Source organism: Phyllostomus discolor, chromosome 5, assembly GCF_004126475.2.
Source record: "Phyllostomus discolor isolate MPI-MPIP mPhyDis1 chromosome 5, mPhyDis1.pri.v3, whole genome shotgun sequence".
NCBI classification, from domain to species: Eukaryota; Metazoa; Chordata; class Mammalia; order Chiroptera; family Phyllostomidae; genus Phyllostomus; species Phyllostomus discolor.
In genome coordinates this window covers 27,381,151-27,450,740 of record NC_040907.2, presented here as the reverse complement: position 1 = coordinate 27,450,740, position 69,590 = coordinate 27,381,151, and the positions used below count along the sequence as shown (strand labels likewise).

The following is a 69,590-nucleotide window of genomic DNA, read 5'->3' as shown; positions in this document are numbered from 1 at the left end:
TTGGTGCGCACCAGCTCCTTCAGTCCTCACAACGGCTCTGGAGTTGGGTGTCATTTTTTTTACCTCATTCTATTCTGTTGGCCTCATTCCACACAGTGGAAGCTCAGAAAGGTTAAACAACCTACTCCACCACACAGAAGGCTCCTAGGAAAAAGTCGTTCTTCTTTGCAGGATGAAGAGGCTGGACATTGGTAAGCGTGAAGTCCAGATATGCCCCACAGAGCGGAGTACGGCCAGGACAGGGGCTCCACAGAGCTCAGGGGAGGGTGGTGTCCAGAGGGACTTGATCCTCTGCCTCTTCCTAGTGAGGAGCTACAGCGGGGAGCTCTGCCGGAACATGGCACACCCCGTCGGCAGGACCCCCAGCCTCCTCTGGCCCAGAATATGGGTCAATCATTATTTGTTCATTTTTTAAACAAACACATTGTTTTTAGTCACAGGTAATATGTGCTTGAGGCAAAATAATTTCAAACAATCTAGAAACTCTAAAAAAGTCAAAGACACCCCCAAGTTTTTCCTCACACAGTACATACGATGTGTACGTCATGTATATGTAGGTAATGTAGATGTATATGTCTACCTGATGTACCATACATTATATATCATATACACCACTTTTGCACATAAATGAGATTATATTATTTTATATAATTGGATTTATTTCACTTAATATATTTTGGAAATCTTCCCACATCAGTAAACATGGCTCTACCTTAATCTTTGTAATGCCTATATTGTGCATAATCTACTTACCAGTCTCTTACTGATGGAAATTCAGATTCCTAAATTCCACTGTTACAGATAATGCTACCAGGAGCTTCCTTGTATATTTACCCTGGAACAGGTGGGGATATCGCTATAGAATGGATACCTAGAAGGGGAGTTACTGGTTTAGAAGATGTAAGCAAATAAAATTGTGATCATCTCTCTGAACGGTGTGGCTCAGTTGCTTGAGCATGGGCCTGCAAAAGTGAAAGGTTGCCGCTTTGATTCCCAGTCCAGGCACATGCCTGGATTACAGGGCGGGCCAGTTCCCTGTTGGGGTGTGTGTGAGAGGTGAACAATTGATGTTTCTCTCACACACTTATGTTTCTCTCCCTCTCTTTCTCCTTCACTACCCCTCTCTCTAAAAATAAATAAAATCTTTTTTAAAATGTTGATAGTCAGTGCCAAACAGTGACTATTAACAGTGACTCTCTGAGAGGCTGATTCTTCTGCCTTCCTGCCAGTACTATTGGCTCACACCTTCGATTACACTGGACATTAGTTTTTTCCTTTCTAAATGAAAAAAGCAGTTACTTAATTTCAATTCTTTGATTATCAATAAAGACATTGTCTATTTGTATTATAAGAATTACTTATTCATATCCTTGCCCATGTTTCTCCTGAGTTGTTTGTCTTTTTCTTATTGATTTATGAGTTCATATTATATCATGAATGGGAAACCTCTGTCTTTTGTAAATGTTGCAAATATTCTCTCCCAAACTGTTACTGGTTCTTTGATGTTGTTTATGCTCTCTTTTGCCTTTTGGAAGTGAATAATTTTTATGTCATCAAATCTCTCCATCTCTTCCCTCCCTAGCTCCTGGGTTTAAATCAAGGGCAGGAACAGTCTGGCCTTCCTCGGAGCTAGAGACACAGACAGAGTTGTGCTTCTGATTGGGACCTGCACTCCGAGCAGCCGACAGACTAGCCACAGGGACTGGAGGGCCAGCCCAGGTCTTGGGATCCACAGACCTGGGTTTAAATTCTGGCCTCAAACTACCTATTTGACATCTGTCAAAGCCACTTTACACTCTGAGCCTTGTTTTGTTTTGTTTTGTTTTGCTCATGTTTTTTTGTAAAATGCATACCCACACATGCACACCCAGGTGGTCACATTAACTGAGCTAGAGGCTGACGCGCTCAGCGCAGTGCTTGGTGCACTGTAAGTGCCCAGTAGCTGAGAGTTGTTTCCAATGTTAAAACACTAGGTGCCAAGAAAGCCGTTAAAAGTATCCAGAAAAGGAGTCCAGAGTGGGAGGGTGGCTTCAAACCATGTCCCCTGTAAATGGCAGAACGACAGGGCTCTTCAGCTTGCAGGGCAGACCCAGAGGTGAAGTGGACCACCGCTGTTTACGGCTCCCAAGATCCAGTCACTCTTCTCCTGGTAAAAGGCTTCCCCAAAGTTACTTTGGGGAACCACCTCTCCCTCATTTAGTTTGGGTGAGTTTGCCTGTTTCCCCATGTATGATTCAAAATAAAATAATACTAAGCTATAAAATTAGTGTAAAAAATTCCAAAAATCTGCAGTTTTCCATGACTATTTTGAAATGGCAATGCTTTACTTCCTCCTCCTCCTCCTCTTCACCTCAGAGTTTTTCAGATTGTCAACTAGTGCCCTAAACACCTGAGCTGACTGCTAGTCAGGTCATCCAGTACTGACTTATAATAACTCACCTAATACTCTCAGTGACCTGACTTAATATATTATTATTGCAGGTTATACAGAGGCAAGGAAACTGAGACTCACAGAGGTAAAATGACTTGCTTACTGCCACACACTTAGTAGTTTACTGAGCTAAAATATTTAATGTACTAAGGATAGTACACACGGAATAAGATATTTAAATATTAGCTTAGCTGCTATAACAAAGGGAACCAGAAGTTTTAAAAGTAGTTTAAAGAGAGACTTCTGGCCAAGATGGAGGTATAGGTAGATACACTCTGCCTCCTCCCACAGCCAAAAGAAGGACAACAACAAATTTAAAAACAGAAACAATCAGAACTCACAGCTCGGGGAAGTAAAGCCTCGAAGCCGCTGATGGAAAACACCTGTGCAGGTGGAGACGGCGGTGGAAGAAACTCCCAGCTTCACAGGAGAGTTTGTTGGAGGACTCATGGGGTCCTACAACATAAACAAACCCACCCACCCAGGGAATCAGCACCAAAAGGGCCCAATTTGATTGTGGGGAGCAGAAGAAGTGACTGAAAGCCAGTGAGAGCTGAGCAAGCTGCATTTTTCCCTCTCAGACCCCTCCTGCACAAAGACGCAACTTTGATTGCCCTGCCCTGGTGAACACCTAAGGCTCTGCCCCTTACTATGTAACAGACTAACAAGACAAAAAAAATGGCCCAAATAAAAGAACAGATCAAAGCTCCAGAAAAAAAAAAAAACAAAACTAAGCGACAAAGACATAGCCAACCTATCAGATGCACAGTTCAAAACACTGGTAATCAGGATGCTCACAGAATTGGTTGAGTATGGTAGCTAAACAGAGGAAAAAGTGAAGGTTATAAAGTGAAATAAAGGAAAATGCGCAGGGAACCAACAGTAATGAGGAGGAAACCAGGGCTCAGATCAACAGTTTCGGACAGAAGGAAGAAATAAACATTCGGCCAGACAGAATGAAGAAACAAGAACTCAAAAAAATGAGGAGAGGCTTAGGAACCTCCAGGACAACTTTAAATGTTCCAACACCTGAATCATAGGGGTGTCAGAAAGAGAAGAGGAAGAGCAAGAAATTGAAAACTTATTTGATAAACATAATGAAGGAAAACTTTCCTAATCTGGCAAAGGAAATAGACTTCCAGGAAGTCTAGGAAGCTCAGAGAGTTCCAAAGAAGTTGGACCCAAGGAAGCACACACCAAGGCACATCATCATTACATTACCCAAGATTAAAGATAAAGAGAGAAAATTAAAAGCAGCAAGAGAAAAGGAGACAGTTACCTACAAAGGAGTTCCCATAAGATCTCAGCTGATTTCTCAAAAGAAATCTTATAGGCAAGAAGGGGCTAGAAAGAAGTATTTGAAGTCATGAAATACAAGGACCTACATCCCAGATTGCTCTATCCAGCAAAGCTCTCATTTAGAATGGAAGGGCAGACAAAGTGCTTTACAGATAAGGTTAAGTTAAAGGAATTTATCATCACCAAGCTCTTATTATATGAAATGTTAAAGGGACTTATCTGAGAAAAAGAAGAAAATCAAAGCTATGGACAGTAAAATGACAACAAATGCACAACTATCAACAACTGAACCTAAAAAACAAACAAAAAAAAAAACTAAGCAAACAACTAGAACAGGAACAGAATCACAGAAATGGAGATCACATGGAGGGTTACAGCAGGGAGGGGTGAGGAATGGGGGAAAAGGTATGGGGAATAAGAAGCATAAATGGTAGGTAGAAAATAGACAGGGGGAGGTTAAGAATAGTATGGGAAATGTAGAAGCCAAAGAACTTATATGTACGACCCATGGACATGAACTAAGGGATGGGGAGGGGAGTGCAGGTGGGAGGGGGTTATAGGGCAAAGGGAAATAAAAGGGAGAAAATGGGACAACTGTAAGAACATAATCAATAAAATATGTTTTTTTAAAAAATAAAAAATAAAAGTGGCTTGAAGAGCAAAAAAGATTTTTTTCTAGTCCCACCCAGTCAGCTAGACCCAAACTGCTTCTTTCTTGTTGCTCTGCCATTCATGACCCCAACCTGCACAAAGTCTACTTTGGCTTTTTCTTTCTGTCTTTATCTACAGACTGGAGGCTGGGTCATGGAGCACGTTGGGGCATGGAGCATGGTTGAGCACGTACACAACCGAGCTCTCAGGGAGAGGAGAGTGAGGAGGAGGGCACACCCAGTGCTTTCAGGCCCAAATACACACAACACACTTCCATGCAGATTCTCTTGACAAGAATTTAATCACATGACCACGCTTAGCTGCAAGGGAGGCTGAAAAATATGGTTTCCAGCTGACAACCATGTGTTCATCAGCAATTCAGTTACTACATAAGATGGGAAGGCTGGATTTGGGTGGACAACCAGCAGTCTCTACCACAGCAAGTGGTAGTAATGACTGGCTCACCTGAGATTAGATCTCAAGTCTCCTATGCTCCTGGTACCTGCTGGCGGGGTGGTAAGGATGTCAGGGGCCTGAGTCCTATATGAAGAGAACTGTTGGAACTTAGAAGAGTTGGTATGAGTCAGTCATCTCCGTGAGTGTGCGGGTTGGGTAATTCCCTTCTTTAGTCTCAGTTTCTTTATCTGCAAAATGGGGATAATAGTGGGACTTGCCCATGAGTGGCTGCTGTGAAAGCACTTACCAAAGTCTGTGACACATACTAAGTACTCACCCAATGCAACAGGCGGGAGGAATTTGGACATGAACACACGAAAGAAGGAAATGCCAGGAGAGGTGACAATGTGCACAATGGCCAAGTGGCATGAATGAATAAGGCTTGACTGGAAAAGGCAGCAAGTCCAGCATGGTTAGCAGATAGGGTGGATGCTCAGAAGGGCAAGAGATGTATCTGAAGTCAGCGAGGATCAAAGAGGGCTGACCCTTGAGTGGCAGGCTGAGGAGCTTGAACTTGATCTTGTTTGTAATGCAGAGCCATGGAGTAATGAGCAGGATGGAAAAATAATTAGATTTGCATTTTGGAAAGATCACTCTGACTGCTGTGAGTAGAATTGACTTGAGACGGGCACACTGGAGAAATGGAGAATGCTGAGAAGACTGTTCACGCTGACTCAGGTGGCGATAGGGACCTAGGACAAGTGGGGACAAGGCAAGGTAAATGGGAGGGACTGTAAAGACAGAAGTAGTATGTTGGGTCATCCAGGACTGGTATCCAGCTGGAGGCAAGCCAGGGAAATAGGCCACGCTCTCAGTAGCAAGGTCCGGACTGAGAATAAACATGTTGTGGCATTATTAGCATATCCATGATTGCCACGGGAATGACGAAAGTGGCCAAAGACAGAACCCTGGGGGAGCACAGACATGTAAGAGCAGCAGGGACAGAGACGGAGAAGGAGCATCTGGGGAGGCAGGATGGGAGCCAGCACAGAAGACGCCGTGAAAGCCGTGGGAGGCGTTTCCTGGAGGACGGTGGTCAGCAGGGACTAATGCTGCTGCGAAGCCAAGTAAAATAAGGGCTGAAAAGTGGCTCTTCAACTTGGCGACTACGAAGTGCAGAGCAGTTCTGGGGAGAAGAGGGTGGGGTCTGACTGCAGTGGGTCAGCAGGAGGTGGGAAAAGAGGAAAGGATCATCAAATGTAAGTGGCTTGTTTTTAGTCATCTTTGGGACCTCCATGCTTTTGTGGGTGGAGTGACGCATGCCTAGTGCTTCTTCGTGGGCTGTTACTGGTGGGTTTGGCCCAGGCAGCACCAGCTAGAAATGGGGTGCAATACCTCCCTTTGCTCAGGAGGTGGCAGCACCACACTAAGTGACACCACGGGGACCAACACAATACATATAAATGTATTTTCAGGGAAATACATCTTTGAGGGAAGCTTAGTTCCCTCAAATATTTTTTTGGAAGGGAGGATCACTATCTTGGATGAGATTCTTGAGCAGAGGAAACTGAATGTAACTTTGGATTCAGGTCTTGACTCTGTCAGGTACTGACTGAGTGACCTTGAGCAAGTCCCGCTTCCTGGCTGGCACACTGGGGATAACAAGCCCAAACCCACCTCTCCGGTCACTGGGAGTCCCTAAATGAGCTTGGCTGTGTCTGATGGCCTTGTGGGCAGATTTGGGGCAGAGGTGGGCAGCGGAGACAGGCTCAGAAGCAGAGGGAGGGGATCCAGACCTGAGGAGCCCCAGGGGGCTGCCTGTGGTCCCGCAAAGACTGGATGGAGCAGAGGTTTGTGTGGGAGTCAGGAAAGCTGGGTTCAGATTGTGCAGCTGAGGGAACTGAGGCTCACAGAGAGGAAATTACTTTCCCATGGCCATACCCCTCAAACAGACAAAGGCATCAAAACCAAAGTTTGGAAAAGAATCTGATGTTTAAATTTTCTTTGAAGCATTGAATTGGCATCATGGGAAACAATCAGAAGTCCATGGGACTTCTTGGCCACTACGGTGTGGGTCTGTGTTTCCTGCACTTGGGACTTCCGAAGGCATCCCTCTCCTCTGGCTCCTCTTTAACCCACACATTGTGGGTGCCCCCGAGTCTCTCCTTCCCCGCAGGGATGACACGGGGCAGATAAGGGCCTGAGAGGAGGAAGGCCACCTGGGGACAAGCCTGGACGTCAAGGGACGTGGGCTCAGCCCTGGACTCTGCCTTCGCCTACCGGGCCTCAGTTTCCCCATCTGCAAAATGTGGCTGTTGAACCAGCCAGGCCCTGGAAGCTTTGGCCACTCAGACCATCATGAACGTGTTTGCTCCCCGCCCTCCCCCCGCCCCGCCCAGCTTTCCTGACCACCCCCCAACTAAAGCTGTCTCCCAAAGCCGTCACTGTCCCGCTTCCGTTCTGTTTCCTTCACAGCTCTTATCGCTCTCTGAAATTATCTTGTTTTTTGTTTATATTCTGTCTAGACACTAATCTACTGTCTACTCCCTGTGAACTGGGACTTTGTGAGCTTGGGAGAGCCGCTAGACTTGGCACCTAGTCCAGAGCTTGGCACGTAGGAGAGAGGAACGAACAATCGCAGAACAGATGAATGGAGGGCAGAGAACACAGCCCCTTGCTCTGTGAGGCAAGTCCTGGAGTCCCTGTTCCTCAGCCTATGGCCTGCTCAGTTCCGCCTCTCCTCTCTCTGTCTACCCCACCCGCCTCTTAATGGAAGGGCTTTCGTGGTGGGGGGCCCTGGCCCTGAAAGTCCAGCCTCCTTCCCTGGCTCCAGGCTGGCACCACAACACCAAGCCAAGGTCTTTGCTGACGCCTTGTGGCTGTGGGCACACATAACAGGGACCAGGAGCATTCCCAGGTGGGAGGGGATGGATTCCAAGGGGCCCTGCTTTCCTCTTGTCTTGCCAACCAGCATTGTTAATCACCTATGTGCCCAGCCTTTGCAGGGGACAGTGCTTCGTGCCCTCCAGGAGCTGACATCTGGATAACGAGAGGTGGTGGAGCCAGGGGCAGGGGGTGCGGGTCATAAGGTCCAGGAGAGGAGCTGAGGGGGCATCTGGTGGGAGAAAGGGTAAAAGGTAAGGGCAGAACCCACCCACATTCTGAGTAGGCAGCAGACCTGGGTCTCGTCCTCAGGATCCTCCCCAAAGCAATTTTCACTCTCTCCAAGATTTCTTGGATGAGGGTGAAATCTTCCATATCTCCCACCCATTTTAGAGATTGTTGGGAGACAGCTGGCGGGGAGAGAAAGAAAGAGAAGAGGGGCTAGCTGATGCCCAGAGAAGCCATTTGGAACAAAGCCAAAAATGTTTCAGGAGGTTTTAAAGAATGTTCTGCTTTGTAATGTATAACATAAACCTTCGACTTCACTACTTCCAGGAAAATCCACCTGACTTCCTGGATTAGTCAGGTCTTGCTGGGATAATGCTGTGAAACAAGCAAGTCCCAAATCTCAGTGGCCAGCGAAATCAAACATTGCACACTGCAGTCCGGCTGAGGCTGGCCAGACCAGGCTGGCCTCCTGATTTCCAATGGCTCAGGCCTGCTCCGTGTGGCTGCATTCTGGACCCAGGAGGAAGGAACAGCAACAACCTGAATCTCCTTCTGGTGGAGGAAGGAGACATGAAGGGTCTGGCAGAACGTGCCCTGCCCCTTACAGCCTTAGCTTAGAATAAGCACACTGTCTTTCTTCACACGTTCCACTGGCTGGAGTGAATCCCAGCCCCAAAGTCAGTGGGGTGGTGGGGTGGATGCTTGGTCCTCAGATGCCCCCTTCAGGGCCAGTGCACCCATTCCCCCAGCTGCTGGCAATCTCAGGTGCTGACTCACTAGTCTAAGAATTGCCCTTGGCCTTGGGGAACCGCCTCACCCAAAGTCAGGCCCCTCCCAGGGCCAGTGATTAGCTGATGCAGAGAAACAAAGGCCTGCCTCCTTCCCTCAGTTTGGCACGACTCTGAAGGGCTGTCTGAACTCCCAGCTCCTGCAGGTCAGCAGATGCCTCAGTTGAAATCACATCACACAGATCAGCCTCTCCCTCTGCCGGGTCCTGCCTCCCTGACATCCTGACAGATGAATCGCCCGAGAGCACTCCCCAATAAACTCGCACATGGCTCTCTGTCTCAGAAGCTGTCTGTAGGAGACCCATTGTAAGACAGGTAGGAAATTATACTCTGCCCAAAGTAGCCATGGTAACGGTGAGGCAGGAAGACTTTCAGACAAATCACACAATCTAATACCATCATTAAAGGATGTATCATGGAGACAGATCCGACTTATTTTGGCTGCAACAAAGTGCTGGACACGCACCCAACGTGCATGCAGCAGGGGAAGTGGGACCACTTCTGAGAGCTCCCCATGGGGGGCTGTGGTGATTTTACCTTTTCCCCTGGGGTTCCTAACAGGCCATGTCATAGCAATGTTTCTGGGGCTTAAAAAAAAAGGCTTCCAAACCACCGGGTCCCACCCCGTCTAGACATGTGTTGGGGTCTGTCCACCTGAGTGGGGCAAGTCTCAGGAAGGACTCTCAGCCCTGAGCATTCACAGCAGAAAGGGGGTCAGGATAGGGGGTCAGACCCCCACTCCGGGTGTTGTGGGCTGAATTGTGACCCCCTAAACTCATGTGTTAAAGCCCTAACCCCCAGTAACTCCAAGTGTGGCAGCTGAGAGATGAGGCCTTTACAGAAGTGACCACTAACATGGGTTCTCAGGGCTGTTCCAGTAGGCTGCCAGGCCGGAGGGCTCTGCCCCAGGCAGACCTGTAGCGTGTGGGTTCTGGACTTCATGCAGCAAAGACCTCACCACATGCGTCCAGGTGACTGTGAGGGTGCGTTTAGTAAAGCTGGGGCAGTGGAACAGGGAAGGGCCGAGGACAGAAGAAGCAATAGGAGAGCCTAGGCGGGGCTCCTCTTGGTTCTCAGAAAAGTCAGAGGAAAGGGACCTTGGAGACGGGTTCAGGGGTTTTGCTGCCCACTGTCCCCCTGGTTGGGGGTCCCATGGGGGTCCCCAGAGGAGTTTTTGTACATGCCTGAGAGAAGGGCACAGGTGGATCCTTTGTTTTGAGAGTTTTTATGTCTTCTGCAGGAGGAAATCCTAGGGGGCTCAGGAGAGGGTCTTGGCAGAAAATTCATCAGCTTTCCAAGTGAGCTCTTAAGTGTGTTTGTGTACCAAAATGAGTGCCTAGAGGCACTGGGTCATTTTCTGGTCAGTTTCACCTTCAAAGAATGTCACCGCAGAGGGACCAGGACCGTGGTGGGTCTGCCCTAGCACGGTCAGGAATGTGCACACTATTTGTCCTAAGTGTCCTTGTTTAGGAAAGATACGACCTTGGGTCTATTACCTAGCTGTAAATTGCTCTGACCATTTTGTTCAGCTATTTGCCTCAATTTCCCCATTCCACTTGCCAAGGAATTTTCCTAATTTCTCACTAACCCTGCCACAGTCCAGTATGGCCGGTGTCCTTGCAAGAAGTAGTGATTACAAGAGAGGGTGAACGGGGAGGGAGGGTGCACAGACGTGTGCATGCACAAGGAACCACCATGTAAACACACGGAAAGAAAATGACCACCTACAAGCCAAGAAGAGAAGCCTCGGAATGAAACCAACCCTGCTGACACCTGGATCTTGGACGTCCAGCCTCCGGAAGTGTGAGGAAATCAAGTTCTGTGGTTCGAGGCCCCCAGTCTGCAGCGTTTGCTGTGGTGGCCCCAGCAAACCAACACCCCGGCACAGCAGCCTTCACAGCCCTGCTGCACATAAGAGCTGAATGAAAAGGGAAGGTGCACCACTCAGCTTCTCAGAGGGAAAACACAGGAGTTATCTTAACAAGTGCAGCTTTCCAAAGCACATGAAACAAAAGTTTTTTAGATTGGAAAATAAGCAGCATGGTTTTCTTTGACCGGCAAGAGTATAAAATTTGCAAGATTCAGAGCCCTCCATGTCCATGTGAACTCAGCCCCTGTGGCACTGCAGTCCCAGCTTCTGAGCCTGGGCCTCAAGAGGCCAACTATCCCTGGCCGGGCCGCTCAGTTGCTTAGAGCACCGTCCCCAATAAGCTAACGTTGTGGGTTCAGTCCTGGTCAGGGCATGTACAGGAAGAAACCAATGAATGCATAAATGGGTGGAAAACAAATCCATGCTTCTCTCAGTTAATCAATCAAGAGGCCACCTAGTATGTTTTTGCCCTCTTGTCAGGGGAAGAAGTCCAGGCTAATCTACGGATACACGGGAAGGCACAGGGAGCAGAGCGAAGCCATCCCGCTCGTGGACTCAGCAGGGTGCTGACAGCGAGCACCAAACACCAGACGTGTGAGAGAGGCCATCTCAGGCCACCCAACCCCACTCAAGATGCCAAATGATTGCAACCCGGTTAGCGATCCCAGGTGAGATCAGCAGAACTGCTCAGCCGAGTCCAGCCTAAATTGCTGACCTACAGAATCAAGAGTAAGTAAAATGGTTGTTGCTTTAAGCTGTAAGTTTTAGGGTGATTTGTTACACAGAAATAAATAAATGGTACACTAAGCTAAAATGGCATTGGCTCTGGAGACCATATTTAATGACAGTTTGTGGACTCCTGTAGCCACCTGCAAACCCTCCTTGCTGAGCCAGACAAAGCTAGAAGATAAAGAGTGGCATGTGCACTGGTTAATTGTGCAATTGTTTTCCCCAGGGGCCGGGTGACCTCGGGGCCCTGAGTGGGTCTCCTGTGTTCTGTGTATTATGCTGAGCCAGGGTCTGATGCACAGCAGGTGTTCCACAGACATTGACTCAAATTAGTGAGGTGCCATGGGACCTGTTTAAGTGATCAACATCTCCCCCTCTCCGAACTGGTCTCCCTGCAGCCAGACTTGCCTCCTCAAATCCATCTTCCATCCTAGGAAGAAAACTTTCTAAAATTCAGATCTATCCTGGTCTGATCCCTGATCAAAATCTGTAACTGGTTCCCCACTGCCCCCACGGTTAAAGCCTGTCTCTGTGGAATGAGTCATGAAATCATCACAAACCTTATCCCCCGTGTAATCCTGAAGTCCCATTTTGCACCACTCTCCTCCTTGCCACCTGGGCCGGGTCACAGGGACCTCTTTCTGTTCCTTTCATGCTCCACACTCTCTGGTGCTGGAGCCTCTGGACCTTCACACAGGCCCCGCCCAGCCCCCACGTGCGGCTAAATCCTACTCACGCTTCAGAACATTCGGTTGTTCCTTCTCCCTGACTAAGAGATGACAGGAAGTAGGGACCACAGTGGTTTCTGGGTGGTGGCTAATGGTTTGGCTGGATGTCCAGGGGCTCAGGAAGCACAGAATCGGAGGATTTGTGAGAAGGAAGACAGGAAGGGATACTGAGATGGACTTTCAGAAATGGGCACAGTGTGAGGAGACTTCTGATGCAAGTGAAATCTCACCCAAAGGCATCCCCGGGAGGAGGCTCTTGATAATCAGACGGCTCAGTGGCACACCCCGTGGATGTCAGTCAGCCTCTTCTGCAGCCCTCCCAGTGCCCGCTCAGCACACTCTTGTACGACGTGGTGATGGCGGCAGGAGTGGACACTACTTATGGGTTCAACAATATGGACTTTCCAAGGCTGATCTGCCAAATGCCATTACTGTCTGTCCAACCTACCATCAGCAGAGATAAATGTTGGGTACCCAATATACCACCGTTCAAAAGGGTTCACCTAGCCACCTGGTGCCGGGCTGATTCTACTGGATCCTTTCCAATGTGGAGAGAGCAGTGACTCGTCCTCATTAACACAGCCAGACTAGAGGTTTCCAGGAATCAATGGGAGGTAGTGAGAGCGGCTTTCTTCCTATTGCACCAAACCCCACAATTTTGTGTGGGTGCCGTAACGAAGTACTATAAATGTGGTGACTTGAAACAACAGAATTTATTCTGTCGCAGTTCTGGAGGCCAGAAGTCCATCAGTTTCACTGGGCCCAAATCAAGGCGCCAGCAGGGCTGCCCTCCCCCCAGAATTCTGGGGGGGGTCTCACCAGGCCCTTCCGGGTGCTGGCACTCCTTTGCTGTGGCCACAGGGCTGGGTTTCTGCTCTGCCTCCACATTGCCTCCTCCCTTCCGTGCAGATGAAATCTTCCTCTGTCTCTCTCTTAAAAGGCCACTTGCAATTGGATTTAGGGCTTTCTGGTTAATCCAGGATAATCTTCTCATGTTAAGATCATTAACTTAATCACATTTGCAAAGATCTTCTTCCCTCACAAGGTAGCATTTTACAAATTCCAGAGATTAGGACCTAGTACCTTTGCTCGGCCACCATTCAGGCTACCACACCCACTCACAAAACCTTTGCCTCTTGTCCCCATGGTGCTGGGCTCTGCTAGTTTTCAGCCCGGGGAAGGGAAGCAACACAGTTTTCCTTGAATTGGAAGTTGGAACTTCTAACTGGCCGTTTTTGGCTCCTCATGCCGCTAAACCAACAGATAAAGAAACAGTTAATGTGCTGGCTGCCTGACTGATCTTCATTCCCAAAGGGAAATCGGGGTTCTGCTACATGATGGTGAGGAGGACTAGTCTGCAGCCCAGGGTGCCTCTTAGTACTTCCACGTGCCGTAGTAAACCTTCATGAAACGCTGCGGCACCCCAAACCATGCAGGGCCACTAAGGATTCAGACCCTGCAGGAATGACCCAACCATGTAAAGGACCCTAACCAGCTGAGGGCCTGGCTGGGGCCACGGGAACACAGGACAGTAGAAGAGAAAAGACAGACCTCAGCAGTGGATGGACAGTGCAGGTCCACTTGGGCACCGTGACGAGCTGCCAGGTGTCCTGCAGCTTTGCGTGTCTCCTTCCTTGCTTAGTGTGTGTCCACACATGTGCATCATATGTTAGGCAATTTATTTTCTCCTCCCTCCTCCTTTTCCCCCATTATTTTGTGTAGATTGTGATGGCTACCATAACAGCTTATTATTTAGTTGCAGGTGGGGTTGCGACTGAATTAGAGGTGCAATTAACATCACCCAAATGTGGATTCGATAACTCACTACTAGAGATGGAGACACCTTTCAGACGGTGGGACCTTGTGTTTTTCCCATTTGTGGGGGAGAGGATTAGAGCGTCTTCCATTGTATGCAAGATAGTTTCTTCTTATTAGGTGGAAGCTACCGTTGCTATATACAGGTCCAAACATGTGTAGACTGATGTATTTGGATACTGAGTGTCAAAGGGGTGGACTCTAGCAGTTATGAAGCTATTGCCTTTCTGTCCCCAGTTCAGCCTTCTGCACCCAGCTCTGCGATCCAGGGGCTGGGACTCTCCGAACCACATTACTCCGTTGGCAGCTTCCTCTGACAATAGCAGCACTGGGGGAAGACTGGAGAGCAGGAGTGGAGCCCTCCTCCTCCCTTTGCTTACTGATGGTACCACAGTTGATTGCACCCTTCAGCATTGTTCTGCACTCCCAGACAAACTTCCCTGTGTCCCCTAAGAGGTATTATACCATCACCAACCATAAAGCACCCCCTCCTCAGACTTCTGAGCGCTACACTGTAGGGCTCCCCCAATCAAGCTCCCCTATCCTCCTGCTTTAGGTGCAGTAGCAGCTTACTGCAGCGATTTCCCCCCGGGTTATCTGAGTGTTCCCTCGTGTTCTTTCAGCCCACCTACGTCAGTGGAACCCATTCCCCGTAGTACGTTCTCTTGGTTGAAAAACCTGGTATAGTTTTCCTGACTGGACCCTGGCTGATGCAAGGGTCCGTTTTGTCACCTAGATCTAGCTGTGCACGGATCCACATGCAGCTCCTAGACTTTTTCATTATCTGGGCCAATGCGTTTCATTTTTTGCTTAAGCCATATGGGATCAAGTTTTGTTGTTACAATCAAAAGTCCTCCCTAATCCGAAGCAGCTCATCCCACCCCCAGACCAAGTGCCCCACACCACAGCCACCAAACAGCCAAGGCCAACCACCTCCTACTGAAAACTTTAATGAAACCAATAAGTTAATAAGTTAACAAAGTGAGGTACTTGCATATCTGAGAACCGGGTTGGTGGGGAACCTTGATGGTAGAAGGAGCGAGGGCTCCTTCCTCAGTCTCCTTTGGTCACAGGGTAATCCCATTCTCCCGCCCCTCTCCACAGCTCCGCCTCTGAGGGGCCAAGGGCTGGCTCTCCGGGGACAGTGCAGTGCAGGTCAGGTGAGCCACAATAGGCTCCACCCAGGGCATGATGGTGACATGCAGAGGGCATGTTGGGACAGAGGCCGGGCACCACAGGGCTGAGCAAGATCCAACCCCAGCCCTGGTGCTGGTGCATGCAGGTCCCAGTCATGAGATGCAGGTGGCTGGGCCTGAGCCCCTTGCTCACTGGCACCCCACAGAGGGTCACCCTGGGCAACCCACTACCCATCACACTGCTGCCACCTGCAATAGCTTTGCAGAAGAGGGACAAAGGGGTAAGGATGCCAAAGAGGTGCTGGGAGCCTGGAGTGGATGGAGGCTGGTGCTAGTGTAGGGGCTGTGGACGGAAGGAAAGAGTGGGGAATGGAGGGAGAGGAAACTGCACATGAATGTCAAATGCACGGTTGGTGCCTGAAAATGGTAGTTGCTCGGCGCATAATTTTTCTGTCTGGGACTTACAGTGACTAGGAGGGCAGCAAGCCTAGATGGGAGCGGGCCTGATAACCACCTGGGGCTTTCCAGGGCTATCCAGGCCCCAGAGGCCCAGGCCTGACTTGTGCTGTGGCGACATTGAGGAGACCCCTTGGGGGCAGGCAAAGGCAGCACTTGGGGCTCCTGGACCAGTGAGTATTCTTCTTCTTGAGAAAGGGGCGCTGGTAAAGCTCTGGGGCGGGGCCTGGAGAGACCTGGGGTCACTTCAGAGCTCCCCGTCTACCTGGATGCAGTGGGGGGCACCACTTGGCCACATCCTGCAAGGCTGGTCCACTGCCGTCCACTGCGGGGGCCCAGGAAAGGCTAAGCGGCTCTGTGCTCCTGTCTCCGCATGTGTGACTGCGTGCTTCGGTGTGAGTGAGAGACTTTCTGCGGGGACAGGGGAACTAAAGGGACTTGCTTGTGTACACGGAAGCATTGTCTGTGGGAGGTTTGGAGGAGAACACAGAAACTTGTGCTGTTGAATGTGAACGGAGGGCCAAAGAGGGGAGTAGACGTCTGGCCGGAAGAGGGCGCTCCTGGGAGGGGACACTGGGAAAGGGAAGAAGGGCCCAGGCACTGCTCTTGGGGGAGGGGAGGGAGAAACAGGCCCCATGCTGGCTGGGGAGAGGTGAGAAGCCGAAGAGTAGAAATGGGGATCATGGCCAAGCAGCCTGAAACCAGCTACTGCTGGGGGCCCATCTCCCAATGGGGAATGGGCAGAGGGACCCCATAGGGGTCTCCAAAGTTGCATATTTAACATAGTTTGCATATATGGTGCCCACCTGCCTTATGGCAGGGTCCTGTGCTTGTTGGGTACCTGTGAGGGCACCTTGGGCCCACCCCCAAGGGGGCAGGGACTTGGCGGGAGGGCTTCCCTGCTCTGTCCGAAGGGCGGGCCAAAGACCTCACCTTGCATAGCTGGAAGCTGGTTCAGGGCCCAGAGCCCCACCGACCCGCTCCCACTCCCCGGGCAGTGCCCCTGCCAGGCGGACCCGGCTGAGCCTTGTTGGAACGGGCAGGGCACTGGGGGGCCCAGAGGTCGCGGGGCAACGCTGCTGCTGCCCTCCGTGCGGCCTGGCATCTCATGCTCCTGCGGTGGGGTGGGCCGCTGGCACCCACAGCGGGTATTTCGCCCACCCGGGCAGCTCAATACTGCATGTGGCCTCTCTCCCCGCGAGGGAGCGAGTTCAAGTAAGAGAAGAGTCCGGAGGCCTCAGGGGGCGGGTCCGAGCGCCAGGCCGCGGGGCTGGCGGAGTGCGGTCCGACACCGAGAAGCCCCTCAGTCCATGTTGGTGCTGACCGAGCGGGAGATGCTGAGCGTCTGTGCGGAGACGGAGATGTCCTCGTGGTCCACAGGACTGTGGTAGTCCGAGGTGATGTCGGGGTCTAAAAGCGGCACTTGAACGGTGCCCAGGCTGGCCGAGGTGCCGGAGCGCAGGCAGCGCGAGTAAAAGCCCAACAGAACGTCCAGCTTGTGCTCGATGGACTGCACCTGCGGGCAGGGCACGGGTGGAGGCGGAGCTTGGACGGCACTGGAGGCGGGACTTGGGGCCGGGGCGGGGCGATGCTGGAGGTGGGACTTGACAGGAGGGCGGCTAGGGGCGGGCTGGCGGGGACTAGAGGCGGGTCACGGCCAGCAGGAGGGGCTTGTCCCCACTGTGGCGCCTCTGGGAAAAGCGGAGCTTGGCAGGAGAGTGGAACGAGGCTGGTAACTTGGGGCTTATCCCCCAGTCAAAATTAAATTGTGACTGGTTGAGATAGTCCAGGCGATCAAGAGACAACTGAGGCAGGGTTAAATTAAATAGGTGGGACTTACACGGATTTATCTGAGATTATAGCAATGGGGCGGAGCTTAGCCGAAGGGAGTGGGTTTATTCTAAGCAGCCTTACTGGGGAGGCAGGGTTTATCTGTGGGGCGGGGTTCTGCCGGGCCTGAGACGCGTGGATCCTCCTTGGGCCTCCCTGGCTGGTGGGCGGTCTGGGCTGCGACTCAGAATCGCACCCTCTCCTCGCGCTCCTCTCTGCGACCTTCCAGAGCTTCTCGGTTGACACCTAGCTCCACCACACCACTGAAACGCTCTCGCACACTCACCTGCTTCTCCACCTTGACCACGCGTCCCATCATACTAATTTCATCCGCCGCCTCCGTGTCCGAGGGCCCCTTGTCGCCCTTCTCCCGAGCCTTCCGGTCCCCAGGGCTCCTGCCCACAATCTGGTCCACCCTGTCGGGGGGGAGGGAAACGTCAAAGGGCCCAGACACACGCCACCCCTCCCTCCCACAAGAACCGGAGGTTGCCTGCTGGAAGGGGAGACACGGCTTGCCCAGGGAGGAGGCTGCCTGAGGAAGGGGGCCGTTCTGTCTTACCAAAGGAGGGACCTGGCCACTGCTTTGAGGGTTTTCCAACTAGTTAAGCAAAGGCATCACACAAAAGCCTGACAAGTAAAACAAGCGCTTGATGGGAGGACAGGCGGGGAAATGGACTGGGAGAAGAGGAGGAGACGCGGTGGATCACCAGGTGCACAAGACGGAAGCTGGTCCCACATCACCTTCTGCTCTCCTTTACGGCAAAATGCTTGAAAGCACTTTCTCTGCCCTCTGTCTCCAATTTCTCTCCTTTTGTTCTCTCCAAAACCTACTCCAACCAGGCTTTCATTGCCACCATTTCGTTGAATCTAGTGTTGTCTAGATTCCAAATGACCTTCATGTTGCTAAATTCAATGATCATTTTTCAGTCCTCGTTATTCGTGACCTATTAGCAGCGGTGGGCACATCCAGGCAGCCTTCTTCTTGCACTTTCTTCATTTGGAGTCCCAAACCCCACCCTCTCCCGGTCCTTCTACCTCACTGGCTGTCCTTCACCCCTAAATACTGCAGGACCCAGGCTCACTCCTGGGAACTCTTTTACCTACTTATTCTCACTCACCAAGAGATGCCTTCACTCCAGATGTTCATTCTGCCTTACACGGTTAACATCACATCCATATCTCCGGCCCCACACCTCTCCTCTGAACCCCCCCTCCTCTAACTGCCAGATCAACACTCCACAGGCATCACAAACCCAGTATACCCCAACCTTTCTGATCAAACTTACTGTACTCACTGCCTTCCCTGTATCAACAGACAGCAACTTTTTCCTCTTACTTAAGCCAAAACATTTTCTTCATCCTTGATGCCTTCCCCCACCCCCTTTATGTCCCATCAGGAAACCCTGTCCGTTCTACCTTCAAAATGTATCTAGAATCTAATGATTCCTCCCCACCTCCACTGCTGTCCCCCCTCCCCCGTCCAAATCTTCTGGATATCTGAAGTGACATCTGACATCCTCCCTGGTCTTCCTGCTTCCACCCTAGCTCCCTGATAGGCCGGTCTCAACACACCAATCAGTGCGATCCTTTTAAAATGTAACTCAGAGCCCATAGGTCTTTTGCTCAAAGCCCTCCAATGCTTGCATCTCACCTTGGATGAACACCAACATCCTTGCAGTGGCCTACAGGGCTTTGTACAGCTTAAGTGCCATCAGCCTTCTAACCTCATCTGCTACTTCTCTCACATCAGGTACACGAGGCTCCTTGCTGTCCCTAAGACAACCCCCCAGCTACCTGCCCATCGCAGCGCCTTTACACTCGCCGTCCGCTCTGGAATCGCTTTATTTAAATAGCCACAGGGCTGTGTGCCGCACCTCCATCTCCGAAACATCGCCTCTTCTCCTGTTTAACACTGTCAACCCTAAAACCCTAGACCTCCTTTCCCTCCTTAGCATTTATGGTCACCGGATACATTCCAGTTTCACTTATTTATCATCTGTTCTCCTCCCACTAGAATGAAGCCTCCATGAGGACAGGGACTCTGTTTTGCTCTCCGCGTCTGACAAGTAACAAATGCCCAATGACTATTTCTTGAGAGCACGAATGAATGAACAGGCAGCGAGAATTCAGGCCACAGGAGGAGGAGGGCAAGGTGTAGGGGACTGGGGTCTTGGTGTGAGAATTTGTCCTGTATGCTCCTTGGAAAGAAGTGCCAGAAGATTCTAGACGCAGAAGGTAGGTAGCATGGAGGACAATGTGCCTGTCCCCTTGGGAGATGGGAGGTCATTGATTATTTTAAACCTATTATTTTATGAACAGGAAACAGTCATCTAAAGCCTTCTCCTGAACTGTGCTGGTCAGTAAGATTCTCACAGAGGCCCTGCTGCCACTGGGGTGGTTCTTCAGGCTCTACAGGTGAGGGTTCTGGCCTCAGCCGTGAGAAACGCCAGCAGCCGCAGTGGCCCCTAGGGGGCGCTCGGGCTTCATTCGGGCGCTGGTGGAGGGGCTTTAACCTTGGGACCTCGCCCCAAATCCGGGGTTGAGGCCTCCCTGCTCCGCTCCCCCGAGGGAGACGGGGGCATGCGTACTCACCGAGCCTGCAGGCTCTTGATGCGGCCCAGCATGTCCAGGTGCCCTGCCGAGTACTGTTCAATGACGTCCTTCACGTCGTACGGTCGCAGCGTCTCCTTGAATTTCCTTTTGGCCACCAGGAACTTCAGGATCCTGTCGGGGGAGGGTGTCTCAGAGGGAAGGAATTCTTTCCCAGCCCCCTCTCTGTCCCTTCGCCACGCCCTGTCCAACACCAGGGCTCCTCCTGCCTGGGCCAAGGCGAACAGCATCTGCTGGTCTCCCAGTCTCCCTACCTACCAAGCGCCCTGCCCCGCCCCATCCCCGCCCCATCCCCGCCCCTTCCCGTAGGTTTGTTTTCTATTCTTTAATGTGCCTGTATCTACAATCGCATCAGCCTGGGAGGGCAGAGACGGGGCCTGGTTGCTCTCTGCTAGATGGCACACTGTTGCTGAGGACAGCTTGCAGAAAGACATTTTTGCATTCGCTCCGCAAATGCTTGCTGGCATAGCTGTGCTGGACCTTGGGCACACGAAAGGGCGTCAGATCCAATGCCTGGCCTCAGGAGCCCTGGTCTGAGGTGGGGGTCAGGCGACACAGACAAGGATGGGGCGACTGGGGCCATGTCAAGGAAGAGAGAAAGAGGGCCACGAGAAGGGAGATCTTGGCTGGGGAGGTCATGGGACAAGCCTTGAGAGTGACACTTTTTAGTCCTGGGGCAAGAGGTGGGGGATGAAGGGAGGCTCCCTGGACACAGGCAGGCATGGAGGCATGTGAGTGAGAGCCAGTTCAAAGCAGCTGAAACAAGATAGGAAGGAAAGGGATTAATTCATGGGAGGTGGAAGGTGGGGGAAGGATATGGGAAGACAGGGAAAGAGACTGGCCTTGAGAGAGAGGCTGGAGGAAGGTACACCAAAGAGCCCTGAGTCCCGGGCACAGATTGGGTGATGGGAAGTTGTGGGTGGTGGGTAAGGGGCCATGTTGTTTACTCTGCTTTAGCACGTCCATTCTGCCAGCCCTGGAGGGAACCTGGGAACCTGGAGCTTATTTCCCCAAAAGAAATGTAGGTGGGAAGGCCATCTCCAAGGGATGGGTCTGAGCTGGCAGGGGACAGTGGGGTGGAGACACGGAACAGCTTTGAGCAACTCAGGACTGAAAGCGACTGAAGGCTTCTAAGTCTCAGTCCAAGGTGACTCCCATGGCTTGGGTGACAGGATGGATGGTGGTGCCAATGCCTGAAATGGGGACCCAGCAAAAGGAGCAGGTTTGGGGCATGCTGGGTAAGGAATCTGTGGCATGGTCAAGGAGTGTTGACCTGGGCCAGGGGGCAGCTCAGTCATGATGTTCCAAAAGCCAGTCACTTGGAGGGGAGAGATGGGATGTGCCCAAAGAGTGTGGGAAGAGAACTCAGATTCTGAGGGGCTGCGGGGGAATCTAGCTGACCCTGAGTTGTAAAGGAACGCACAGGGAAAAGGCCTGTGGGCAGGTGCGTCATCCGGGGAAGAGAGGAGGTGAGTCTGGAAGGCCTGGGGCTGAAGGCATCTCTGGAACTCGAGCCGCAGAGACCAGGCCAGGCCTCCATGCCAAGGGGCCTGGGGGCCAGATCCATGGCTGGGCCATGACTAAAGGGGTCAGGAGACCCTGGTTACCCCCTAGTTGTAGAGGCAAGGAGACAGCCGGTCGAGTCAGCGGGGTAGGGGCTTTCAAACCTTCTGACCAAGACCTACCATAAGAAATACATCAGTATGCACAAACCAGCGCACACGTCAGAAACCACTACACGCAAACACACACGCACGTAACTGAAACATATACCTCATAAACATTATTTACCCTTACTACTAGGATGCATGTGGGTATTTTCTATTCATTGTTTTTTAATGCTGACCATGGCCAACTACATTGATTTCACTAAGTTGATTTCAAACTGTTGTGACCTGTGGTTTAAAAACCACTGCTCTAGAGGAAGTCCTAGGGAAACAGGCAGGCTGAGGACAAGGCACCCAAGAAGAGACAGACAGTCCGAGACACAGATGGAGGGGAAGAGCGTAAGACAGAGACGCAGGGAGAGGCAGGCAGATGCTGATGATGCACAACCAGGGAGTGAAAGTCAGTGAGGAAAGCCTGACATAACATGAGCAAGAGGAAGGGGAGGGAAACAGAGTGGACGCTTCAGCTGTGAGGAGCGGGGCTGTGATGGGCAGCTGAGCCCACGGCCCCGCCCAGCCAGCCCTCCAGACGTAAGAGGACTCGGGGACCCTGCTGGGAGCCATATGCCACCTCCTCACCCACCCGCACAAGGGTGCCAGGCGGGCAGCAGCTGGTGTGCCCGGGAGCTAGGCCAGACCCGGCCATGAGGGCAGCCCCAGATGGGGAGCAGCAGTAGGCTGGCAGATGAATGGGAGGAGGGCCCCCCGTAGACGTAAGTCTCACCTGACAGAGCGGATGACCGTCTTCACAGCAGGCATGACATCATCCACGGTGAGCTCGCACTGGTAGCTCTTCTCCTCTGCCACTTCCTCGGAGGGGCCCTCTGGAAAGTCCAGGGACCCAGGAGGTGGCAGCAGAAGGGGCCACTCCCACCCCTACCACCACATGCCAAACCACCCTTAGAGGTACTCATAGGGAGACCGAGGCCCAGAAGGGCCCAGAACCTTCCTGGGGGCACAAGTCAAACCAAACTCCAGCCTCCCACGATTCCCTACCCAGAGTGAAAATCCCCAGCTCGTGGCACGGTTTCTCCCTGTGGCCAGTCAGAGTAAACACCTACAAGGTGGCCAGGTGTGTGGGAGCGCCTCCGGCCTGGCCCGGGGCAGTCCGCACAGAGCCCTGGAGGAGGCCCCGCCGGCTCCCCCACACAGGACAGGGAGTCCCGGAGAAGAGGGGCTTGTGGCCTCTGCACACAGCCGCACACAGTCTTATCCTTCAGCCAAGTGGGAAGGAAGTTCAAGGGGCTGGCTCCCCTGCCCAGCTCTGCCACCGGGAAGGCCCCTCGACCAAATCATTTTCCCTCTGGATGAAAGAACCAGCTTTTCCGAGGCTGGTGCCCTGCACTGCAGAGGTGGTGCTGTCCTCGCTCCACAGCAGCAGGCGGTGGGGGGAGGCCAGGTACGTCCTGGGGCAGCAGGGAAGAGGAGGCCCGGTACCAGCCATGCCTGGACTCCCACGGGTCCGCTCCTCCCAAAGACTGGTTTGTGGGGTTCTTTAACTTTCTAGGAAAGGGCTCTCCGGGTTGTCAGCCAGCAGCGTGTTAGGGGCTGACACAGCATGGACAGAGGCAGCATAACTGGGTCCCCTCTGTCTAAGGCCAAAGGGAGGTCCTGCCCCCACCCTCCATGGCTGTCCACCCACCCCCTCCTTTCCCTGCCCAGGGGTCTGGAGCATGTCGAATCTGGGAGAACTCTTCCAGGGGACTTGGTCCAACCCTGTCTTCCTGAATAGGACACTGGGGCACAGAAAGGGGCAGTATCTTGCCTAAGTCACAGTGCAAGTCAGAAGCAGAGCTAAAACTCAAACAAGTGACCTCTTGCCCTGACCACGTGGCTCAGTGAGTCGGAACATCATGCAGTACACCAAAGGTCGCAGGTTCAATTCCAGGTCAGGGCACATACCCAAGCTGCAGGTTCCATCCCAGTCAGAGCACACATGGGGAGGCCGATCCATGTTTCTCTCTCTCCCTCTCTCTGTCTCTTTCTCTCCCTCCATCTCTCTCTTTCTCTCTCCCCCCTCCCTTCCTCTCTCTAAAATCAATAAGCATATCCTCTGGTGAGGGTTGAAAGCTTAAAAAAAGCAACCGCCACCAGGCTCACAGCCTCATACAGTACCTGCAGGCGGGCTGGGTGGAGGGGGCAGGGCGGAGAGCATGGGCTATGGAGCTGGACAGACCTGGCTGAGGATAACAGCTCTGCCGCTGACCGGCTGAGGACTCAGCCTCCACATCTGTGAAATGGGGATAAAAACAGAACCCACTTCCCAAGGTGGCTGGGGGAAGTAAAGAGAGAACCCAGTGCAGGGCTCCACAGTAGGGACCCCTCCCCCTCCCAGGGCACATCTGTAACGCAGCTGGCTTTTCACGAGCACTCACTATATTCCAAAACTCTCTGCTCAGCTTCCATGGATGATCTCCTTTGTGATGCATTTAATGCTCACCACAATCCTATGCAGTAGGTACTAGTATTGTCCCCATTTTACAGATGAGGAGACTTAGTCCCTCAGAGATTAGATTACTCAAGAAATGGCAAAGCCAGGATTCAAACCCAGGCAGCCTGGCTCCAAAGCCTGTGACCTTAGCCCCTACCAAATGCCACCCTCTGCCTTCTCATTCAGTTCTCATTCCAGAGCCCAGCAAAGAGGTATCATGATGCGCATTTTACAGCCCGGTGCCCAGAATTAGTGAATCAGCTGCAGGGCCAGGACTAGAACTAAGTCTTTCTGCCCTCAATGCAAACTCTGTCCCACCCTGCCACCCTGAGCAGGTCCTGGGCCCCAGACCCCCAGGGGCTCACCCTCAGCAGACGAGCGGGGTTTGAGTCTCAGAGAGGCCCGGAAGCGGGTGCGGTCATTGAAGCTCCAGCTCTTCTGGACCTTGGTGGGGCTGCTGGCCTCACCCACCTGCTCACTGCTCGGCGAGGTGGCCATTGGCGGCGGGGCCAGGTGCTGCTTGGAGGGGGCCGTCCGCCGCTGGGAGGTGCCTATGCGGATGCGGTCTTTGATGCCCATCCGGCTGCTGGCAGAGCAGATCGGGTGGGGGAGAGGGCCAAGTTAGCTGGAGCCAGGGTGGGCATGAGTGGAGACACAGCTTTCTTAGGACTTGGGGGTGGCTATTGGGTCTTGGTTCTCCAGCAAGTGAAGACTTCCTGGGGTGGAGCAAGGGTGCAGTGAGGGGGGCCCTGACTCTTACAAGAAGCTGATCCAGGGTCAGTCTGGGCAGACCCTCCCCTCACCCCCAACCTCCCACCCCTCATTGCCCGGACAGATAAGAAGTGCACAGGAGACAGATGTCAGAGTGGGAGGAGTGACAGAAACCCAAGACAGAAGTCAAAGACAGACAGGGAGACAGGGGAGCTGGCCTGGCCCAGATGGGTGGGTGGGTGGAGGTGACAGGCCGCTAAAGGGTGGAGAAGCCCACCTGGCCACGCACCCCGAGGTGAGCCTCCAGCTCCCCGCTGTACACAGGGGCAGGCTCTGTGGAGTTCAGGGTATGTGTGTGTCTGCGTGCATGCAACAGTGGGTACACATGTTCCAGTGTGTGTCCATATGTTGGTGTGTGTGTCCATATGTCGATTTATATTTTCCTCTTTCCCTACTTCTGGAACTGTCTAACCCCACACTCACCAGGTTGGGGCTTTAGGACCTGGTACGGCTACACGGGGCGTGCACTGCAAAATCCTAAAGGCTCCATCACACAGACTTCGGTGTGAGTGGCGGCCTGGAGGCGTGCAGAGTACTGGCCTGCTGAGGGGCCGTGGCCCTGTGGGTCTAGCTGCCGGGCCCACGTGCATGCCCAGGACAAGTCCGGTGCCTGCCCTCCTGGTGAAGGTCTATAACGTGTTCTTCTGTGGTCTCCCCTGCTTGAACTGTGCCCCCCTAGACTGATAACCTGCCTGTGTGAGCGTGGATTCTCCCTCCTCGGCCCCACACGCCCCCACTGCCTGCTCACTGAGTCCCCAGTGAAACGCACCTACACATGTCTGCGCTCACGTGAGCACACAGGTACACCTCTGCACATGTGCAAACTTCTCTTCCCACAGCCAGGTCCCCACCACGTTCCCCAGACCATGGAGGAAGACAGTGGGGGAGCTTGGGGTCCCCACACAGGCCCTGGATAACCAATACCTGGTAGAGTAACTCTGTGTCCAAGAGGTTCAAGGACCACGTTATCGCTGTCGGAGTAGGACCTATGCAAACGTCCCCCATCCCATGCCCCGTGGGTGTCACAGCTGCCTCCCTGCCGTGGCTCTCCACTTGGAAGGCCCCCAGCAGGTAGGTTCGGGGGCCCTTCTATCCCAAATGTCTGTGGCCCTGGCTCAGGAGAACAACAGCCAGTCTCAGAGGAGGCCTGAGGTGGGGCAGAAATTGGGGGACAAGACTGTGTCACCTACTTTCAAGGACTTTCAGATCAAGGGTATAGCAGAGGACAGACTCTGGTTTCAGTTTAGGTAGGAGCTGGGGCCCCCCATGCCCGAGGCATGGGGTCCAGTGTATAAAGTCAAGGTACTGGGTGCAGGGAGATCTCGAAACCAGGGGCACCTTCGGGAAGGCAGCCAGGATGTAGGGCCATCCTCACAGGGAGGTGCCTCTGCCCAGAGGGGAGAGGCCATAAGTCAAGGATTGGGGCCCTGAAAACCAAAAGGGAAGGACAGGGGTGGCCCCCGCAATCCAGCATGCTGTTTGCTGGCCCAGTATCCCCTCAACATATCCCAAAGATTCCAACCAAAGTTTGAGGTTGGCTCTCCCAAACTTTCCTCTGCAGAGCCATTCCTGCGAGCTCTCCTCATGCTGGCAAGCACCCTCACACCCACCCAGCCCGTGCACCCCATCCTTCTGTCCTCCACTCCTGCAAGGGGGAGAGGGAAAGAGGAAGGTGGAGAAGACCCTGACACTCAGCCAAGGGCCTGGAACTCCCAATCTCAGCATCCAGCACATGTCTCCAATGGTATTCTGGGGGAAGGGGGTGACCTCCCTGTCATGAAAAGTATGCAAGCAAGACAGCTTGCAGTCAGCAGGGCTTATGGAGGAAAGGGTCTGGGGGCTTGTACTAGAGGCTTTGAAAAGTCCCTTTCCAGCTCTGATTCTGTGGTGGCTGAAGGAGCTCCCAGCCTGGGCTGTGGGCTTTCGTAACTCTCCAGCCAGCCAGAGGCCCTGGGCTCCTCTTCAGTGTGAGAAGGCTGTTTTCCCAGGGGTGGCCCTGGGTTCCAGCTCCTTGGGCAGGGCCCAGACCAGGGCTCACATCGGCCTTTCTGGAGCCTAAAAGCTCAAAGAAAACGGAAAGAAACCTGGCACACGGCGGGCATCGAAGGAGCGCCTTCCTTTCCCAGGCTCCTTCGAACACGCAAGGTCCTGTCTCACTGCCTCAGCCCTTCCAGTTCTCAGTCACTCCGTGTGGTGAGCTCCGCATTTTCCATCCCTGTTTCACAGATGTAGAGGGAGGTGAAATGACTTGCCCCGGGTCCAGGGCTCCTAGGGTGGAGCGAAGACTGGAACCCAGCTTTCTGACTGGACAGACTGTGTTCTTTCTCTGGCACAAGCCATCAGGATAGGGCCCGGGATTGTACTTCTCAACTGGGGGTGATTTTGCTTGCTGGGCAACATTTGGCAGTGTCTGAGACAGTTTTCATTGTCACACTGAGGTATGCTCCAGGCTAGGGATGCTGTTAAACTCCCAGCCATTCACTCCCGACAGCAAAGAATTATCAGGCCCAAAATGTCAGCGGTGCCGAGGTGAAGAAACTCGGGCCCAGATTGAGAACGCACATTTCTGAGAAACGGGGCCTCTGGGTAGAGCAGCCAGGAACCCTGTCACTCATCCCTTACTCACGGGCCCCCCAGTCCACAGGCCTCCAGAGGCCCTTCTGGGAAACCCAGGACTCCACGAGCCCAGGCTTCCCGGCAGGGCCAACAGGATGAGGCCCACAGGGACTCTTGGGTTCTTCATGACCCAGCTCTGCCCCCAACCTCAGCTCCTGACCTCTCACCCTCAGCTCTGGCCACGCTGGGCTGCCTGGCGCTTTGCCACGGCTGTGCTCTCTCTCGCCTCCTCACCTTGCCACTTCCTTGGTCTAGAACGCCCCCCGCCTCATGCCCACTCCTTTTCGGGCCCTCTCTGGGTGAAGTGCCCCAGCCAAGCTCCACAGGCCCTTTGCCTCCTCCTTTCACTGCACTTATCGCACCGAATAGCAATTACTCTTTGCAACTTTCCAGGAACCATGTTTTATTCATCAGTGTGTCCCCAGTGCGGGGCCCGGCGCGGGGACCAAGGAATGCAGTGGTGATGTGGCTAAAAGAGCTGGGCCCTGGAATTAGTCAGGGAGGTGCCAATCCCACTCCTTCAGGCGTCTGCTGGTCCCTAGGCAGGCGATGGGAAGGTCAACCCAAGGCCCAGCGACAGTCAGAGTGGCAGGGACTCTCAGAGAGCCTCTAGTTCAATCTCCCATTCCACAGATGGGAAACTGAGGTCCAGAGAAGGGAAGCAATTTGGCCAAGATCACACAAGGGGTCAGCGGCAGAGCCAGAGCTCATCCCAAGGCTCCTATAAGTGTCCCTCCTGGCAGAATGGGCACCAGGCCCATGCCCCCAGGTTTGGCAGAGGCATCCCCCAGAAGGTGAGGGGCTCATCGGGACCCTGAGGCAGATGGCAGGCGGCAGGCACATGCACCTTGTCCTTGGCCCATCCTGTCCCCCTCTCCGGCCCCCAAACTGGGTGGAGCAAGGAGAAGTGGGGACAGGAGGAGCAGGTAAGGGGGTACCTCGGTCTCCAGCTGGCGTGGATCCGAAAGAAACTCCGTTTATTACTAAACATCTGGCTGGAAAGTTGAGAACAAGACACAAACAGAGGTTAGTGGGGAGGAGACAGGTGGGCAGAGCAAGGGGAGCTTCCAGGTGGAGCTGGCCTCCTGTCGCTGGTGGGAGAGAAGGCCCCCCGACCCAAATCATCCTCGAGCCCACATTCCCAGAATGCAGACGTTCCTGAGCTTTGCGTGAGGATCTCCCGGGGAGAAGGCTGAATAAGCAGACTTCTGTGTCTATCCTCCAGAGATTCTCCTTCTCTGGGAGAGGCCCAACTATCTGCATTTTCAACAGATACCCCACAGGATGCTGATCCAAGGAGCGAGTGGACCATGCTTTGAGAAACACTGCGTTAGCGCGTCACTGCAAAACCCCAAAGAGAGGAGGGGCTGGCCCTGACAATGCCGGGCCCCAGGAAGTCCTGCTCCTTGTCCTTCTGGAAATGTGCTTGGCCTGGGCCTATCCACAAGCACCACCGAGGGTGTGGCCAATCAGGGGTGTGTATGTGTGGGGGGTCCCATTGGGGGCACCCATGCCATGGGGCCCAGACAGCCAAGATTAAGGATATGGTCATTGAAGGAATCTGGCCAAGATCACACAAGGGGTCAGCGGCAGAGCCAGAACTCATCCCAAGGCTCCTATAAGTGTCCCTCCTGAGTCTGGTGCCTGACCTCCCAGAAGTCACAGCTCAGCCCCCTGGGGTCCCTCGGTAGAAGGGACCCTCCACCCCCACCACCATGAGCCCCAGCCACATAGACACTCCAGGGCAGACAGACAGAAAGCTAGAAATTAGTGATGGCCAAGCGCTCAGCAATAATCTGTTCCTAGGCCTGGGGGGGCCTAGAGACCCAGAGCAGCTGTGAGGGGTGGTACCGGAGCTGGTCTCTGAGCTAGTCTCTATTCCCAGAGCCTTCCTCTTCAGGTGAGCTGAGACCAGAGTGACTGGCAGCCACAGAGCACCCTGGCTCAGCTGAGCAAGGTTGTGCCAATGCCAAAACTTGTGAATTTCTGCCTGAAGATGGGATAACAATGACAGCCTTCAGGCCATGACAGAGAACCCAAGTGCGGCTGCACCTTGGATACAGATCCAGGGAGCTGCCGGCCTGGTCAGGCTGATCATGCTTCCCCTGCCTCCAGCCCCAGACCTGGAGGACTCAACCCCTCCACCAGCTTTCCGCTAAGCCCCTGGCCAGAAGTGTCCTCGCTGAGAACAGGGAAGGAATGCTGTGCCCTGCATCCCCTGCACGGAAACCACCTCCTCCCAGAAACCAAGAGATCCAAGAGCTCCTTATCAGCTTAAACATCACTGATTTTCTGCCCAGAACCCAGAGGCTCGGAGTGACTTGATGACTTTTGCAAGGACACACAGCATCAGGTGGCAGAGGCAAGCTTTTGCTGCAGCTCTTCCTCCTGACCACAGAGGGGCTCACCTCTGCTCCCCTCCCTTGCTCTGGGCCCCAGGCTCAGCATCACATCTGAAGCTCAAAGCCCTGATGCCTAGCTGGCTGATGCAGGGATGATGTGTGAAGATGAGACAAAATAAAGAGATGGGTAGGAAATGAGGTGGGACCGAAACCTTGGCCTCCAAGCTATACCTCCACAGGGGCAGCCCCTTTCCCAAACTGAGTGAGGGGACTTCCCTTATCCAAAGAGGCTTAAAAGTCCACTATTAGGAACATTTTATGTGGGAATAAGCATTATTTCTTAGTTCTTCTTTCAAGATGCAAAAGCTCCAGGCAAGCCAGGTCAAGGGGAAGAAGATTGTTCAGAGCAGCAAAATGTCCCTCAGTAAAGAGGAAAGGCATTGTGGGAGAATCCCAGGAGGATCCTCTGGGTTAGCAAACCGATGGACGAGGGTTACACAAGACAAGAGCATTCGTCATTGGTTGAGTTTACGTAGGTCCTACAGCGGTTCTTAGTCACAGAGCTCTCTTTCCAGCTGGCATCTCGTTCCCAAGAGGCAGCTCAGTGTCTAGCCCTTCCTAGAGAAACATGCTGGGGGAGGGGTCCCTGCCCTCACACCCCAGGACGGTGTCCACGATTACCTGAGCCGTATGCACCTGTGGCCAGCAGCCTCCTCCTCTCTCCAGCTTCCGGGGAGGGATGAGGGTGCAGGGATGGAGGAGTGAGGGGGGCACGTAGAAACAGAGAAAGAAAGAAGACAATGGAATGAATGGAGGAGGTGAGAGGAAAGGATGGTGTGGACAGATTCCCCTACTTGCCCAGGTGACAAAAAAGATGAGTCCAGCCTGGCCCTTCCAGAGAAGCTCTCGGCCTGTACCTGACAATGCCTGGGAGTCCCCAGAGCAGGCCCAGACACCCATGTAGCGGCCGGAGGCAGGTCTGAGACAGGATGAGACAGAGAATGAAGAGGAAGAGGAGAAGCAAGAGGAGGCGGTGGCCCCACAGGGCCCCTACCTTTCCCCAGGGCAGAAGGAGGCGCTGCCTGGCCGGTGGCAGGTGGCAACGGGCGGGTAACGGGAGGGCGCTCCATCAGGTACTGGCGCCCGCCGCACCTCCAGGGGCCGTAGGCCCCCATTGCGGGCCCGTTGCACGTGCTCAAACAAGAGGGCCAGCTCTCTGCAGGAGAGGGCGCCATCAGCCGCAGGCAGGGCCCTGGCACCACCCCTCACCTGGCGGGCACTGAGCTCCCAGCTCACATCCCACCAGGCCCTGCCTCTCTAGAGGTGCTCCAGGGGCTCGGGGTGCAGGGGGCGAGCCTTCCTCCCTCCCTTTCTACACCTGGGGATCCTCGGGGATGCCAAGTGTGGCTGCACAGGTGTGGCACACTCCAGAGCACCTTCGCCAGGGGCCAACGGGAGCTCGAACCCAGCTCGCTCTGCCCATCGAGCTGACCACCTGGACGTGGAGCTGTGCCTCCCCGGAGACTGACAGCAGCCCTGACTCCTCACCCTCCAGATATGACTCTGGGTTTTAGGGGGGAAACTGAGGCTGAAGAGGGAGACTTGATGGAGTGGACGAGCCCAGCTTCCTTCGCCTGCAGCTCTGGGTTCTTGGAAACCAGATTTGGGGCTCAGCTTCTGCCTAACTCTCCAGGCATTTCCTGTTTCCATAAGCCAAGGAAGCTGCCTCGCCTTTCTGCTTTCCCATTGTGTAGATGAAGAAACTGAGGCCCAAGGGGCAGGAGGCCCAATGGATCCAGAATCTCCAAACCAAGCTCTGTCCCTCTTACCGGAGGACCAAGGACCACCTCACCCCAAAACTTCCCCTCACCCTCACACACACATCATATTTCTAACAAACCAGCACCCGCACCACTCCCCAAGGCCAGGGCTTGAGTCCTGAGGTCTCCTCCTGGAAAGGGCAGCTTCTTCTAACCTAACTACCCTCCTCGTCTCTGAGGTGGGAGCTTGCCTCTGTCAGATGGAGAGATGGGGGTAACCGGTGTGATTACAGGAACCCCCCTTCCCAGCTCCTTCTCCAGCTCTTCCCCTGTGAATCCCCTGGGGCTGGGAGGGAGCAGGGAGGGGGCAGCCAGGTGTAGGGATGAGTGGGATTGTGCAACAGCTGCTCTTGGAGAACTAATGAAGCAAAAAAAGGCACCCGCAGAGCGCTGAGCACAGCAGCCAGGCCTGCCTTGCCACCCCCTTGATGCCCGCCAGCCCACGGGACCCAGCCGTGCTCTGTGGTCTTCATTCCTGCCCGAGGGCCTGGCCCGGCACCTGGCCACACAAATCTTGATGATGCTATTAATAACGCTCCCCCCCTCACTCCGCCCCGTGCAGTCTTACCCCGGCCTGGGCCAGTGAGGCAAACTCACTTCTGAGCCCTAAGCTTCTGCTTGGCACAGCAGAAGGAGGTACATATTCACACACAGGGGTGCTATGCGGGCCCTTTCACGTAACTCTGGGACACCCATTCTTGCCCACCCCATGCTTTCTCTACCCAGCTGCAATACACCAGGCTGGCAGGAGCTGACATTGCCCCAGCTCAGACTGCGGGGGGATGAGCTGGCTGTGCCACTACCCTGAGTGGCGTCGGCTCTGGATAAGCTTGGGCACTGCCGGCTCTTCGGGGCTCAGGGCTCCAGGGCAGGGGCAGGGCCCTACCCCACACCCTGTGTTCAGTGTCCACGGCCTTCCCTGGCCACAGAGAGTGGGAGAGGACCCTCCAGGCTCCGAGTCAGGTAGGGTCTGCAGAGCCGGCCCCAGGTGCTCACCTCTTTCCCACCCTCCAGGGCTGAGTCCCAGCCACTTGTCCTCAAGGGGCATTACCACCAGCCCCCTTCCCCCGCCTCCCCCCCTGCATCAGGGCCTACCTGAAGGAGGGGAGGATACTGTCGTAGTAGTACCAGGTGGCCGTCAGGTAGGCGCGGCTCATGTCGGTGGAGTACAGGCGCCAAGCAGCCTGGTGGCATGGGGGAGGGGAAACGGTGGACAAAGCATCAGTGAGGGCCCTTGACCCCCCACCAGCCCTCTGCCCCTGAGAGCACCCAGGCCTTGGGCCAGCTGAAGGGTGCGCAGAACCAAAAGCCAGTCCCAATCCCATAGCCTCCAGTAGGGCCCGCCAAAGAAATGGTGGCCTAGAGAGAAATGACTTCCCCAAGGTGACGAGCAGATCAGCCTCAGAGCCAAGGGCCATGGAGAGCTGGGATTCGGTCCTGAGGCAGACGTGGGTGTCCAATCCCCGCTGTGCCCCTTTGGAGCATGGGCCAGCTAAGTAAAGTTGCAGAGCCTCAGTGACCTCATCTGTAAAACGGACGTGATGCTACTTCCCCAACAGGGTGTTGTGAGGATTAAGTGGGTGAATGTATGTGAAATACCAAGTGCGGTGCTTCGCACATAGTTGGCGCTTAAATGCCAAGTTCCCCCGTTAAACTCTCCTGTCATCTCCCTCACTACAGCTGATAGATGTCTACGCATTATGTATGTGATTAATGTCTTTCCTCCTGGACTGTAAGCGGTGTCCTGGTCCCCACCGTATCCTCAGCGCATGGAAACTGTTCTGCAAAAGTCTGAGGAATGAATGCTGACTGAGCGAATCATTATTAATAACAACCCCACCCCATCTTTCCCAGCTGCCCGTCACTGCCCCTGGGGTTGAGGAGGGGAAGATAGAGCATCCCCTCCCTCGGCATTCACGGACTTGCAAGCTTCCTCCGAAGCAGGAGGGATGAGCGCCAGACAAGAGGAAGGTCTGTTTCCTTCCCTCCAGGTAAGGAGAAGAGCCAGGGAGGGACTGGGAGTGGCGTGGTCAGTGAGGGCAGGGAGTCATGAAAGCTGTTAGGCAGGACGAAGTAGCACTGGCCCTGCATGCCCCCCTTTTTTGGGTGCCCCTCGCCCTTAACAGACTGCCCACGGGTGAATCCACAGCCAGGCGCCCTCCCAGGACAGGAGTATTTTTACTTCCTGCTTGCACAGGCCCCTGGCTCCGGCTGGGGAGCAGCTGCCAGACTGTCTCATTAATTATGGGCACCACAATACCAGCTGTCTCTCGGCATGGACAGTGCCAGCCGCCTGCCCCTACACTGCCCCTTGGAAGGCCAGCTCCCAGGGGACAGTGGCCATTGTGCCCCAGGGGATACTGAGAAGGAAAGGCTGGGCTGGGAGCCGCAGATAGCAGGGGTGGGGAGCAGAATTCCACCGTGGGGAGGAGAGATAAGGAGGGATGAGTCAGACTCGGGTGAGGGGCCAGGGGCTGGCACGCCGACACGGGCTGTGCCAACATTCCCTGAACTGTCCCCGCAGGAGTGTCTCTTGCACACACTCCTGACCAGGGAGAAGCCAAGGCTGAGTCACAGAGTCACACAAATCAGAGCCCTTGTCTCAGCTCATGCCCCGTCCGAGTGCCTCAGCACAGCGGGGAAAACCGGGGCCACACACTCCTGTTTTCCACCCCGCCCTTCTCTGCCTCCTTGGCTGGCTCAGCTTTTCCTGCCCAGCCTGGAAATGTTGAGGCTCCTCAAAGCCCCGCTCTGGGCCATCTTCTCTGCTCCCTCTTTCCTCTCCCCACTAGGGAGCTCATCCACACCCAAGGCTTTGTTACGGCTGTGAGCGAGGCCTGTAAGCAAGGGCTCTACTTGTCTGCCCAGCCTGGTCCTCTCCTCTCCGCTACATACCTGCACATCCGGTTGCTTGCTCAACAGCGCCGCCCTGGGGCTCCTAAGACCCTTGGCCTCCACGTGCACTAGCCAAACTCACATTCTCCATGTCCCAAATCCGGTCCCACTCCAGGTTTGGAGCAAGGCCATCAACCGTCCCTCTGGGCAAGCCAGAAACCTGGAAGCCACCCCGCCACCTCCCTCTCCCTCCTTCCTGATATCACTGATTTCACCCCCTAAATATGTAGCATCTGCCCATTTCTTTCCACATCACTTGTTGCGACCCCAGTCTACATCTCCCAGCATCCTGCCTCACCCAAACTGTTGCCAGAGTCTCTTTCTGGTCTCCCACACATACCCGAGTCACCTTCGAATCCATTCCCCACTTCTCCAAACACAAATCAGACCATGTCACCCTCTCCCCTCCTTCAAAGTTGTCAGTGGTTCCACGTGACTCTTAGGAAAACGTTAAGCTCCTCCGTGTGGCCCCCAGGTCTGGGCCTGGCCCACCTACTCACTACCCACTACCCACTCTTCCTTCAGCTCTCCATTCCAGCCCTGCTAGCTTCCTTCAAGTTCACCAAACACACCAGGACCTTTACATGTGCTGCTGCCCTGCCCTGGATGCTCCCCCTTCTCCCCATCACATAACAAACACCCACCCATCATCCAGCTCTCCGTTCAAGCATCACTTTCCCAGGATAGTCCTCCCAGAGTCCCCCTTCAAGGTCCCCAGTTAAATGTTCTTCAGAGAACCTTTTCTTTCTTTCAAGGCATTTATCTCAGTTTGTAGTGACAATGTTCATTGGTGTGGGGAGGGCTCGTGGGATGGATTACTGAATGAAGGTGTCAGGAGTGGGACAGGCTTGCTGCCGGCTGCACAGCCGACAGCGTCTCTACAGGCACCTAGGGCCTCTCGTCCAGGCTGCATTCCGCCCCAGGCCCTGCAGAGTGGGAGCCTGAGTCGGCCAGTGGGACAGCTCTGGTGAACCCTAAACTGGGCATCTGGTGCGCAGGGACATTTTCAACAATCTGAGTCAGCACCCCAGCTCTGTTCCTGACTTGGCATCTGACCCAGAAAAGTCACATCTCCTCTCTGAGCTTCAAAGTGGAGTCACGGTTGTGAAGCTGGGACACAAGAGTCAGCACACAGCGGTGGTGACACACCAGTTCAGCTCAGGGGCTTCCTAGGCATCCCGTACCTGGATGAGGTTGGCCGCTGGCATCCTGCGCTTCTCGAAGTGCTTCTGCCGGTGTTGCTCCTGCACCTTCAGGGCAAAGCCAGAGCCCAGGATGCCCTAGGGCGATAGGCACGGTTGGGGGAATGTGGAAGTGGGGGCAACGAAAGGAGGCAATGCCAGCCCCTCTGAGGTGCCCCCCACTGCTAATGCAGAATAAGGGCTTAGCAGGCCCCGCCCCTAGGCCCCCTCTCCCCCAGCAGACCAGGACTCACAGCAGGCAAGGCAAAGAAGGAGATGCCTAGTAAGGCGAAGCCGGCAGCCAGGACCCTGCCAAGCCACGTGTGAGGCGTCTTGTCACCATAGCCGATGGTCGTCAGTGTGATCTGGGAACACAAATGGGTCACCCACAGGGCTGGTCAGCGGGGCCACCCACAAGAGTTGCTGAGGGCACAGAGGGAAGCCTGCTCACGAGGGAAAGGGCCGCCCTGGTGGCTCACAAGGGGCCGATCACAGGGAGTGGTTAGGGGCACTGACAAACCGCACCCCCACCGCAGCCCCAAGCAAGAACATAGGTCACAGGGCCTTGACATCTGGGACTAGATGGGGGCACAAGCAGGTCCACGGGGGCAAGCTGTGGGGCTAGCACACAGGCTGGTCATTGGGGCTGGTGGGGGCAGGGGTGTCCCAGCCATGGCAGGGAATACAGGGACACACTCAACCCTGAATCGAAGGTCACAATGGTCAGGGATGGTCCTAAGGAGAAGGGCGACCCTACACAGACCCTCACCTACCGTTCCCCACCAGAGTGAATCAGCGTAGGAGGAGAAGTCGGAGTTGGCGTCCTTCTCGGCCAGATAGACCAGGAAGGAGGCGAAGATGAGCACCAGGAACCCGATGTACCACGCGGTGATCAGCTCCTGCGGGGGCAGCAAGGGGTGAGAAGCCCACAGGCAGGGCCGAGGGGGAAAGGCATGAGGAAGTGGGGAAGCTGGGCCCACCCGTGAGAGCGAGGAGGCTCCCCAAATGGCCGATGGTAGATGTTGCAGAAGCGGATAAAAGTACCCCACCTCTCTGCACAATGGTTCCCTGGCACTGGTTCTACCCGCCTTCCTCAGCTCCTCCCCTCAGGGCGGCCCTGCCCCTCTTTCCTGAAACTGTCCGGCCCTCTTAAAACTGCAGGGCACGCCCCAAACCCATGCCCTTGACCTTCCAGGTTCCAGGCTCAGACTGTCACCCCTAAGCCCATCTTGTCCCTCCCCCCATCCCACCCTCAGACCCCGTCCCAGCTCCCCATTTTGCTGTGCACGTAGACCCACCAACCCAGAAGTTTCTAAGTGAGACCTTTAAGCCCTACACCTAAGGTCCTGCTTCTTGACCTGGTCAAGGCTCCTAGACCCCGCTTTGGCCCAGATTCTACCCCCCACTTTGTCTCACTCCTTAGGCCCTGAGTCCAGACCTCCAGACCCCACCCCAGTACCGCCTCCTCACTCCTCCCCTCCGGCCCCGCCCTCCATGCTGCGGGCGGGACTTGGCCGGTTTCTGACACTCGCCCAGCCAGACCCACCTTGCTGTGCGCGTAGACCACTGAGCCCAGCAGCTTCCAGGTGCCCCCGCGGCGGTCCATGCGCACCATGCGCAGGATCTGCAGGAAGCGCATGCTGCGCAACGCAGACGTGGCAAAGATGTTGCCCTGTGTGCCCGCGGCGATGACAGCCACTGAGGCCACGAACACGATAAAGTCTGCGGGGTTGGGAAGGGTGAGGTCACGACCAGCGACCAGCGCCAGCGAACCAACCCACCCTGCCTCTGGGGCCCGAGGTGGGATCGTGGGACGGTGTGGGGGTTGGGAGGTTCCATTGACTCAGTGCCAGTAGCCAGGGTTAGGTCAGGGATGGGGTCAGGATGTCAACCCTGGGGCTTGGGGTCAAGGGTCAGGTGCGGGAAAGTTTGAGGGAAAGGCTTTAGGTTTTATTACCGATGACACAGAAAGGTTTTCTGGCGAAGCGCAAGCGGCCCTGCCATCCTCGGTAGCGGCAGCAGCATCCAGCCGACCAGACACGGATGATGTACTCCAGGCCAAACACCACGATCATCACAAATTCCTGTGGGGCCAAGGGCCTGAGTTCTCCCCAGGCTCCGGGACCACAGCCCAGGTCCCACAGCCCAGAAATAGCCTGGAGTCCCTGGGTGAGGGGTACTAGGGTCCCTCAAACCACCTCTCCTGGAGGTTCTTACACCTGGATGAGCCTGAGGAGGGTTCTCGAAGGCAAGTGACACCTTCCAAGGGACCGGAAGTCCAAGTCTGTCCTCTCTGTCTGTGCACTTGAGCTGTATGGGTTTTTCTCCTCGCCCCACCTTCCCCCTCCTGGGCATCCCAGACTCTCAAAAGCACACTGAGTGACATAAAGGGTGGCTATCTTTAAGTCATCACCCTCCCAGATGCTTCTGATTAAGGAGAAAAAAACAACAAATAACAAATATCTCACTACAGTGAAGTTAGTTAGCAGTTTGGGCCCTGAGAAGGAGTGGGACCTACTCACCTCCTCTCTCGTCCCCTCATAAGCCCTGGTCCCCCAACACCTGCCATAAGGCAGGAGATGAAACCCAGAGAGGGGCGCTACCAGCTCGGAACACAGAGCGCAGCAACCCACTCTCGGAGCCATGGTGTGGAAAGCGTCTCTCCAGCCTTCACCCTGAACCCGGAGATGCCACCTCACGCAGCCTCCCTCAGATGGGGACCCCAGCACTCACCAGGATGAGGAGACACTCATTGGCAAGTTCCTGGTGCTCCTGGATAGTGGACAGCACGGACAACACCAGGCAGCTGAACACCAGCAAAAATCTGCAATTGCAGCATGAAGGAAAGGGTTAGACTGCTAAATGGGCAGGCTAGCCAAGGAGCCTCAGCAGGGGGCTGTGGAGTCAGAGGAGGAGGGCAGCATTATTTGAGAAGAGTTATCTGGAAAGCAAATAAGAGTCAGAATCAGAATTCCCTGGAATTGTGGCTCTGTGCTGAACACCGAAGGGAGAGGCCCCACACTCTGGGCTACTGAGCTCACAGGCTCCTTCGAGTTCTCTCCACTGCTCTCCATGCAGGCTGCGGTTCAGAGGGTCGTCACTCAGCCTTGACTGGTGGGTCGTTCTGGGCTGGCAGTGGGGACAGACTGGCCCAGGGTCCCACAGGCAGGAACACCTCCAGGCTCAGCCACTCTCAAGTGTGGCCTCAGCCCCTGGCTCAGATTCAAGATTGTCTTAAGAGAAGTGCTCCAGAGGGGTGGGGGTGGGGGGCAGGGAAAATCAGCAACTGAGGGAGGGGAGGGACCCCCCCATTCTCTGACCCCTGCGGTGGCAAAAAGCATGGCTTCATCTGCAGAATGGAGCCAATGGCCCCTACCTTTATGGGCCCCTGAGAAACTAAACGAGACAGCAACGGGATGAAGGGGGTCAGGGAGGACAGGGAGAGGAGAAGGACACGGTGGGGGGGGGGGTGTGAAGAGGGGAGTCACACAGCAAGAAACCATGCCATGGGGGCCTGGAACTCCCCTGAAGGCAGCGGGAAGTGACTGAGTGGCCCAGGGCGAGATGTTCAGACAGGGAAGGAAGTTCAGAGCCCAATCGCTCCACCGTTTCCCTCAACCCCAACTGCGCACACGTGCACACCAAGGCCCAGAGAGTGAAAGGCTCTGCCCAAGGTTACTCAGTGTGTCCAGGATGAGCTGGGGGTCCTAACTCTCCAGTGGACGGGCAGAGGGAAGGGCAGGAGGACAGAAGCTACTGGCCTCGGTGGGGGTGGGGGGTGGAGGGTGACGTGAATGCGTGAAGGAGGCAGGGGGAGGGGCGCAGCTGCAGATGCAGCAAAAGGGACTGCGGCTGAGCTCCAGGACGGTTCCCTTTTGGGGTGGGGTGGGGGTGCTGGACATGCCTGTGCCCTGGAAGAGGCGCCTGAAGGAATGGACTCCTCTGGAAACGCATCCCCTGTGGACTGACCCACTGCCTTCCCCAAAGGTCCCCAGAGTCTCCGCACCTGGGACTGCTGATGCTGCATTCTGCCTGAAACACCTTACCGTGGCAGCCTGCTGAGACTGCTCGCTCTGCCCCCACGAGCTCCCCCTGCTCTGAGGGGCCCTCAGGGATTCCTCGGACCCTACTGTTCCCTCCAGTGCTGGTGTCCCCGCATGTGGCCCAAGTCACTTTCTGCACGGCTTTATTTGTGTTCATGTTTCGTGATGACAGGGGCATGGTCGGGGAGTGGGAGAGCTGGGTCTGAATTCTAGTCCTGCTGTGTGTAGGGCCCAGGCAAGCCACCTGCCTTCTCTGAGCCAGTCTCCTCACTTGTAAAGCAGGGGCTGACAGGAGGACAAACGCGGTTAGGGCTCGGCTCCACCATGACCCACTTACACCTCCTTGGAGAGGCACTGCCGGCCTGCTTGGAGGGCAGGCGCAGAGCTGCGTCCCAGCACATGGCCCTGGGTGAAGGAGGTAGGAGGCAGATGTCAGTAAAGGGTTTTGAATGAATGGGGGAGGAGGAGGAGGAGGCCTCCTTAGCCGGTTCCAGACAAGAGTGAAGTCGGTGAAGACTGGAGGCCCGGGAAAGAGCACCATCTCCTTCTGTCCAATTACTAACCACAGAACCCGCAGTGGCCACGCCCACTGGGGGGACGGGGACTAGGAGCTGGCGCAGGCGCAGGGCTCAAGGGCCAAGGGGCCCTCCCTGAGGGCATCTCACCCAGCCCCCTCTTCTGGGAAGGGCTGCGGCCAAATCGTGGTGAACTTCACCCCAACCCTGGACAGTAACCCTTCAGTCCCACTGCTCAACCACCCGAGGGGCTGCCTGCTGGGTGTTTCAAAAATTTTTTTCTCAACATTTTCCTTTCTACACCAAGAATGATACAAATTCACAATAGGTTAAGTGAAAAAAGCATATTATAAAACATTAAGGGCAATTTGATCCCACTTTTTAAAATGTACATGTCTTTTACGTACTATATACCCCCAACATTTTTTAGAATAAACATAGGTAGCCCTGGCTGGTGTGGCTCAGTGGGTTGAGTGCCAGCCTGTGAACCAAAAGGTCGCAGGTTCGATTTCCAGTCAGGGCACATGCCTGCATTGTGGGCCAGGTCCCCAGTTGGGGGTGAGCTAGAGGCAACTAATTGGTGTTTCTCACACACATTGATGTGTCTTTCCCTCTCTTTCTCCCTCCCTTCCCCCTCTCTCAAAGAGTAAATAAATAAAATCCTTTTAAAAAGAATAAACATAGGTAATCACAAACTAATATTTTAAAATATTTCCTTAAAAATACAAATGGGGGGGGGTAAGGGAGCTGGGAAACCACTGTCAATCCTGCCCCACCCCTTTACACAACAGCCTCTGCCATGAAGCAGGTGTGACGGTGCGGCAGCCTCCCCCAGAGTCCAGCTCACGTGTCCAGCTGCCAGCTCAATGTCTTTCCTCGATGTCTAGTGGCCTCTCATACCGAATGTGTCCAAACACACGCTCTCGATTTGCCCTCAAATTTTGCTTCTCTCCAGTCTCCCCATCTCAATCATGGCCCCACCCAGGGACTGGGGCTGAATATCTGAGTTACCCTGACTCTCCTTTCCCTGACCCTCCACACCCCGTCCTTTAGACATTTCTATTGCCTGTACCTTCAGAGTAATCCCTGGACGGACTGCGGCTCACCATCCTGACTCAGCCACCACCCGCTGGCCCCTGATGTCTCCTGGCCTCCCCGCCCGCCCTGCTGCCACCCACTCTCCTCAAAGCAGCCAAGTGACCTTCCTCTAGTGCAAAACCAGAAACCGACCTCCTCCTCCAAACCTTCCACCGACTTCCCATCCCACAGAGAGCAAAGCCCAGCCCCTCAGTACAGCACCTCCAGCCAGGCCCTCTGAGACCGGCCCCCCACCCCCAACTCTTGAACTTGATCTCCCCTCTCAACGACTGGCGACGACTGGGCTCCAGCATTCTGGCCTCCTTGCCCTTGCTGGAACACACCAAATGTATTTCTACCTCCAGGCTTTGCACTTACTTTGCTGTTTTCCTGCCTACTTATTGCTTCCTTACTCATCCAGGTCTCCATTCAAACATCACTTTCTTGGAGTCCCCAACCATCCTCTCTCCAAAATAATGGTCCTGTTCGTAGTCTCCCTCCCCTTACCCTGCTTTACTTATTTATTTATTTTTCATAGCGCTGTTGAAAGACCAAGTAAATGAATAGCAGAATTTCAAGTTAAACAAACATCAGGACATCATGGCACCAATGCCCCCAGTTTGTACCCACTGAAGAGGCTCCCCAAGCTTTTAGCACATCCACCCCCAGCATCCTTCCTGAGAAGGGAAGAGAAGGCAGGCCTCTGACCTTGATGGACTCCACTTGATAGATGCTGTTTAAAAGCCCCTGGGCCCTGACCATTGTGGCTCATCCCACAACATAAAAGGTGGCCAGGGCACATACCTGGGCTGTGGGTTCAGTCCCCAGTCGGGGCACTTACGCCTCCTCTCTCTCTCTCTCTCTCTCTCCCCCCTTTCCCCTGTCTCTAAAAATAAATAAATAAAATATTTTCTTAAATAAAAAATAAATAAATAAAAAGACCCTGAACTTCACCTCTCTGTGCCTTTATGCCCTGGGCAGGAGTTTCTTACCCTAGATGCTCGATACAGCCAAAGAGATGGACTTAGCCTCATAGACAGCACCTCATGCTCTGAGCACCTGAATCACTGCTCCTAACTTCCCGAGGAGGAAAGGGGGCCCAGGGAGGGACACCCTTGCTCCAGACCACACAGCGAGTCAGTGACGGAGCTGGGGCTAGAAGCTCAGCTCAGGTCGGCCTCCACGCTGCCTCGGCCTTCCGGAGGGGTCCTTACACTGACGCCCACTCTCTGGGCAGCAGGAGAGAGATCAGTGTCTGGAGCTTAGGGAGGGAGGAGATGGGGGGCAGAGCCTTGAGGGGGGTGTGACTGTGTCTGCCAGAATGAGTGTGACTGCCCTCACGCAGCAAATAAGGACTAGAAGACCGTTTCTGGTCCTGTCTGGGGCCTCAGTTTCTCCATCTATACAAGTGTAGATAGCACACAGGAGCTAGCTGGCTTGGGCCTCTATAATTACCCCAGCAGAGAGGCCAGACTCACAGCCAATTTCTGGAGCAACTTTGCCCATCATGTCTGGCAATTTGGAGCCTTTGCCCAGCCCAGGAGGCAGAGCGGGAACAGGTGGGGGCTGCCTGGCTGGGGCTTATGGTGAGACATCACAACCCCTCCTCACTACCTGCACCCGCCCCCCACCCCATTCTGTGACTGTTCCACTCATTCAGGAGGGCAGCAAGGAGGAGGCAAATGGTTTGCTTAGAACTGTGGTTCTCACACTATCGCAGGCGTCAGAATCACCTGGAGAGCTTGTTAAAATAGTGATGTGTGGGCCCCACTCCTGAAGTGTCTGCTTCAGCAAGTATAAGGTGGGGCCTGAGGATCTGCATTTCTGCAAAGTTCCCTGGTGACACCAATGTTGCTTCTCTGGGGACCACACTTGGAAAATCCCTGACGTAGCTAATGGGAGTGGTTGTGGTTGACCAGTTATTAGCTACCTCAAGGCTTTTGAAACAACTGTAATTACTGCCTTCTCCCCCTCTCACCCCCTAGCCCTCTCAGCCTCGCTCCAATCACTGCCCAGAGGAGCCACTGAGCAGGAGAGCAAGGAAAGCCCTTCTGGGGCGGTGGGTCTCGTGCCAGCGTTGGCTTTACCGCTGACTCACTCCGTGACCCTGTAACTGTGCCTGCTGGCCAAGGGTCCTGCCGGCCAGATGCTGTGCCAGACCCGCGACAGGCACATACATATACGTGTCGCCACTTGGCACGGCCCCGCGCCAGCAGCACTGTCATCACCCGAGGCCGACCAATGAGGACGTGCAGGCTCAGGTTGCTGCACAACCCTATGAATACACTGAAACCCACTGAATTTTACACTTTATAGGGGTGTGTGTGTGTGTGTGTGTGTATGTTATGGTATGTGAATTATATCTCAATAAAGCTGTTATTTAAGAGGAAAAAGAGAGAGAGGAAGAAAGTTCACTAGGCTGTCCAGAGTCATGAGGCTGGGCCCTGAACCAGTGTCCACCTGCACTACCAAGCCCTCCTGTCTCTGCAGGCCTCAGCCTCCCCGTCTGCAACATGAGGTGAGGGATGGCACCCTCACGATTCTCCAGCAGTGGGGTACGAGTGAGAAGGTCGGCCGTGAGCTCAGTCCCCCAGATTCCCTGGGATGTCCCTAGAGAAACAGGCGGGTGGAGGCTAGAAACTTGGTGATATGTGGGGTGGGGGGGGGTCCGCACAGCAGAAGAGAGGTTACCATCTAAACTCTCTGAGCCACATTCACTCAAGAAGCATGAATTGCTGTCTACACTCAGCCAGGTTTACTGTAAAGCTAGAGATGAATGACCTAGACCCCAAGAAATGAACAAGTATCACAGAGCAGTGGTGTAATGGACAAGGTGATGACAATGTGCCCCGTGCGGGGAATCAGGGAAGACATGTTGGAGGTGACAGGGACAGGGGTGGGAGTGCCCCAAGCAGAGGAGGCAGAGCAAGTGCAGGGCCACCAGCGGGTCGGGATGGTGATGGCCCAAAGTGAAGGGGCACAGGAGAAAGCAGAGGGGGCCAGATCCATGGGCCTGCAGTGGCACCCTCGGGCATCATGAACATGATGCCAAAGGTGTGGGGAGCCGCTGGAGGGATCTAGGAGAGAATGACGTGGTCTGACTCGTGTTTCAGGACCACCACTCAGGCCAGTGGGGGCTGCGGGACAGAGGCAGTGGGACTGAGGAGGGAAGAGAGGCAGAGGCTGCACAATAGCTCAGCCTGGAGAAAGCTGATGCGAGGAGCACTGATGGGAATGGATGCCCTGGAGAAAGTCTTAGGAAATAGGACTTGGTGACGAACTGGAAGTGGGGACAGTGAGGGAGAAGGACTCATTTCCAGTGTGGGCTCGGGATGGATGAAGGCACGGTGTGTGAACTCTGACGGGAGACCCCAGTAGAGGAGCAGTGGGGGTGACGAGTTCCGCTGCGGACACGCCGAGATGGAGAGGGCCACGGACACGGACCAGCACTCAGTGGGTGTGAACAGACAGACCCCAGCTGGAAAGGCGGGTTTGGGGAACATCAGAGTAGGGGCCATGACCGAGGCCGTGGGAGCAGCTGAGATGGTCCCGAGAGCATCTATGGCGAATTTAGAGCATCTATGGAACCCCCAACATGCAGAGGGAGGAGAGCCCCTCTGCCCAGACTGGGAAGGAACAGCCAGTGAGACTAGACGGGAGGGAAACCAGAGGAGGGAGGTGCCAGGTCCAGAGAAGAAAGTGCTTCAAGAAGGAGGGAGTGGATGACAGTGTCAAATGCTGCCAAGAGGTCAAGTGAGATAAGCCCTGAAAAATGTTCATTGGATTTTGTGACAAGCTGGCCACTGGGCACCTTGGCAAGGGCAGCCTCAGGGGGAGGAAAGGGTCAGGGCAGACCCACTGGGGGCAGAAGGGAGAGGGGCAGCGAGGAAGTGCAGACAGAGAGTGTGGGTACAACTATTTTAAGAAGTTTGACGCAAAGAGTAGGTGCTGAGATCGGTAGCTGGAGAAAGATACAGAGTGCAGAAGTTTTTTTTTTTAAGACAAGAGAACCCGGAGTGGAGGAGAGAGGGAGAAGGAGAGGGAGACGTTGACGATGCGGGAGAGGGAGGGAGTGATCCGGGATGAAGCCCCCGGAGCAGCAGGGAGGCGGCGAAGGGCTGGTGCTGAGCAGAAAGGGCCCGGTCAGCTTCCCTGGCGGCACATGAAGAGGGAGAGAGACTAGGTGGGAGCGGAGGGTGGGAGACGGGGGAAGGCCAGAGAGCTCCCAGGGGGCCCTACTTCCGCTGTGAAGAGGAGGAGGTCAGGTTCACTTCTCAGAGGTGGGGGGGCAGGGTGGATGGGGGGTGGAAGGAGGTTTGAGACAGTCTGCGTCAAGGATGGGAGCGGAAACTGACTGGGCCCTGGAAAGGGGTGCTCTGAGGACACAGGACCATTATCCCCAACAGTGAAGTGGGAGGAAAACTCTAGAATATGACAGGTGCTCCACGCATGCATTTTTGGGTTTGTTTGGTTTAGAGTTTTTTAGTTTTGTTTTTAAGCCTGATGATCCTGAGGGGGAAGCAGACTGGGTGGGAGGAGGGGCACATGCCCCCCCAAATCAGACTAAGGTGAATGCAGAACCAGGCCTTGCCCCTGCCTTCCTCCTGGGCTTCCTTCCTTCCTTCCTTCCTTCCTTCCTTCCTTCCTTCCTTCCTTCCTTCCTTCCCCCTCTCCGGTGGCCCTCCTCCCAAACAGCTCTGCCAGTGTCTGCCACCTGCTTGGCCACCAGCTGTCTCCCTCCTCTGGCCTTGAGAGTATGTGACCCCTTCCTCAGTCAGGACCCCAGAGGCAAGGGTCTGTCCTCCCTCCTGGGGACAGATGGGTGCAGTGTGTCCCCACCCAGCCGAGGTTCCTGGAGAGCAGGGGCCATGACGACCACCACCTTCTGGAGGAAAAGGGCTTGGTGAGCCCCAAGCCAGAGCTGACACTACAGAAAGGACCTCAGCTAGACCTGACAGGCACTTCCTGGTGGGGGGCAGGGTGGCCTGGATGGCCCCAGGCTCCTCTGGGAAGAACAGGCTCTTAACTTTCTCTTGCTGGGGGATAAAGGGGAGGGCCAGTCCGCCAGGCCTCAGAGCAAGGCTCTTTCCAAGAATCCTCAGGGGCTGGGACGAGAAGTTTCCCCTGATCCAGCGATTCTAAATATGGCCAAGGGAGCAAAAGCATGTGACCCAGGGCCCCACACCAGGGCTGCTGCGCGGCCGCTGCTTCTCCGGGCCGGGGGCCGGTGCTGGGACTCAGGGTAACAGACGAGGTCTCACCTGGGCCTCAGTTTCACTGTCAGAAACGTGGAGGTGAGGGACAACTCCGTGAGGGATGAAGTCCCTTCAGTCTCATGACTCTCCAGCAGTGGAGTGGAGGGCGGCGGACTGGCCCTGAGCTCAGTTCCAGATTCTTTGAGGATGTCCCTGGAGGGACAGCAGCCACCAGCACACAGTACAAACTATGACAAAAACGCCCCCTTGGAGGACCAATTAGAAAAAGGCATTCTCTTTGGCCTGAAAAATTATTAACAGTTGACTCCTCTAGATGGTCCCATTAGAAACAGGTGTCCCTTGCTCTGAGATGACCACCCTGAGCACAGTCTTGGTTGCAGCGCCGCTGGCCTGTCCCTCTGCCAGGCCCCTTGGCAGGCACAGGATGCCCAAGGATGAGGGGAGCCCGGGCACAGCCCCGACAGCCACTGCAGCCCTGGAAGGGCTGACTCTGTGTGGTACCACGGATTGACCAAGAACTGGAAACTGGCCCAAGAAAGGTCCCCCTCAGCTGGGCTCAGCCAATCGGATTGTGTCTTTCAGGACCAGAGCTGAGAACCACAGAGGAAAGTTGGCAGGGGTGCAGAGAAGTGGAAAGGAGACTGCTGCTCCAGAAACTCATCGCCCCATCTCTACTCCGTGAAGCCCGGATGTGCTTCCTGCCCTGATGCTACAAAAGTCTCCCCTTCCCTTGCAGCAGGCACCCTCCACCTCCACACGCCTATTTTTCTTGAGCTAGTACAAATGGTCTCGGTACCACTAAGGCGTGGAAGGCAGTATCTTCGGGACCAGGTGTTTAATGAGTCCCAGGCTGGTGCTCGCCCACCTGGGCCTGCTCCAACCCCTCCTACTTGCTCTCACGGCTGCCCTCTGCCATGCCAGCCAGCTACCTGGTGTACCAGGTAAGTGGGCCGAGCAACCTATGCACAGGAGCCACGGGTGGGAACAAGGGGCAGCAGGGCCATCGTCTGCTCAGGGCTGGCCAGGCAGTGCTGGCTCCTCAAATAAAAGGAGCATGGGCCTCCCAAGCAGGACGCCAGCAAAGGAAGGGCGAGCTAAGGGGTGGAATGCAGGCAGCCTGGGTTTTAGAAACTTAAACAAGATGGCCAATGAAAACAGTCCCCCGGTTCCACCTGACCAGCTCCATGTGGATTTGGGTGACTCAGTTTGATATGCTGAGCTTGGCATAAGATTTCATTTGAAGAAAGAGCTTTGCTGCTTTTTTAAAAAAGGGCAAAATCCACCAGCTTGTGGCCTCAGGCCCAAGCTCCTTAACATGATTGCGAAGAAGGCCCTTGCCCACCCCACCACCTCATTCTCCATCACTCCGTGCCCAACCTGGCACCTGGTACTCCGTGGCCATGGCTCCGGTCCCTACAACAGCAAGCAGGGCCATCTTTCCTTCCCCACCTTTGCTCACGGGGCCCCTCCTCCAGCCCGGCTGGACTGGGTGGAAGCCCCACCTCAGCCTCCGTAGTCTCCCGTCTCTATCTCTAAGCTCACCTTCCTCACGGCATTTACCTCAGCGCATGAGAGGCTCTGTTGGAGTACCTGCCTCCTCCTACAGACCAAGAGCTGGCTGAGGTCCTGTCCTCTCCACCTTGAACGCCCTGCGCCCAACTCAGAACGCTTCTGGATCTCTGGCGGGCGCCACCCGCCTTCTCAGTGCGGGCCACCCTGCTGGCTACTCCAGACTCTACACCTTGGGCTGGATTACGAGGGAACCCAGGTGGGCAGCCACTCCAGGAACCACACAACCCAGAGCCACTGAGCATGCACTCAGCCACTCACTCATACGTTCATTCCATGAGTACGTGCAGAGTGCTCACCACGGGCTGGACACCAAGACAGACAGCATCCCTGCCTTCAGGGAGCTTACATCTCTCAGGGGGAGATGGATAATAAGCAATGAAGGTTCAAAATATGGACCAAAAAGTGGGCTGTGCAATAAACCTCACAAGCTCAGGGAGGCCACAGGGCAGGCCCAACAAGGTCAGTGACCAAAAGTAACCACACAGAGTGTCGTGATCACAGATTCCTAACTGGGCAGGTCATAGCACATGCTCACGTCCCGGGCCGGGAGCCTCCTTGGCAAAGGTCCATCTCTATCTTAAGTGAGCTCTGCCCATCATTCTTATGCATCTAGGATAACATGCCTTTGAAATGGCAGAGTAAGTTTCTTCCCCTCAGAGGCACCAGAGATTTCCCCATGTGCTTCCTCCTGCCTCCTTTATCTGCCACCCGTGGATTCAGGTGCCTTCCTTACATCTTCTCCTTTGATTCTCGTGTACAATATAAGCTGCGGAACTGTCATTCTCCGGGGCATTTGAGATCTTGCTCCCTGGCATATGTCATCCATTTGGATCACACAAACATGTAAAAATCCTCTCCAGGTTTGGATGTTTCCTGCATTGACAAACACGTCAGATGAGGATGGAGAACAGTTAAGTGGGCAGAGGGGACCAGGAACATGGTAATGGGAGTGGGATGAGGTTGTTTTCTAGGGAGTGGTCAGGGAAAGCAGCTTTGAAAAAGCGACATTTAAGCCCTGGCTGGTGTAGCTCAGTGGATTGAGTGCGGGTTGCAAACCAAAGTGTCGCAGGTTTGATTCCCAGCCAGGGTACATGCCTGGGTTGCAGGCCATAACCCCCAGCAACCGCACATTGATGTTTCTCTCTCTCTCTCTATCTCCCTCCCTTCCCTCTCTAAAAATAAATAAAATCTTAAAAAAAAAAAGAAAGAAAGAAAAAGTGACATTTGAGCAGAGGCCTGAAGGAAATAGGGTGTGAGCCATTCGGGTTTCTGGGCAAAGGAAAAGCAAGTGCTGGAGACCTGAGCAAGAGGGTGCCTGGCGTGCTCCGTGCTCCAGAACCGTCAGGACAGAAGTGCTCCCTGAGCCGGTGAGCAAGGGGAGAGTGGGAGGCTGGGAGGGCAGAGAAGTGGAGGTGGGGAGCAGATCGTTTACTGGCTGTGTGAGGATTTGGGCTTTTACTCCAAGTGACGTGGGGAGTTTTGAGCAAGGGGGAAACATGATCTGCCTTCTGTTTGCAAAAGATCACACAGGCTGTTAAGTGGTGCAGGGGCAAGGTGGGGGAGGGGCAATGACATTTGCCCCATGTGAGCTGGGAAGCTAATAGTGTACTCCAGGCAAGCGATAATGGTGACTTGTACAAAGGGGAAGGGGAGGTGGCAAGAGGTATCAAATACTGACTATATTTTGGCACTGAAAGGCCACTTAGAGTCAGTCCATCCTCTGGTTTATACATGGAAAACTGAGTCCCAGAGAGGGACCTGACCTACCTGTGACCATACAGTAGGTCAGAGGCAGAGCAGGGCCTGCCGCCCAGGTTTCCCAGTTGCTACAGTAATTTCTTTTCATTCCTCTGCTTTCCGTTGAAGGGCCCAGGCACCTGCTGCTCACCCTCACCTCAGAAACTCCCTCATCCCGCTGCCCTCCCTGCCGTATGTACTGGGTTCGAGGATTGCCCAGGCCTCCAGCTACTTGAGCCTGGCAGGGGTCAGGGTCACCTCTAAGGAGCCTTCTCTCCTCTGAATCAGCAGAACCTGTGCAAAGAGGGGAGGGAGGAGGGAGAGAAGAATCCAAAACAGGGAAAGAGCTTAGTATCCACCACTTGGTTCTCAGCACTCCAGGAGCAGAGAGGGCACCAAGAGCTGACAAGGTGGAACAGGATCTGTGGGGAGGGCTGGGCCCCAAGACTGAGCTCAGCCTGGGCATCCTGCAGACTCAGCCACTGAGGATCCCACCCAGTGGGAGGTTTAGGCAGCATGGTAGGGGAGGGGTGTTTTAATGCCTTTGCTTCTGATAAGCAAAGCAGCATGCAAACTCGCAGGCCACACCTGGGGCAGCTGGTTACAGCTTCCCAAGAGCCTTGCTTCTCATTGTAACCCCAAGTCCAGGACCAGCCAGGCTGAATGCAGCAAGAGTGACTCTAATGAGTCCTGGCTGGTGTAGCTCAGTGGATTGAGCCTGGGCCTGCGAACCAAAGGGTTGCTGGTTTGATTCCCAGTTGGGGCACATGCCTGGGTTGCAGGTCCCCAGTAGGGCAAGTGTGAGTGGCAACTACATATTGATGTTTCTCTCCCTCTCTTCCCCTCTCTAAAAATAAATAAAATCTTAAAAAAAAAAAAAAGACTGACTCTAGTGGACCCTTTCAACTAGGAAAGCTGTGTGACCTTTGGCCAGGAGCACAATGTCTCTGGGCTTGCAACTTCTCTGGGCTTGTTCCACCGCCAAGGTGGAAGAGTGGTGAAGAAGATCTGAGACTGGAGACTGGAAGTACATCAGATCCTCTCAGCTTCTTCAGCTTTTAATGGGAGAAGCTGCCCAGCCTGAGGTCCCAGCTGATTCAGAGACCTCAAAAAGGCAGCAGTCTGCTCAGTGGCCCTGAGAGCGGAGGCAGAGCTGGGGACAGCAGCAGGAGAGGCACCAGGGTGTGGACTGAGCTAGGACCTTGCATCAGTGGGCTCTGTATCCTGACTCTGTCATCACTCAGCTGAGGAGTTGGGAAACTGTCTCGGAGTCTCAGTTTACTGCTCAGTGCAAGGAAGGGGTTGAGTAAAGAGGGTCCTGTTTTTCCCCTGATCCCCCTGGGACTGGAGGTTTCAGCTTCCTAAATGGGAAGCCCCTGAAGGCGGGGGCAGCCCCTGAGGCTGCCAGTCCCGAGGGACTTCTAGAGCCCCTGGGGAGGGTCTTTCACATTTCATTTTCATGGCGCTCCTTATGTGCATGGAAAGTCTAGAGAGACCTTCTATCTCCAAAACTCCCCTCTCACTGAATATATAAATGATAGCAAGGAGGAGTCAGGGTAGACCAAAGCAGAACTTCCAATAGCTCATTAGCCATAGAAAGGGTGCTGGAGGTTAGGGACAGGGGACAAATTGCACCTCTGGCCCTGATGCCCCCACCTCTTCTGAGGAAGACAGAGCCCTCCATGTTCCAGAGCCAAAAGAACTGGCTGGAACTCAGCTCTGACCCTGACCCCTGCCAGGCTCAAGAATTCAGCCTTGACTGAGAGACCTTGAGTAAGTGAACTGTTCCTCTCCAGGACTCAGTTTCTCCGTCTGTGGATGGTGCCAATGATCCCTGGTGCGCAGTCTGCAGGCAGGGGTCTGGCCCGGAAGAACTCCCGTGCTAAGGGGTTGGGGAAAGGCTTGGGTTCACTTGGGGACACAGAAGAGGTTGACACCAGGCGGGGCTCCTCCGGAGAGGGAGACGTTCCTGGAGGGGAGGGCTCCTGGGGGACTCCTCCTCCAGTAGGGCCCTCTGCCTCTTTCCCCAGCTGGGGCCCCTTCCTCTTCCGCCGAGGCGCCGCGGCTCTGAGCTCCCGGGTCCGCTGTTTCGACGCGGGGAGGGGCACACTGGGAGGGGAGGGGCACACTGGGAGGGGAGGGGCACACTGGGAGGGGAGGGGCACGGCTGGGGGCGGGGCGCGGTGCTGGGCGGGGCTCCGGGCCCGGCACGGGCGGGGACTCAGCGACACCGGGCACCGCTCGCGGGAGGGGCTGGGCGGCGCAGCGGCTCAGGTTACCTCCCTGCGGCCTCCCCCAGCCCGCCGGCTTCTTTTTCCGTTTCCAAATTAACAATTGAAAACGCGGCGGCCTGAAAGGCGAGCAGCGGGCCAAGCGGAAAGTGTGAAGGTGCCGCTGCGTCTCCGAGGAGGGGGCGCGACACCCTAACTGCCCGGGGCTCGCCCACCCACCAACACTGGGTGCGGGAACTGAGTGCCCCAGGACTCAGGGGCGCCAATGCCCTAAGTCGGGTCCTGGCCTGATCTGGCCCCTGGTACTGCCCTGGCCAGTGTCGCAGGACCCAGTGCCCAAGCTCAGGGTGGTGCCAGCACCCAAGGGGGGTGGGGGTCACTGAGGCTGGGTTTCCACTCTCAAGGCTGAATGCCCAGAATGGGCAGGTGCCAGGCAGCACCCCCATAGCACCGTCCTGAAGGGCTCCCAGAATCGGGTAGGTTTGCGTGCCATTTCATTTCAAACCACAAGCCAGTCACTTCACCTTACTAGGACTCAATTTCCTCATCTGGAAACCAGGGAGGGAAGATAATTGACCACACAGAGCTGCTCGTGAGACATAAATTAAATGAGAAGATGCATGAGGCTGGCCCGCAGAGAGCAGCTATTATTATCTTATGTTGATAATGATGACCATACGCCGGCTGCCTCCCGCACCTCCGCCTCCTGGCACAGTCACAGGAGCTGTCCACCAGTGGGCGACACTCCCTCCTCTCACTTCTTAAGGGCCTTTCCATAGCCCCGCTTGACCAAGAAGCTGAGGCCAGCAAGGTCCTGAAAAGCGCTCCAAGTCACATGTGAGTGAAAAGAACTAGGGCCTGACCCCCAGAACTCTTCTTCTTTTTAAAAAATTTAATTTTATTTAATTTACTTATTTTTAGAGAGAGGGAAGAGAGAGGGAGAGAAACATCAATCTCATGAGAAACATCGTTTGGCAAACCCACAACCCAGGCATGTGCCCTGATCGGGAATCGAACCTGCGACCCCTCACTTTGTGGGACAATGCCCAACCAACTGAGCCACACCAGTCAGGGCTCAGAACTTTTCTTATGGAGACAGGCGGTCCCTGGGGTTGGGGCCCTGGGCCATAGACCCTCCTCCTCAGTGCCCTGAGAGAGGGGTGCTAATACCAGGGCAGCTGGGACAAATGAGTGAGTGATGCAAAGAGTCCCCATGCCCAGACATCAAGGGCCGTGGACAGAAAGCCAGAGGGTGGATACCACTTGGCCCGGGTCCCCATAATGTAAGTTCCTCGAATGCAGCCACTTCGTCTGTCTTGTTCACCACCCTCTCTCCCACACCTGGAGTAGGGCCTGGTGCATCGTAGGTTCTCAATACATATTTGTTGAGTGAATGAATAAGCAAGTCTCCCTTTATACTGCTTTGGGGAGGGGGTTTGGGATGGTATGTCCCTCTCCCCAGCTGGGACACCTAGACAATGGCATGGTGGGAAGAGACAAGAACCAAGACAGTAAAGGAGGAGGAGACAGAAAAGGTTCTAGAGGGGACAGTTGAGAGCACCCCCATCCCGGTCCCCGCCCCCAGTCTATCTACCCTGCAGTAGGAGTGCCCCTCCCCTCTTTACAGTCCTATGACAGATCCTTACTGTTTATGTCTAAAACCCTAGACTGTCCAGCTCAGAGCACAAGGTTGACCTCAGACTAAGTGTCAACAGCATTGTACCCCTCCATACCTTGCACATTTCCATCTTAGTAACTTTTGTGCTCTCTCCTCTCCTTGGGCAGTCCCCCTTCCTGTGCCGCCCCATCCCTCAGTCTCTGATCTATTTGGAGAGAAGTACTCTCCCAGCCTGGTTGAGATTCCTGGACATCTCTGGGCACCCCAGGCCTCCCTTATGCTGAGGCTGTTTCTAATTTTGTCCACCACCCACCACCACCTCATTAGGATCCATCCACCAAAGGCAAGGCCAGTTCTGACTCCCCCACATCCCCCAGGCTGGCCTAGAAGCTGCTCAGACAATATCTGGAAGGAAGCAGAAAGACCCCAGTTGCTTGGGCCTCGAGCTTGAGTGAGTTGGGATTCTCCCACTGTCCGCTGAACCCCGAGAGCTCTGGGAAAGGGCATCTTGCTTGGCGTTGCTGCAGAGGTGGGTGACTGGAGGGAGGGCTGATGTGAGCCCACCCCAAACACTGGCAGAGCTGGGAAAGCATACAAATAGAGACCCATATACCATAAGTCTAAATATTTAAAAGTTTAAATCAAGCTAACAAGCTGTTAAATAAAATATGTTCTATCCTTCCTGACACATATAACTTCATAGGATCTGGAAGGCCAGGTTTGAATTTAAAACCTTGGATTCCTAGGGGTCCCTGCTGGTAGGAAAGAGATGGTCAGCCCCGGCTACCCTCCCAGCCCCAGCCCATGAAGCGCCCTCTTCTCTTCCCACTCTGCTCTCGTCCCCACCAGGAGGGGCTTAGGCACGCTCCCGCGGCTGCCCAGCCTGCTCCTCCAGGCTTCATCTACGCTGGCTGCAAGCAGCTGCCCTTGAGCCTATGTGTGCTCACAGACAGTGACCCTTGGGATGATGAATCGGGAAGGAAGCCTGGAAACAGGCACGGGAATCTGGCCAGGGAACTCCAGGCTTACCTGGAATGTGTTCTAGAATGAGGAGGGCCGAGCACAGGCTCCCGGGCTGGTGGTATGCAGGGCCATCCAGGCTGAGTGGGCAGAATTCTGCCCCGCCCCCAGACACCAGCCAGAGAGGCCCCGCTTTGATCTGTTTTGTGTACTGTGCTCCTGTGTCACGTGTCATTTAAAGAACCAGATCTACGGCTTAAAACAGTTTGCAAAGCACTCATCTAGACCCTCCCCTCCTACAGAACACAGGGGAGCCGAGGTTGCAGCATGCCAGGGACCACAGTCAGGTAGCAGACAACAGCAAATCCAGGGCTCGGGCCTTGACCCCTGCCTCCTGCCCAGGCCCTGGCCTCCACGGGCACATTTCCGATCAGTAGGACCCCGTGCCTCCAATGGACAGGCCATTGGGAGGTAGTGAGCACCCCGTTCAGAGCAGACCTGCTGCTGGGGCCTCCAGCCTTGACAGCGGGCTGCACCCTCAACTCAGGCCGGCCGGCTCGGGAGCAGACTGAGAGGCCCAGACCAGGCCCGAGAAGGAGAACGAGTCCTGGTATAAATAACCGTGGGGTCCGGGATGTTTGGGCTGTCTCCTGAGCGACGGCTGTGTTTACTGCCCAGTGAGGGGGGGCATGGCCCACACATTTGCCTCCCTGACTTGTAGCCAAATTTCTCCCAGAAGGGGTGGCCCAGGATTAGCCCCAAACACTCCAGCTTTGCATCCCTATCAGGTCTTCCCCCTGACTCTGCTCCAGCGTGGACTCTAACCCTCCCTGACATCACCCCCATTCTTCAGCCCCAAATGCTACATGGCATTGCATCTCCATCAGCTCCAAATGGCCCAGTGTTTGCCCCCATAAGCCCCAATTCTGCTCAAATCCTGGGAGGGCGAGGAGCATGAGCAGGGCAGAGAAGGCCCCAAGTGGAGGGGCTGGGTGTGTGCCAGGGATCCGAGCTGGGGCTGCTGGGCAAGGGGGCAGGGACAAACCTCTCCCACAGCCCTCGCCGAGACAGAGGAGGCCGACCGCCCCCGGATTAGGAGAGTGTAAATCCCTCTCCCAGCCTGGTGCCCACCCCATGCCTGTCATGTGCGGGGCATTAGATGGCCAGACCCCATCCTCGGTCACCCCACGGCCAGCTCCTTTCCCCAGCCACCCAGGCCAAGAGAAAAATTCTCACAGCTGGAGGGCAAGTGGAAAAGTCCCCTTCTCCACGGGGCAGCGTGGCCGGAGCACTGAGGCACAGGGGTTGGTTGACATGAGCCGAGTCCCAGCCTGCAGGCTAGGTTGGGCACACACATGCACACACATGGGCACACACATGAACATACTCTGTCCAGCCAACTGACGGGTCTTGCTTGGGACATCAGCTGATTTTCACTGAGAGCAGAGGCTCAAAATTGGGACTGGGTTGGTCACCGGGCCTGAACAGCACATGGACACATGGGCGCCAGGCCCACATCAGCTACTTCTCAGCTGAATGACCTCGGGCGAGTCATTTCTACATTCTGATGCTCAATGTAAAATGGTGTCATGGTATCTATCACCCTCCAGGGTCATTGTGAGAATTCTGAGCAAACATTAATTAAGCCCCGTCCTGGGCCAGACATGCCTCCCAGTGCTTTGTGGACGGTGAGGTGGGAGAGGACACACCCTCCCCAGCAGGAGGTAGCATCTGGGACCCAGAGGCTGAGGCTCAGCATTGTGAAGAGACTGCCCAAAGCCACTCGGAGGGGTCAGGTTTTTGCTGTTGTTCGTTGTCGTTGGACACGACTGAGATTCCTGGGCTGAGTCTGGGTTCCAGTCTGAGCTCTGTCACCGGCCTTGGTTCATGCCCTGTTTGGGCCTCAGCTTCCCCATGAGGAGAAGGAGGGGGCTGGTGAGGCCAGTGATTTCTATACCCCAGTGAGCAGTAAGAAGGGAGGGAGAGGGGAGCTTAAGCAGGCTGAGCCACCTGGGCTCCGCCCCTTTCTCCAGGGCACCCCACCATGAGCTGGGCCAACTCCCTGGGTGTTCTCACGGGGCAGTTCCACGGCCACTATTCTGGGGACCCCCATGTCCCTAGCGTCCCTTTGCAGGCAGCTTCCAGGACTGCACCCACCGCTCTGCTTCCAGCCCCTCCCTCAGCTCAGCCGCACACACCTTCCCCCTGGCCAGGCTTTGCATAAGCAGCTGTATTTTCCCTATAGGCAAAGTCCTAGGGCTCCAGGCCAGGTCCAGCCAGGCCCTGGCAGGGTGGTGGGCAGCTCCAGAGGAGCCGCTCAGGGGGCTGGGCCATGAAGGGGAGACAGAGGGAAGAAGAGGCCAGGTGGATAGCATTCCCGGAGCTCCCTGCCAGAGTCTCCCCACTACCACCCTCCTTGCCAGACCCAGAGAGATATTTGTAAAACACGAATGTGCCCACGGCACCCCCTTCTTCAGTTCCTTCTCCCAAACTCCATCTCTTCCAGGAAGTCCCTGCTGTCCAGCCTGACATTCTCAGCCTGGCCTTGCTCATGTCCCAGCCTCTTCTCTGTGTACCTCCTGCCCCCTCTAAGCTCCCAGTTGCCTGACCTCTTGCAATTCTTTGCAAATACCATAATCAGCTTCAGCCCTGGGCTTGCACACACTGGTCCCTCTGCCTGGAATGCTGTTCCCTGCTCCTTTTTGGGGGGTTGACTCCTACTCCTTCTTATCTTTTAGGTCTCAGTTTAAACCTCTCTCTCGGGGAAGCCTTTCCAGCCATGCCCATTTGGGGGGCATGCCCAGTTTGGTCCCTCTGTGCTGGGCTCCCGCAGGACTCCATGGTGCCCAGACCACTGCCAACCTCCTGACCCGTCTCCACCAGGGCGCAGGGGAGGGTCTGATTCACTGCTCTGTCCCCAGCATTTCAGATAGGGTATGGCCTGGAGGGACTGTCAGTGAAGGCTTCCCAAATGAGAGGGAGCAAGAAGGAAAGAATGAGTCCCCAGTGTAAAACTGGGGTGGGAGAGAGGACCTTGAGCTTTAAGCCTCAGCTGGTCCTCCTATCAGCATCTCAGCAGGAAGGGTGAATTGGGCACAGTGGGGCAGGTGAGGCCCCAGCCCTAGAGCTGGGCTTCCAGACTCTAAACCCTGGCCCCGCTATCTATACCCGGACAAGAAGTCACTTAACCTCTCTGTGCCTCAGCCTCCTCATCTGAAGAATGGGCATAGCAATAGTACCCACCTCGCTGGGTTGGTGAAAGGAAAAAGTGAGAGAAGGCAGGCAAGTTCCCTGAGCGCTGGAAGGCTCACCAAGCATTTGCTCTTATTGTCTTTGTTATCGCCGACAGTCACAGGTTGACAGTCGCAGCAGGAGGGGGAGGCTGAGACTCAGGGAGGTGACTGCAGGAAGCCACCAGCAGGAAGGTGTCTCTTGCCTTGCCACCCGTCCCACTCCCCCCATAGACACTGTGAGCACCCTAGCCCACCCTACCCACTGCAGCCCTGCAAACCTGCCCCCGCCCGCTCACCCCACAGAGTCCTTGCACACTCAGGCCCTCTCACGCCATGGAGTCCTTGCACACTCAGGCTTACATTCCCACCCTGCTGAGCATTCACCACTCACTGGCTAGGCAGCAGTGCACAGGCTGAACCTTTGAGCTTCAGTGTCCCGTTCTGTATAATGGGGTAACAATAGCACCTTCTCCTAGGGCTCTTGCAGGGATTAAATGAAGTAGTACGTGGAGAACATTTGGCACAGTACCTGCTATAGATTAGACCATGACTCTTAGTCCTCCGCGAGAACTGAGTACAGAGCCTGGCTCCTGGCAAGTGCGCTGTTGTCAGAGGTCCCTGGGCCTCCCGCCTGTCTGGGGCTCCGAGGAAAGGCACTGCCAGTCTGGTCGATTTGCTCTTACAGGCCCCGTGTGCCACTCCCCAGCCCTCCCTCACGTCCCTTCCTCAGGGCTGAAACCAGTGCAGGTGAGGGGGAGCTGAGGAAGATGCAAAAGCACAGTAAGCCCTTTGTTTTCCCAGCACTTAGTAATTAAGAAGCACTTGATGCGGGGGAGGAGGAGGGGGACAGCCCTGCCAGCGAGCAAGTTCAGATGGTAATTGTCATTTTACGTGGACAGAGGCTGGAGCCTCAGAGAGGTTGAGTCACCACCAGCCTGGGGTCACTCTGCTTTCAGGATGCAGAAGAGAGAACTGAACCCCAGCCTTCTGACTCCAAGTCCAGGACTCCTTTAACGGAGGGTGAGTGCTGATCCCTACTGACCCTGCCCACCCCACAGTCCTGGCAAGAGCCCTGCCTGGGCTGCTTCTCGCTGCAGCCCAGGGCAGGCAGGCCCAAGGGTGGGGAGTAGGCAGTGGAGACTAAGCAGCCCATCCCTCCAATCCTTCCATTCGCACCCAGGCTCCTCCCACCCTGGCCCCAGAGCGCAGGTGGGAGGAGGCAGGACGGGGCCCAGACTCAGGGATTTCACGCATCAGTGGAATTTTCAAAAACACTTTGGGGACTGCGTAAGGTTATCAACTCTATTTTGCCAAGTAAGGACGTTTTCAAAAAAAAAAAACACTCCCGGCCCCATCATTTCCTAAAACAAAGGACATAATATCAGAGTCAAAGACAGTCCTGTAAATGGAATAAATTTAGGTTTATGAAAAACTCATCTTGTTGTCCCTATTTCCCTCGGTTTTGCCTTAGGCCACTGAAAACTGCCGGGGTCTGCGGATGCGTCTGAGTCTTATTTGGAGCTTGGATTCGATTCCTGGCTCTGCCGCAGACAAGCCGTGTCATTTGGTACACAGTACTTCCCCTCTGCGCCTCAGTGTCCCGTCTGGGAAATGGGAACGACGACAGTGCCTGCCCCAGAGCGGTCATGGGAGAACTTGACGGCCTAGTGTGTGCAGAGCGGGAGCTCATGGGAAGGGGTCAGTCGCGCTCTGCCTCCCCGCCAGGGGTGCATCCCAGTTCTGACTCTGCAGATCCTGAGAAGAGGGTAAGGGAGTGAGAGTTCCACCCCAGAGCCATTGTTCTAGCACTCAGGACAAAAACCGTGAGCGCTGCCAGCCCAGTGCCTGCACACGGAGGACTTAGGGGTCCTTTCTCCAATTTCTCTCTAGTTGGCAAAACAGCTCTCATCCTTAAAACCCGGCCTCAATGCCACCTTCATCTCCTGGCTCAGCAAACATTCAGTAATTATCAGCCACATGCCAAGCACAGTGCTCAGCCCCTCCCCGCCCCACCCCAGCCTCACCATCCAGTTTGGAAGAGTGCAGAAGGACACACAGGGGTGGGTGAGCCGAGCTCTGCGGACTCTGGAGGGCCCCCAGCGCAGCCTCGAGTGTGAGTGGGCAGGGAGTGATTCTTGGGAGAGCTGATGCTCAAACTGGGATTTGAGGGATGAATAGGAGTTCACTAGATGCCTGGGTGGGTGGGAGGGGCAGGAGTTTCGGGCAGAAGGGAAAGCACCTAGAGCATTAAACAGCACATTTGGGGGCACCATGAGTTGTTTCTCAGGTAAAGAGCAAAAGATGCTAGAGGAAGGGTACTCCTGACTTGGACACTGGGGGTGGGGGAGTCACTGTGGGGGCGGGAGGAGGACGGTAGGTTTGGAGGGAGGCGCTGAGCTGAGGAAGGGGGTGCAGAGGTGAGGCAGCTGCAGGCAGCTGCACAGGAAACCCAGGGAGGAAACTGCAGAGGGGGCGGTGGTTATCACAGAGGTGACCTCCCCCCATATCACAGGGGTGTACAAGAACCCCCTCCACGGCAGCTGTGCACAGAGAGGAGGACCCAGGGCAGAGCCCTGAGCAGCCCCGACATTCAAGAGGCAGAAAGGGTGGGCAGAGCTGCCGACAGAACTGAATGGAAAGAGCCGAAGAGGCCAGTTGACCAGAGTTGAGGGAAGAGCGTGTGGGAGAATGGGGAGCCCAACAGGCTCGGAGCTCAGGAGGCACTCGGGCAGCTCCGGGGAGCTGCATCCCGGGTTCGAATCCCATCTCCACAGCTTATTAGCCATGTCAACCTTGGGCCCTAATTCCCTAACCTGTAAAACAGGCTACTTTATTTTCTAACAAAAAAGGAGGATAAAGGGCATAGGGAAGGAGCTGATACCCTCCCTGGGCCTTCAGGACACCCCCAGGCTGAGCCTCCCCCCCTCTGCCAACAGGCCACACTCTTCTGCCCCCCCCCCCCCCAGCAGACTGCCACCAATCCCCAGGGGTGGGGGAACTGGACAAGTGAATGACGGGCAGAGGCTGCTCCTTCTCTCTGAGATGGGGCTGGAGGCGGGAGGCGCCTCTCCTGGGTTCTCGGCTACTCCAGCATGAGGAAGGGAGGCAGAGGACCCCCATTGGTGCTGTGTCCTTGGGCAACCAGGGCCTTTGTCCTGGCCTCAGTTTCCCCATCTGTGAAACGAAGCCATGGACCCGCCTCAGCCCAGAGGCCCTTCTGGCTCAGAGGCTCTGCAGCAGGACCCGTGGAGAAAGGGTGAGGGAAGACAGGCCTGTTCCCGACCTGCTGGCCGCCCCGCAGGAGGAGGCCCCCTGGGGGTGTGGGTCACCATTGTGCCCCGACACTGGTCCCTCCAGAAGAGGGTGGCAGCCAGGCCAAGGAGGGCAGGAGCAGAGGCTCCGAGATTGTGCTGACAAAGCTGTTCCTTCTCCCCTCCTTTTCTCCCTGCCCCCTCCTCTCCCAGGGGACAGCCGAGCCCAGCAAAAAATAAACCCAAAGACGGTGACCTGGACGGGCTGGGGCTCCCAGGGAGGAGTGGCAGGGAAGGAAGGGTGGGGAAGCAGCAGCCTGTGCCCACCCACCCCCCAAAAGCCGAGTGTCCCTGATGGGATCCCTTCCCCCACCCCCAGGCTCTGTCTACTGTCCATCCTACGTATTGTAAGGGGAGGGCGCCACTCGCTCCGTGGGGACAATCATCAGAGTAAATCCTATCCAGTCCATTTAGACACGGGTCCCCAAGTTTTGGAAAGAGCACCCCAGGGAACCTCTACCTCCTGGTTATTGGGCAGTCCCTCCCGCTGCCTGAACTCCATCCCTTTGGCTTCTGTGGGAACCACGGTCCCTTTATTTCCATCAAGCTGTCCCCATCCTACCAGCCTGGCCTAGATGTCCAAGGAGTCTCAGAAGAAAGTGCCCTGGATTTTCCTGCAGGGACTGGGCTTGGCCCCAGAGACCCCGCTCCTCCCACTACTGCCCGAGTCTCCAGGAGGGGGGGAAGAGAGAAGGAATCGCTGAGCTCCCTGCTCCCTCTGCCTCCCTCCCTCCCTCGGGCTCTGCCCACGGATTCCCAGCCCAATTAGTCTGCTGCCTGGGGCTGCCCCTCCTTCCTCACCCCCTGGGTGCCAAGCCCCAGGGCACACAGATCCTGCCCTAGGGACAGAGTTGCCCAGAAAGCCTGGAGTCTTAGGGAGAGATTTCTGGGGGACCCAGGGGTCTGCCTCGCACCCTCTCCTGGGCCCCTCAGAGTTGGGGGTGGGAAGCAGGCAGCCCTCTGGGTGCCCTTCTAAATATTGCCCAGTCTTCTGAGGAACCAAGGAAGGAGGTGCTGAAAGAAGAACTCCTTACCCCCAGCTCTACAAACCTCAGCGATATGAGAGAGCATCCCTCCCCCTTCATCCAGAGTCCCTCTGTGCCGGGCAGCCCTGGTGTCTGCCTCCCTGGTCAGCCCCATTTCACAGAGGAGGATAGTGAGGCCAGGGGGTGGGGTGGAGGAGGTGTGGGTACCTTTTCAGTAAGTGTCGGGACTGAGGCCTCTAAGTCTCCTTAGGGATTCCCTGTCCCCGCCCCCCAGGATGATATGCGGGGCAGAGTGAGACATCACCCTCTTCTGCCAGGGGCCTCTGGCTGGGCCCGAGCACTTCCTTGGGGCCAGGCTAGCTGCACGGTTTGACAAGAAGCCCACACCTGGGCCTCACAGTGACCCTCTCACATGCACCTTCCTTCCCATGCTCACACTGACACACTCACACCTACACCCAGACTCTCTGAGAGTCCCTGGGAGAGAAGGCAGGAGGGGCCAGTGGTCCAGGCAGGCTCAGCAGCCTCCTCACTGAGCCCACCCCCTCCCCCTGCAGGGCCCACACATGGTCTACCTCCCTCCGCCCCGCCCAGGCCTGGCACACAATGGATGCTCTTTAATTATACTTGTCGCGTGAAGGGAAGAACGAATGAGTAAGGTCCTAGAGACTCAGGTTGGAGTCCTGATGCCACCATTCATGAGCTGTGTGACCTTGGGCAAGTGAGTGAGGACCCCGCGCCGGCCTCACTTCCCTCAAGTGTGAACCAAGGGTAATCGTAATGGTGCCCACCCACAGAATGACCATAATCGTGCCTGCCTACAGAATGACCAGGAGGGCTGGGTGAGAGCAGCAGTGCGGGGGCTCAGCACGGGCGTGCCACGTTCTAGATGCTCCTGAGAAGTCCACAAAGATGCGCCTGTCCTCAGGCTCCGTGCGGACAGCTGCGTGCCCCGAGACACGGGCAAACAAGACTCCGGCTCTCCACACACCCAGACACACCTCGCTGTGCTGAGCCAAGGACACAGGTCCGACCTCTCCCCGGGGAGGGAATGACGGTAATAACAACATCATCACAACGGTGATGTGGCGAATATGTGCGCCCAGCACGGCGTCAGGTGCTGGGACTCTTTTAGCCCTGACAGTCCTAGAGGCAGCTATTATTATTCCCATGTTTCCGATGAGAAAACTGAAGCTCAGAGAGGTTAAGTCTGTTGCCCAAGGACACATAACTGCGAAGGGTAGAACCAGAAACGAGCCCAAGTCTGTCGGACTCTGACCCCATGCTCCTAACCCCTGTTGGGACAGTCTCTGGGGAAATGGCAAGTTTCTCCTCTTCCTCCACTCCAGCCCCACAACTCCCACACGAAGGGGCGTGATGAGGAGCTGCCCCTAGGTCAGACACGCAGAACTCCCTGCTGGGGCCCCAAGCCCACATCCGTGCAGGGGAGGAAGGGGTGTGAGAAAACTTTCAGCCAGGGACGCTCCCCGCCCGCACGGCCTCCCTCTCCGGGCGGGGAAAGGGGCAGGGCCTTAGGGACCTGCAGAGCCTTCTTCTCTCCCTGCTCCCAGGCGGTTTCAGCTCCCTTGTCTGGCTCAGAGAACCTTAAATTAATCACCCACTCAAAGTGCTGCCATCAGCCCAAGAATAATCATCTCTTAAAACACTCCTGGCTCCAACGTTCTGAGAATAGAGGCTTCTGCAGCGATAGGGGTTGAAGTCAGACACTCGGCACGGCTTCTTCTTCAATGCAAAGAGCGGATGTACTACGGAGTGGGGTGGGGTGACCGACCTTGGGAGGTCTAACCTGCTCCGGTGACCCCCAAAGTAGAACTCAGGGAGGGGGGAGCAAAGGGTGTAAGGGCAGGGAGAGGGCTAGAAGGCTGGCAGGACGGGTCCCTCCTCTCGCCCCTTCTTACAAAGACCAAACGAAAGGACGAAAGGACAGGGGCTGGAAAACAGCAGCCGGAAACATCTGGGTCACACTCCAAGACTTTCCCCATTACAAGGCCAAGTTCTTGGAGCATCAGTCCTCCCTATCAGCTGGGGTGAGGGAAAATATTATCTAAAGTCCTGATCTAGGTGGCTGAAGGCCTGGGTTCCTGGCCCGATTCTACCTCGGACCCGCCAGGTATGACCTCAGCCAAGTGCCTGCCCCTTTCTGTGCCACGGCGTACCCGCCAGCCCACCTCAGGGCTGGGCAGGACCTCAGAGGGCGCTTCAGGAGGAGCAAAGGCCAGCAAAGTTTTAGAGTCAGCCACCCGGCTCCCACACGGTCCGCAGCTGCTCTCCAAGGGGTGCACGAACACAGAGACCCGTAAGGGCAGCCCTGCAGTGGGGACAGGTGGAGGGAACACGTTCGAGGAATGGGGCCAACTCCGTTCTGCCCTAGAGGTCCAGGCTGGGCCCGCAGGCCCAGGTGTGCGTCTGTGACGTCAGTGAAGAGGTGGGAGTAGCTGTGCAACAATCTTTTCGTTGGGGGTATGCCACCTGCGCCTTTGTGACACTCACGGATGTGTGTGTCCAAGCTGCAGTGAGTACGTGCATGAGACAGACTGACAGGTGTGTAGCAGGGATACACATGTGTGCAAAGCCACGCACAGAAGTATGATTGCATTGGGTGAAGTTGGGCAGTTTCTACTCAACTCCACAAAACCCTGCCACTGCCCACCTCCTGCTGCCTGAGTGCTCGGTGCTGGGTGCTGTGGACAGAGAGAGCCGGATGCACAGGAGGAGCTGGGTGCTGGGTGCTGGGTGCTGTGGACAGAGAGAGCCGGATGCACAGGAGGAGCCTGGGGGCGGGGCATGGCTGAAGCTGAGGTCCAGGAGAAAGACTGCTACGTGTCAGACCCAGCTCTGGGCTGTGGCTGCTCCGTTCTCACGGGGCACCTCTCCTGAGCCTGTTTCCTCGCCTGCAAATGAGGAGAACAGCGCTCACCCCACCCCTTATCAAAGGACACACGAGGGTGGTTCACAGAGAGCACTCAGCACGGGCCCAGCACAGAGCTGACGCGCCTCGCATGATCCCACATTGCAGGTCAACTCCAAGACCCAACCCAGGCATCCTCAGGGAGCAGGGGGAGGTCCTGGACAGGGAGTCAGGAGTCTTCGGGTCTGGTCCTGGGTCTGCCACTGATCTGCTAGGCGACATTGGTCCCCAGAGCCTCGGTTTCCTCATAAGCAAAGTGGGGCCATCAAATATGGGCACCCACCGGGCAGGGATGCCTGAGGGTTCGGGTACCCTTTGCTGGGATGATTTCCAATCCTGGTGACATTCTTCTTCAGAGGGGAACCCCCTCTTCGGGGGAAGCTGGGTGGGGGCTGGGGTTATACGTCTGAGGGCCCAGGAGCAGCGGCCACCTCATCTCCTCCCATTCCCACAGCTTCTGACCCCAGGGACAAGGCCGAGGGAGGATGTTTACAGAGCATAAACCCTCACACAGAGAAAGTCCAAGGCACCCCTGGGGGCTGGGCGCAGTGGCGTTGCACCGGGGATCAAGGAAGGTGGAAACAGATGGGGCTCTGCTCTGTCCCAGCCCCTTCCTGCCTTCTGACTCCCAAAGGGAAGCTGGGGGGGCCTATGACAGGGTGCAACAAGGTGAGCGTTCCTCCAAAGGCTCAAAAAGCATCGTGGGCAGCGGATGTGTGCTTTCTCAAAATTCAGAGGACAGGACCTGTGAAGGCTTGAGGGCTGAAATCAGGGCCCGGGGACAAGGGGGGGCAGGTAGGGGCTTAGTGACAGCAGTGAGGCCCTAACTCAAAGAGGGAGCACTCGGAAAGGGGCCAGCAAGCCCTCACTCTGGATCGCACGCAAGGAGGAGAGAAGACAGGAGTCAGCGGTTCGCACTTCCCAGAGCCACAGCTCTTGGCAGGAGAGGCGGAATCGGGGCTCGTCCTCTGGGCAATCTCCCACACCTCAGGGCCAGCTTCCGCCCACCCAGGGCCCAGTGGAAGCTGGCTGGCAGGTGTGAGGAAGATATCTGCTGGGGCGGGTGGACCCCACTCACCCCAATTCCCTCCTTCCTGAGCCCTCCTCTCCCAGGCTTTTCTGCTGGGCTCGGGGAAGGGGGTCAGCTAACTGTGCACGCTGGCCTCCCCTCAGTGGGGCTGCCTCTGAGGGTCACTTGGGAAGAAGGGAGGCTTTGACTAAAAGTGCCCCAGTAAGACACAAAGTACAAATGCAGGAAGCACTTCCTGGCTCACCCGAGACCCTGCTGGTGGCGAGTGGTGGAGAAACCGCACATCTGGAGCTCTGGAAGAACAGGAGAGGCCTCCGGTGTGGCCCCCTCACCCAGCCCCAGTAGTAACATCCCACCCTCATGCTCCAACAGGCTCTTGCATTTCACCAAGCTCTTCCCCACCCATTACCTCATCCAAGAGGGAGGCCACAGGGTTGGGATTTTGACCACTTTGATGGCCTAGAGATCTAAAGCTCAGAGAGGCCCAGTGATCAACCCAAGATCACACAGCATGCCAGAGGTGGGGCTCCTGACCCCTCAGCCTCCTCTGATCACCAGCGGATGACCAAGAACCTGAGCTCACAGCGCATTTCCGCCCCCACAGCTCCTGAGAAATGTCTCAGCCCTGGGCTCCTGGGGACAAGTGGTCAGAACAAGCATGCCCCTGGCCAGGGCATTCCTGGCATCCAGTAAGGCAGGATGTGGGGCAAAGGTACCAGCAGATTTAGCTCCTGGAGAGGAAGGAGAGGCCCTTCCAGAGGAGGTGAAGACAGTCGCTGGCCAGGAGACACAAGGCGGGGCCTTCACTGTCCTCGACCCTTGTGCAGGCTGAGGGACTAGATCGGCAGACTAAGCCCCCCGCCTCAGAGCCCTGTGGGCTTGCCCAGGCTCAGCCATGGCTTGAAAGTCATCTCCAAGACAGCCCAAGGAGGGGGAAGCTGCTCCCCTCAGAGTACCTCCCCTTCCTCGGGCACCCCAGGCCTCAGCGGGGGCAAGGACACCAAAATGCAGTCACTCTTATTAGCAGTCCCTTCCCCTCAACCCCAACCCCACCATCCCTTGCACCCCAGCAGAGAACCTCCATCACCCCAACAGCTCTCTCAGCAGCAAAAATATTCACCCCAGGCCTCCCAGTGGGCAGCGGGGCCCGGGCTACTCCTGACTGTTGACCCTGACCCTAAGTCTACCATCCTGTCCTCTGCAATCTTAACTCCCTGCTAGGGTCTGTGCACAAAGTCACGGCTGCCACCCCAGGGGCTTGCTGGCTGAGGGTAAGCTTCCTTCACCTCCCCGCGGACGGGGTCTCCTCTGCCAGCATCTCTCTCCTTCACCTTTGAAATTCTGTGAGCCCAGCTAGGGCAGGGCAGAGGCGGGCAAGCAGGGACAGGAAGGAAGACAAACCAAAAGATGATGGAAACAGACGGGTAGAAGCGTGAGACAGGTGGCCCAGGGAATAGACAGATGGACAGACAGGCACACAGACAGATACGTGGAAACGGACAAGGAAAACGACTGCCGGACAGTTCGGTGGAGAGATGAATGGACAGGCCAGTCCTCACACAGGTGGAAACGCGGTCTGGCGGAGGGACAGCCAGGCAGGCGGCAGAGCTGCCAGACAGTAGGGGGAGAGGCAAAGGGACCACTCAGGGGACCCCAGGACCAAAGGGTCCCTCCCTGGGGGCAGCAAGAAGGGACTAACAGCAGCACAGTTTCCAGGAACCGGAGGGCTCTCACCGCGAGTTCCGCAGCCAGGCCTGGCCCTTCAACTGATATCGGAGGGGCCTCTCATGTTCCCGTCTGGGCCAGGCCTTCCCCCAAGACCGAGCTCCGAGCTGCCAAAATTCACTCTTTACATCCAAGAGGGGTCAGTGTTTTTGAAAGTTGGAGGAGCCGGGTGAGCGGGGGCTGGCGCACAGCGTCAATGTTTCCAAACCAACCCCTCTCCTCTCTCCTCCCCCCCCCCCCCCCCCCGGGTGCCCAGAGCCAGGCCTGGTGAGGCGGCCAGCGAGCTGGGCAGGCTAGGCAGCCTGCTGCCTCTGCTGGCAACTTGAAGGTGGAGGGAAGACTGAGTGAAGACTCAAATCAGACAGACAGACAGCACACAAGTGTCAGGGCTCAGGGGCTCCCCCGGGATCCCCAACACCTACAACTGGGAGCCTGCCCTGGGCTGGGGTGGAGACTTTCCCCGGAGAGGGTCATCTCCAAGGGGAACCCAGGTGGGAGCCCAGTGTAGTGACAGAGCTGGGGAGAAGGTGACGGAAAGTGTGGGGGGCCAAAGGGCCCCCTTTGTATCTGGGACACAGGGAGACAGAGGCGAACGCGAGGAGAGGGGAGTCCCACTGTAGTGGCTCCGGATTGCAGAGAGGATGGGGGACAAGCAGCTGGATGTGGGGAGCCTCTGGGACAGAGGAGCAGGGGTTGGAGGTCAGGATGGAAATAAGGAGATGAGGTGGGAGAGGTCAGAAGCAAGTTAAAATAGGGGTCAAGGCTTGGAGATCGAGGGTGAGGGTCAGGCTGGGGCTATCAGTCATCCAACTCAGGCCTGAGGGGGAAAAGATGAGGGTCGGCCCTGGGGATGGGGGCAGGAGGCGGAGCCAGAGCTCGGCGGCTGACCCAGGGTAGCCTAGGCTCCGGCAGGCGCCGCGCGAGGCGGGAGCACCGGACAGGGCAAGGGGTGCGGGGTCGCAAACTCACATGAAGGCGTGGTAGACGAAGGCCCAGCCGCGGGGTCGTTCCAGCACGTTGTAGACCCAGTTCTGCAGGCGGCGGTAGCGCTTGTGAGCGGCGGAGGAGCGCTGGCCGCAGGCGGAGCTCGAGCCGGAGCCCGGCCCGGGGAGGGGCGCACCCGGAGGCAGGGGGCTGCCCAGGAGGCCCAGGCGGCGCGGGGAGCCGCCCCCGCCCGCCTCGCCCTGCTCGCTTTGTACCGCCGTAAGAGCCACCAGCTCCGCGCGGGGGGCGTCTGCGGGCGGGGGTGCCAGGCCGAGGCGGCGCGGGGGGGCCTCGGCCATGGGCGGCGCCTGGCGGGGGGGCCGGGGCCCGGGGACTGTCCGGGGCGGGGGCGCTCACGCGGGGCGCTCAGCGGCGCATGGCTCGGACCCGAGGCCGGCAGGGCGGCCCGGGGTGGGCGCAGGCGGCGGGGGCTAGGGTCCCGGCAGGGGCTGCGCCGGGGCGGGGGGCGGGCGCTCGGAACCTGGGGGCAGCCGGAGCCCGCTCTGACCGCCCGCTTCCCCGGCGACTGGGGCGGCTCTTTCCGACTCCAACTCTCTTATTACGCGCTCCATGCCGCTCGCCTTTCCACCTGCCCTGGCGCGCTGCTCACATGTCACCCTCCCCGCCCCGCCCCTCCCCCGCCCGCCCCCGCCCGCCCCGCGGCCGCCTTCCCAAATCGGGAGGGAGCGAGAGAGCAAGCGAGCCGGGCGGAGGGAGGGGACACGCGGCGAAGGCGGCGGGCCAGGGCGCACCGGCCGTGCAGTCGGTACCCTGACCCGACCGCGTGGCGGCAGGCCCGGGGGCAGCTCACGGGGCCGCGAGGTTGGAGGCGGGCAAGGGGCGTGCACTG

At 55.9% G+C, this 69,590-nt stretch overlaps 1 protein-coding gene across 3 annotated transcripts; it reads right to left on the bottom strand.

Moving 5' to 3' along the window:
- Positions 1–14,748: 14,748 nt before the first annotated feature.
- Positions 14,749–69,345, bottom strand: KCNQ4 (potassium voltage-gated channel subfamily Q member 4). Of its 3 annotated transcripts, none has more exons than XM_028511877.2 (14): positions 68,726–69,345; positions 38,307–38,397; positions 37,531–37,657; positions 37,120–37,295; positions 36,347–36,472; positions 35,828–35,938; positions 35,577–35,672; positions 32,593–32,681; positions 30,732–30,893; positions 24,314–24,534; positions 22,242–22,341; positions 19,833–19,964; positions 17,527–17,656; positions 14,749–16,926 (listed from the first exon to the last, which is right to left on the bottom strand). In XM_028511877.2, the coding sequence occupies exons 1-14, from the start codon at positions 69,037–69,039 to the stop codon at positions 16,714–16,716; spliced, it is 2,088 nt and encodes a 695-aa protein (XP_028367678.1). In that variant the 5' UTR covers positions 69,040–69,345; the 3' UTR covers positions 14,749–16,713. The 3 variants fall into 3 exon arrangements, with proteins under 3 accessions (XP_028367678.1, XP_035881744.1, XP_028367679.1); XM_036025851.1 differs by lacking the exon at positions 30,732–30,893 and adding an exon at positions 30,359–30,403; XM_028511878.2 differs by lacking the exon at positions 30,732–30,893.
- Positions 69,346–69,590: the final 245 nt, after the last annotated feature.

What these genes read in the sequence shown, in the direction of transcription:
- KCNQ4 (XM_028511877.2), bottom strand. Translation starts at nt 69,039, where the DNA reads ATGGCCGAGGCCCCCCCGCGCCGCCTCGGCCTGGCACCCCCGCCCGCA. An exon ending in ATTCACTCTGGTGGGGAACG is followed by an intron (nt 35,939 to 36,346) that starts GTAGGTGAGGGT and finishes TTGTGTTCCCAG; the next exon opens with ATCACACTGACGACCATCGG. An exon ending in TGGTCAAGGTGGAGAAGCAG is followed by an intron (nt 16,927 to 17,526) that starts GTGAGTGTGCGA and finishes CCCTGCCCGCAG; the next exon opens with GTGCAGTCCATCGAGCACAA.